The 65,692-nt window shown below is 59.1% G+C and overlaps 4 protein-coding genes and 1 long non-coding RNA gene across 29 annotated transcripts; 2 read left to right on the top strand and 3 right to left on the bottom strand.

The window, feature by feature from the left end:
• Positions 1 to 6,674: 6,674 nt before the first annotated feature.
• On the top strand, positions 6,675 to 37,907 carry LOC103351179 (uncharacterized). 17 transcript variants are annotated; one of them, XR_016217945.1, is made up of 9 exons: positions 6,675 to 7,024; positions 7,361 to 7,453; positions 7,755 to 7,881; positions 8,400 to 8,561; positions 11,951 to 12,112; positions 12,588 to 12,752; positions 23,093 to 23,246; positions 23,345 to 23,505; positions 23,615 to 23,934. It is a non-coding gene; the product is annotated as an uncharacterized LOC103351179 (long non-coding RNA). The 17 variants fall into 17 exon arrangements; XR_016217944.1 differs by having other exon boundaries at positions 7,361 to 7,478; positions 7,791 to 7,881; XR_016217943.1 differs by having other exon boundaries at positions 6,676 to 7,024; positions 7,791 to 7,881.
• Positions 13,033 to 41,908, bottom strand: ZFHX2 (zinc finger homeobox 2). Of its 3 annotated transcripts, none has more exons than XM_051822679.3 (10): positions 41,445 to 41,908; positions 24,769 to 26,900; positions 24,055 to 24,572; positions 23,380 to 23,620; positions 22,213 to 22,287; positions 21,809 to 21,867; positions 20,645 to 20,845; positions 20,147 to 20,273; positions 16,534 to 20,073; positions 13,033 to 16,280 (listed from the first exon to the last, which is right to left on the bottom strand). In XM_051822679.3, the coding sequence occupies exons 2-10, from the start codon at positions 26,849 to 26,851 to the stop codon at positions 15,307 to 15,309; spliced, it is 7,818 nt and encodes a 2,605-aa protein (XP_051678639.2). In that variant the 5' UTR covers positions 26,852 to 26,900; positions 41,445 to 41,908; the 3' UTR covers positions 13,033 to 15,306. The 3 variants fall into 3 exon arrangements, with proteins under 3 accessions (XP_051678639.2, XP_051678642.2, XP_089165991.1); XM_051822682.3 differs by having other exon boundaries at positions 16,534 to 20,055; positions 41,445 to 41,907; XM_089309865.1 differs by lacking the exons at positions 24,055 to 24,572; positions 24,769 to 26,900; positions 41,445 to 41,908 and having other exon boundaries at positions 23,071 to 23,381.
• Positions 41,909 to 44,214: 2,306 nt separating this feature from the next.
• Positions 44,215 to 47,596, top strand: THTPA (thiamine triphosphatase). 2 transcript variants are annotated; one of them, XM_089309868.1, is made up of 3 exons: positions 44,215 to 44,587; positions 44,967 to 45,182; positions 46,766 to 47,596. In XM_089309868.1, the coding sequence occupies exons 2-3, from the start codon at positions 44,972 to 44,974 to the stop codon at positions 46,921 to 46,923; spliced, it is 369 nt and encodes a 122-aa protein (XP_089165994.1). In that variant the 5' UTR covers positions 44,215 to 44,587; positions 44,967 to 44,971; the 3' UTR covers positions 46,924 to 47,596. The 2 variants fall into 2 exon arrangements, with proteins under 2 accessions (XP_089165994.1, XP_002717955.2); XM_002717909.6 differs by having other exon boundaries at positions 44,967 to 45,515.
• On the bottom strand, positions 47,582 to 54,810 carry AP1G2 (adaptor related protein complex 1 subunit gamma 2). Of its 6 annotated transcripts, XR_016217932.1 has the most exons (23): positions 54,677 to 54,810; positions 54,098 to 54,302; positions 53,576 to 53,700; positions 53,307 to 53,448; positions 53,099 to 53,195; positions 52,853 to 52,929; positions 52,669 to 52,764; positions 52,210 to 52,290; positions 51,859 to 51,957; positions 51,647 to 51,702; positions 51,393 to 51,506; positions 51,112 to 51,252; positions 50,982 to 51,036; positions 50,776 to 50,898; positions 50,102 to 50,191; positions 49,891 to 50,018; positions 49,589 to 49,693; positions 49,180 to 49,306; positions 48,962 to 49,097; positions 48,467 to 48,675; positions 48,208 to 48,371; positions 47,944 to 48,042; positions 47,582 to 47,858 (listed from the first exon to the last, which is right to left on the bottom strand). XR_016217932.1 is itself a non-coding variant. In XM_002718086.6 (22 exons), the coding sequence occupies exons 2-22, from the start codon at positions 54,299 to 54,301 to the stop codon at positions 47,757 to 47,759; spliced, it is 2,361 nt and encodes a 786-aa protein (XP_002718132.2). In that variant the 5' UTR covers position 54,302; positions 54,677 to 54,810; the 3' UTR covers positions 47,582 to 47,756. The 6 variants fall into 6 exon arrangements, 4 of the variants coding, with proteins under 4 accessions (XP_002718132.2, XP_069909969.1, XP_089165993.1 ...); XR_011380795.2 differs by lacking the exon at positions 48,467 to 48,675 and having other exon boundaries at positions 48,208 to 48,465; XM_002718086.6 differs by lacking the exon at positions 48,467 to 48,675.
• A 168-nt stretch (positions 54,811 to 54,978) lies between these two features.
• Positions 54,979 to 64,284, bottom strand: JPH4 (junctophilin 4). Its single transcript, XM_051822699.3, has 6 exons — positions 63,645 to 64,284; positions 62,581 to 63,130; positions 61,230 to 62,001; positions 58,206 to 58,324; positions 57,346 to 57,878; positions 54,979 to 56,523 (listed from the first exon to the last, which is right to left on the bottom strand). The coding sequence occupies exons 2-6, from the start codon at positions 62,957 to 62,959 to the stop codon at positions 56,440 to 56,442; spliced, it is 1,887 nt and encodes a 628-aa protein (XP_051678659.2). The 5' UTR covers positions 62,960 to 63,130; positions 63,645 to 64,284; the 3' UTR covers positions 54,979 to 56,439.
• Positions 64,285 to 65,692: the final 1,408 nt, after the last annotated feature.

Genomic DNA, 65,692 nt, shown 5'->3' with positions numbered 1-65,692 from the left:
GAATGGGCAGGAATATGGCTGCCTTTAGCAAGTTACTGCACCATGAAGGAGCCAAAGAAGAAAGAACAGGGGGGCCGGTGTTGTGGCCCCCATATGGGTGCCGGGTTCTAGTCCCGGTTGTTCCTCTTCCAGTCCAGCTCTCTGCTGTGGCCCGGGAAGGCAGTGGAGAATGGCCCAAGTGCTTGGGCCCCTGCACCCGCATGGGAGACCAGGAGGAAGCACCTGGTTCCTGGCTTTGGATCAGTGTAGCTCTGGCCGTAGCGGCCGTTTGAGGGATGAACCAATGGAAGGAAGACCTTTCTCTCTCTCTCTCTCTTTCACTGTCTGACTCTACCTGTCAAATAAAACTAACTAACTAACTAAATAAATAAATAAAGCCCCGGCCTGCAGCGCCGGCATCCCATATGAGTGCCTGTTTGAGTCTCAGCTGCTCTACTTCCGATCCAGCTCTCTACTGTGGCCTAGGAAAGCAGCAAAGGATGGCCCAAGTCCTTGGGCCCCTGTACCCATGTGGGAGACCCGGAAGAGGCTCCTGGCTCCTGGCTTTGGATCAGCTCAGCTCTGGCTGTTGCAGTCATTTGGGAAGTGAACCTGTGGATGGAGGACCTCTCTTTCTCTCTCTGGTTCTACTTCTCTCTATAACTCTGTCTTTAAAATAAATAAAATAAATCTTTGAAAGAAAGAGAACAGAAGGGCTGTCACTGCGGCATAGCAGGTAAAGCTGCTGCCTGCGGTGCCGGCATCTCATTGGATTCCGGTTCGAGTCCCGGCTGCCCCACTTCTTTTTTTTTTTTTTTTTTTTTTTTGGAAGATTTTATTTATTTTACTTGAAAGTCAGAGTTACACAGAGAGAGGAGAGGCAGAGAGAGAAAGAGATCTACCAGCCACTGGTTTACTCTCCAGATGGACGCAACAGAGCTGCGCCAATCCGAACCCTGGAGTCAGGAGCTTCCTCCAGGTCTTCCCGCACGGGTGCAGGGGCCCAAGGACTTGGGCCATCCTCTGCTGCTTTCCCAGGCCAGAGCAGAAAGCTGGATTGGAAGTGGAGCAGCCAAGTCTCCAACCAGCACACATATGGGATGCCGGCGCTTCAGGCCAGGGCGTTAACCCACTATGCCACAGCACTGGCCCCTGCCCCACTTCTGATCCAGCTCTCTGCTATGGCCTGGGAAAGCAGCAGAGGATGACCCAAGTCCTTGGGCCCCTGCACCTGTGTGGGAGACCCAGAAGAAGTTCCAGGCTCCTGGCTTCAGATTGGCCTAGCTCCAGCCATTGTGGCCATTTGGGGAGTGAACCAGCAGATAGAAGACCTCTCTTCCTCTCTCTCTCTCTGCCTCTGCCTCTCTGTAACTCTGCCTTTCAAATAAATAAATAAATCTTAAAAAAAAAAAAAAAAAAGAAGAAGAAGAAGAAGAAGGAGAACAGCGAGCTCTGACAGGAGGTCCCCCATGTCTCTGCATCCTTTTCCACCTGTCCCAGAGCCCTCAGGCTGCCCCAGGACCCTGGGATAGCAGTGATAATCCTCCTGCCTTGGCTTGTTTCCATCCTCCCAACTCTCAGTCTTAGAGAATCCGGGAGCCTTCGTGCCAAGGTCTGATGAAGCTCACTGTGTCATCTCTTTGGGGACATTGACTTAATGATCTCCCCTCCTGGGAAGGAACCTTGCCTCAAGGACTAGAAACCTCACGGGTGGAATGTGGGGTTCCTTCTGCTTTGTCCATGAGATGCTATCTGGGCGAGGCTCTGTGTGCACTGGGCACTTGGGAACCCGGGCTCAGGCTACTGCTCTGCTTCATGCCGGGTGTGCCCAAGTAGAATGGACAGGGGGAGATATCTCTCACCATTCCAGACACACCTCATTTTCATCTGCTTACTCTCTGAGATAAGGCATTTAAACCTAGCACTTAATTGCTGGAAAAAGGTTGTCAAAAATATTACAAGGTGCAGAGTCAAGACTCTGGGCATAGTGCTTGACCCACACATCACCTTATCTCACAGCCACGCCCTCCTCTACTTCTTCGGTTTCTTTCCATCTTTCTCCATGGCTACTGTAGTTTTCATTTTTGTAGAAAAGAAAATGGAATGTCCTCTCTTCATGTCCTAATCCTGGGCAGGGTCATGTGCTAAAGTTAGGCGGATTAGAGAAGAAATACTCATAGCATTAAGGCTTCCTTCACAGTAAGTCACCTAGTGATGTGCCTGCACCCAGATTCGTCAAGGTGTGCGACTTCATCAATGCAGATTCATCGACCTGTAACAACACCTGTTACCGCAGGCATCGTGGGGGCGGGGAGATGAGGGTCTCCCCGTTAGAGTGCAGGTCCTTCTCCGTCCTGCTGTCAGTCTCTAGAGGAGGCCTGGGAGTAAGCATTGTCCTGAAACCCATCGGGTGATTCTTACACTCACTCAGGTTAGAAAACCATGGCTCTGAGGTTGGCTCTTTAGTCTGGGACGTGTTGGAGTAGGGCAGAGAATCCTGTGGGAAACTAAGCAAGCTTTTTGAATAGGAGTTGGGAGGGTGCTTGAAGTCTAGTGGATACATCCTTGTGCAGACATCTGGGTGCTCCTGATGAACACATTTTCAAAGCTGTGGCAGAAATGGGAGGCTGTGGGGTGGCCCCCAGCATTTTGCTGGAAAGTAGAGAACACTGAAATAATGACCCTTCCTTCTCTGCCCCCACCCCAACAGATGGCACTAACCAAAATCTGCCAAAATATACCAGCTGAACTTCAGCCTCCTTCACTTAGCAAGTCCTTACTGAGTACATTCCCTGTGTTGGACACTGTAGTTAAAAAAAAAAAAAAAAAAAAAGTTTGTTTATTGAAAGGCAGAGCTACAGAGAGAGATCTTTCATCTGCTGATTCACTCCCCACGTGGCTGCAACAGCCGGGGCTGGGCCAGCCAAAGCCAGGATCCTGGAACTCCATCCAGGCTCCCACGTGGATGGCTTCTACTCAGATACTTGAGCTTCCCAGGAAGCACATTAGCAGGCAGCTGGATTGGAAGCAGAGTTGCAGAGTAGCTGACCCGCGTGTCAGACAGTATTTTAATGGTGCTTGGGGTACATCAGTGGACAAAGCAGAGATCCTTGCCTGTGTGGAGCTTACAAGCCAGAGATGAAAAATAGAAAATAAATAATGCATATAATATGTGAGTAAATTATGTAGTATGTTAGAAGGTAATAAATGCCATGGAAAAAAGAAACAGCAGAGCAGGGAGATGGGGCTGGGTGGGGGATGAACTGCAGTGTTCAATGTGGTGGTCAGCATGGCCTCAATGAGTGAAAAGCAGGAGGAGGGCAGTGAGCGGGCCAGGCAATTATCTGGGGAAATGCACCCCAGGCGTAGAACAGCCAGGCGAAGACCCCACAGGAGGAGCGGATCTGGACCAGGGAGGCTGTAACAGCGGGGGGTGCCGAGGACTGTCAACCCTCTGCCTCGCCTCCCTGCCCTGCAGGGGCCATTGCTAATCAGACTGTCCGCCTTCAGTGCTGCTGATGGTGGGAGGCTTGGAGAATGGCTGTCAGGCAGAGTGATGGTTCCAGAAGACAATATACAGTTTATCAATATTGAATTTTGTAGCTTGCCTCCGCCGCCACCGTTACAGAGAGCCGGCCAGGCTTGGCAATGTTATTTGATAATATAATAATCATCATTTATATCGCAGCTCTGGAGGCTGCTTCTGACAACGGCTGAGTACCTAGGTGTTGGAGAGAGAAAACAGGCCCTGGAAAGGAACATGAACCAGGTTGGAATCCATGACCCTGGAAAAGCTGGACTTTGGCCTCTGCCACCGACCACCAAGAGGGGGTAGTTCAGTGGAAGATGCCATGTGAGGATAAAAGCTGGCTTAAAAATTATGCCCCTGAGGGTATCTAGCCTTTGCCTCTTGCTGTCTCTGGTTAGGTAATGCAGGGTGTTAGAAGCTGAGTTCCACAGTCTGTTGGCGAGTAATAAATGCAATAGATGCAAGTAGAGCTGGTTCCTCGGCTCACGGAGTCCAGCAGGTGGACAGTGAGCTGCAGTCTGAGTGGCTCTGTCAGCCCAGTGGCACACAGCCATCAGGAGCATGGGGCTTCCAGGAGAGGCATTAGAGAGGAAGGACATGGGTCACTGCCTGGACACGCAGGTGTAGGTCTCTTAAATCATATCTCAAAGCCGTTCTCTCTTGAAAATGGTGTGAAGAGTCAAAGTTTGGGAAGGGGTTTGTAGCCTGGGGGGGCGGGGTAGGTGTGAATTAGGGCAGGCCCACAAAATAAGACCCACAAAGCAAAAACAGTCCAATACCATTCTTCAACCTTTTTAATAAGCTGGTCTCTGCCCGACGCCTTTGTTCTCCAGCTCCACCGCGAGATGTGATGGTTTACACGGCAGGACGGAGCTTGGTCCCTCACGAGGGGGGATGTTCAGAAGCCCAGGGGTACCGGCTCTGCGGCTGCCCACTTTGCTGACTGGCATGTGCCCATGACCTGTCCCCTCAAGGACGCTGATGGAAAGGTTAAGTGACCTCAGGGACCCCAGATGCCAGAGCGAAGACAGCAATAGGGGGAATTGCTAGGAATACAGCAGGAGACGTCCCAGAGATATTGGGAGTTTTGGAACAGGATGAGAATGAGAGCGGAAAGAGTAGAAGGAAGCTTTGGGTTGATAGCAGTGGTATACAGTGGTGGGGGGGTCCTGGAAGAGAAAGTGGGGACTGCTTCCTGTTGGAGTTCTGAATCCGCAGTACCAGAAACACTTGGAAAGGTTTTTGTAGAGCCAACTCCTGTCCCCTTCACCCACCCCAGGGGGATACAAAACATGTTGCAGGGTTTCCAAGGTGGGGTAAGGGGCGGCGGTGGGAGAGCAGAGCCAGCCCTTAGCAGGGGAGAAGGGTCAGCAGGAGGCTCCTTAAGAGCTGCGTGCATCTGGTAAAATCCTCACTGGTCTCGTCTGAGGCTTTGCTATCAGAAGATGGAGAAGCACTGCTAGGCTAGAGGGCGGGAGACACTGGTCTGAGATTCAGAGCTGTCACTGGCGTCTGTGACCTTGGACAAATGGCTTCACCTCCCTGAGTCTCAGCTGCTTCTGCGGAGGAACCAGGCAATCCGGCTTCAGGGTTGGTTGCTCAGGTCTCTCGCTGTGAAGTGTGGCTATGTGACCCCAAAGATGACAGGGGCTTCTCCACCACGCAGTGCATCTGGGGGACAGTGGTGCACAATGTCCCTGTGACTCTGGGCGGTTAGGATCCTGCCGACCTGCGACCAGCTCATCCATCTGTCGGCTCCCAGGCCGGAACCACGTGTGACCATTTCTAGAGCTTTCCCCAGAGCAGATCATCGCCTCTGTGGGCATGAAGTGAAAACTTAGATGAACAAATGAAGACAATAGGCGCTCCGTGGCCAAGTGAGTTTGAGAATCAGTGGGTTCATCACCATGCCCAGTGTCTTGGACAGATTCCACAGGCTCTTTAGGATACCAGCATGTGGATCTCTTAAGAGGGGGAACGAGCCCTGCTTCTCAGGCTGAGGTGATCAGAGAGCTCCTTTCTCAGGGGGCGGGCATCTCATCAGCTCAGTGCTTCCTAGAGTACGCCTAGAAGGAAGGTCCCACACCGGCAAGCTCTGTCGTTAATGACAACGCAGAGTGAGGTAGCCCTTCCTCTCTTTCCCCTGGTTTCTGACCAGGAGGTGGGTGGGCATGGCCCAGCTGCTACCATGGACCCCACAGGCAGCAGTATTTTGTGCTGGTCCTCTCAAGGCAGCCTCGTGGGCAGTGCCAGCGGTGCCAGGCTGGTATGCCCACCGAACTGGCGGCCCTCACGGTTCCCGCTCCCCAGCTCCATACCCCCCTCCGGGGGACGCCCAACAGGGAGGTGGAGAGGGCAGGCCAGCATGGGCACTGCCAGGGCCACAGCCTCTCCTGTAACCTAGCACGAGGGGTGAGGTGGCTGGACTGACAGGTGCTAACTGTGGGCTCTCTGATTTGGGGGTTTTCTGTGAGAAAAAGAAAAAAAGCTGCCAGAGACCCCCACTCTGGGAAGCCTGAGCGGGGCTGGGGCGGAGAGAAGCTTGGGGAGGAGGAATTGGCTGTGTCTTATCTGGGCAGGAAAGGTTAGGTTGCACCGACGGTTTGGGTACCCGTCCTCCACATCCAGTCTCCTCTGTCCCCTGGCTTGGCCTCATTTTGGGTTCTTTCTGTCCCCCCCACCCCCAGTTCTGCAAGCTCTCCCTCCTCCCCCACCCCAATCTACTTCTCTTCACATCCCCTCTGCCCGTACACCCCCCCCCCCCCCGCCTGGCAGCCTGCCTTGTAGGAATGTTAATTAGCATTCACGATTTAATTAATTCAGTAGCTAATTAATGATTGGGGACTGGGGGGGTTGGGAGCTGGGGTGCAGGGGGGTTGGGGCTGGAGGTGGCAGGGAGAACTGGCGGAGGCTGCAGAAGGCATCGCAGATGGCTGTGCGGTGGCTGGCACGGTGCCCACCGCCATAGATGCAAACACACTCGCGCGCACGCACACGTACACACACACACAAAAAGGAAGGGGTGATCGAGGAATAAAATCAAAAGCAGAGAGAGAAGGGCACAGGGGCCCTGGGAACTGGGGCTGTGGGGCTGGGGGTGGGGAAGGCTCTAGATCTATTTGAATCTGCTCCGGAAGTGGAAGAGGAGGAAAAAAAAAAAAAAAAGGAACAACCACAGGCGCAGAGAGAGGAGAGCTCTCCCGATACCCCACCCCACCCCCACCCCACCCCAGTCACCCCTCCTCCCTGGCATGGGAGTCATGGGCACCAGCTGAGGACAAGGTCCCCTCCCTCTGCCTGCCATAAATATTGGCACCGAAGACCCAGATTCAGAAGGACGGGGCATTCCAAAGAAAATAGTTTTGCTTTTAAGTTGCTTTAAAAATATACATATACGTGTGTGTATATGTGTATTTTTAAAATTGCACCCGTTTTGGCGTGAGGGCGAAGGCGAGTGCAAGAAGGTGACCGAGCCAGGAGGAGAGAGCGCAGATGGCTTGGTGGTGGTATGGTGTGGTGAGTTGTGGGGGGAGAGAGGGGGTCTGCAGAGGTTGGGGGTGGGCGGAATGAGGACCCTGTTTTCCTCTTTTCGTTTTGCTGTGGATGAAGGAGAGAGAGAAAGAGAGAGAAAGGGGGTGGGGAGAGAAGCGAGACAGATGGCAGAGTGGAGAGGCGGCAGCCAGTGCCGGCACTGCCCAGCCTGGGCGGACCCAGCTCCCTCCGCCTGCCAGCTCTCCAAATGCCACCCTTCCCCCATCCTCCCCCTCCCCATCCCCCCAGCTTGGCACTGATCTCGGGGAGAGAGAGGGAGGGAGGCTGGGCAAAGAGCATCTGTTCCCTCCATTCTCCCAGCTCCATCGGCTGCCAACCTAGGGCCATCGTCTGCCTCCATCACCCTTCCGCCCGCCCGCCTACCCACCCAATCCCAAATGGGTGCTGAATCAGGTGCCGAATCTGGCTGCCTCCTCGGGTACCAGTCACTGTGCATTGCTGTGTGTCTGCCACCGCTGCCTGGCACTCATGGGGCCGTGTGTGTGTATGTGTGTGTGTGCGCGCGCATGTACGTGTACGAATAAGCGTGTGCTGTATGCGAGCCTCCTGGGCATGGGTGGGGGTTGGCATCGCGGTTGCCAATCTAGTGTCCAACCAGAAGGACTGAGGATGGAGTGGGAGCTGGAGGGGGACGGTGTGGGGCCCGGGAGGGGAGAAGAGGGGGCATGAGTTGCTTCATGCTGTCGGCTTGCAGGCTTTGGCACTGCAGCTGCCACCCCTCTGCCCACAGAGATGGGAGGAGGCTCATGGAAGAGGGCAGCGGCGGGAGTCCCCGTGTTCTGGAAGGAAGGCGCGGACATGGAGCTGTTGGCATCACATCTGTCAGGCTGGTGCCCAGCGCTGGGGCAGTGGGGAACGGGGGACCCAGGAGGCAGAGAGGAGGGGCAGGAGTGTGTTACTGGTGTTACTGTCCCTCTGGAAGCTTGGCTTTGAGCAGTGGCGGGATGATGATGTGGCCAGCTCTCTTCCAGCCTGAGGAAGTAGTGTGGTGGAGAGAGTGGCCAGCGGCGTGCCCAGAGGAGTGGGAAAGCCAGGGAGGAGGGACTGTGCCAGTGCTCTCCAGGAAGAACTTGTTTGGGATGGGGTCTGGCCCTTTGTCAGAGAGTGATGGGAGACAGCGAGGGGTCTAGGGTGGGAAGTGGGAGGCACTGGCACTGCCCATGGAGCCTGGCACGGGCTCTGGCATTGTGTGGGATACAGGAGGGTGTCAGGGGCTCCTGCCAATCCGATTGAGAGGGCTGTTGTGCCAGAAGTGAGAAGGGAGGAGGTGAGATGCGGTGGGGGTGTTGTTTGGGAGAGCAGACTTCTTTCTGCCAGGACTCCTTCCCATCCCTCTTAGGCGTGGGGAGAGGAGCAACAGACGGAGAGCGTTGTGAGGACACAAAGGAGGAAGCGCGCCATTGCCAAGACCCCAACGAAGAAGGATGGAGAGCGGCTGGCAGTGCTGCCTGGCCCCTAGCCAGTTTCCTGCGGAAGATGGCCAGCTCCTCTCGCCGGGTCTGTGTGTACCACTGTTGTGGGCGTGGGGGGTGGGGGAAGAGCTTGCTTGCTGAGCTGGGCTCTAGGGTGGGAAGGGCACCTCTCGGTGGATCCCATTCGGACTCTCCACTCTAACAAGTGAAGTGTCTGATTTTTCTCCCTGGGGCCTTCCTCTCCTCCCCCCCACTTCGCCTCACCCCTCTTTCATCTTTCCATCACCACCTGGGTCCTACCGCTTGGCACCCAACCAACTGGATGCCGCCATGCTTGGCAGTGCTGCACTGGCAAGTGAATGGTGTCTCAGATCCTGGCGCTGCGGCAAACCCAAAGTCGCCAAACATGCTCACACCGCCACTCGGCGGCAGTGAGAGGGGCCATGCACATGCAAGTGCCAGGCATTGGGTGGAGCTCTGTGATGGGAAGTGGCTTGAGACGATGCCCCAACAGCTGGGCTGAGTCAGTACCCCCAGACAACCCCTGCCCTGCCTTCCTCTCCACTGGACACTCCACCTCCCTTCTACCCCTACCGCCTTTGAGAAAGGGACTCAGACGGGACCGTACTCAGGGTTTGAGCGACTAGGCAAGGAAAGAGCACAGAGGGACAAGGGCACAGGCTGTGGCCATCCCCAAGTCGTCCTCCAGGTCAATGGACTGTCCATCTTTCTGAGCAGCAAGGCAGAAACAAATCCTAGGAGGGTGAAAAGAGAGCCTGGGGAGAGCCATGCCAGCTACTGGGAGAAGAGGTTGGAAGGGAAGAGCAGGAAGGAGAGGCCCTCGGGCCTCGCTGCTGGATGGGGGTTTGTACTTGAGTGTGTTTCATTCTGCTGTGTGCGCTGTGATTGGCTGAGCTGCGGCGGAGATGTAGTTCCCTCTCATTTATTGAAAGGTCCATACTCGAGAACAATCTTAGAAAGAGGACCAGAGAGGTAGGCTGGTGTTAGGAAGACACAGGCACCTGGGAAAGACTGTGCAAGAACATTTTGTGTTTTGGAATTTCTCAAAGGCACCCAGTTGGAGTTGGGTACGCTTCCCTATCTTTGACGTCTGCCTCTGGAAGGGGGCCCGAGGATTAGCCACGAGCCCTGGTGGAGAGGAAGGCCCCTAGGAGGAGAATCCCCAACATGTAGGGTGACACAGACAGGTCCCCACAAAGCTGGGCCTGTAATAAATTCTAGCAGGCTCTGCTTCCCTGCCTCCTCGTAGCCAGAGTCTGGCTCTTCTGGTGGGAAATCTGGCTCTGGGTGATGGTGACGGGGAGGGTGGGTGGCTGCGGCAGAGAGGGCTTGCCCAGAGGGAAGTGAAACCGTTCAGTGCCCGTGCTGAACTGAGCTGCTCAGGGATGGGGGGCTCGTGGCAGCACCTCTGGAAGTGGGTGGCAGCTTCAGAAGAGGCGAGGCAGTTCACACAGCAGAGGAGAAAGGCAGCCAGCCAAGGGCTGAGTGGCTACGCTTCTGTCCTTTCTCCTACTCAACACCAGCCGACGTAAGCAGAAGACACTGTCAGATCTCTGTTATGTGGCAGGGTGGGGGGATGGCATCAGGGTAGTGAGACACAGATGAGGGGACGCGAGGCCCCTGTATGGCAGGCCCTGGTGTAGCAGGGTTGGTCCTGGGTGCTGCAGCACCGGGGCAGGTTGAAGGTTTTCATGGGGGGGCGGGGTGAGCTCTCTGGCCAGTGGTTCATTCACTCCAACGAGCACAGCATCACTGTAGGAATTTCAGTTGATCTGTGGTGGGGCCTAGGAATGTGCATTTTAAATAAGGACTCAGGGGACCGTCATGTAGGTGGAAGAAACTTTCAGATAGGCCATTCAAAGAGGTGGCAGCCCCCCGTAGGACAGTTGGTCTAGTCTGGATTTCCCTAGATTTTTTGCATCTTCTTTCCCAGCAAGATGCATGACTGTATGCTGTCGTACAGTATCCCTGCCTGGGGTGCACGTCATGGAACACGCCTGGGTGAGGTTCGGCTGTGGGCAGGAAGACACAGGTCAAAGCAGGTGCAGGTAACTTGTTAGAACAGGGATTCTTGTCGGCGGAAATGAGCATGAGAAAATTGTTTTGGGGACACTTTCAAAAGTCACTCTTCCTTCACCCCCAGATTCTGATGCCTGCCCATGTGTTTCTGAAACCTCATCCTTGAGGACCACTAGGTTAGGAGCATGGCCAAGAGACTTCTCAGTGATCTATCAGATCTGTCTGGATTTCGTTTCGAGGGACAGGATGGGTCCTGTCACTCTTCTTCCTGGAGGCAGGCCGGGGTCCTGGCAGGCAGGGGCGGGCAGAGGGTGGGGCCCACTCACTGCCCACAGTCAGCAATTGCAGATGCTGCAGCTGTGTGGGCACTCGGTGGGGACGTCCAGTGTGGGCCATTCTTCAAGTCCAGTTGAGAAGACACGGTGTGTGGGAGGGACTATCGATGAGAGGCAGGCCCTGCTGTTAACACTCGAGTCGGCGTGGTAGCCATGGCTTGTGTAAGAACGTGCTCTTGGTCGTAGGATTGATTGTAAGTCAACCCGGGTGCTGCGTCACCTTCCCTGATCTCCTTGGCCAGGTTCAGCTTCTTGCTGGTCCACCTATAATCACTCAACCTGCTGCTGCTTCTATTTCTGGCTTCAAGCCAGCTTGGGGAACTGCAACAAACAAAAGGTCCAGGTCCTTGTCTGTGCGGTGTATGGAGGGCTGTCTGGGTCCTCTAGTTCAAGGTCACTCAATTTGATGTTCTTCCCACAAAGTCTCTCCCAGGAGGGGCTTTCCCTGGGGAAGTGCGCCATCTTCCCCCACACTGCATGGGCCACAGCCTAGGCCTCCTCCAGGTGTCTTCCCTCTGATTTTCCAGCATGGTGTGCCCCAGCTGTAACCCTGTGAACTCTGAGGCTGCATCCACAGCCTCCTTGGTACCGGGGCATTTCTCCCCAGCAGTCTGAGAAATGCCAGCCTCATGTGTGCAAGTTTCTGACTTGGAGGCTTCTGCGAGAACTGTTTCCCCAACGCCAGGCTCTCCGTGTTACCCAGGCTCCCAGCCCGGTTCACCCCTGTGTTCCAGACAGATGCCCTTTGAGCTTTCCTAACAGTCTCCCTTGGATTTCCCTCCACCTCTCCCCTTGCAGCATCCAGGAGAATTTGAGGTCCTTTCCCCCAGGGTTAGTGGCGAAGCGCCCTTCCTGGGACTGGAGTTCTCCTCTTTCTCTATTTTTAGCTTTCCCAGCCTCCTTTTGTGTGAGGAAACTCAGCGTGTAAACACCTGGAGGGTGTTTACACCTCCAGGAGCGTGGGTTATGGGTCTGGGGTGTGCCATGTTCACGTTCATCAAGCTCCATCCTGCTGGCCCGTGTGTGGTCTCTGCTGCTGCTTCCCGAGGGTGTGCCCGCCTGATCCACTGCTGGAGTTGTGTACAAGACACTCTGTATTGCAGGCGTGACTGTCTCACAGAGACGGAGGATCAGAGGGTGAAGGACTGTGTCGTGAAACATGTCCGGGTGGTGGAGGTCCGGGTGGCCGCGGACCTGTTCCATGAGCCCTGAGCCTGGAGCATTGGCTTTGTTGGTTCTTACGGACTCCGCCGGGCGGGAGCAAGGTAAGAGCGGGTTTCATTTTGTGATCCTGTTGCGGACCCTGGCCAGTAAGGCTTCAGGTCTTCTCAGCCTCTTCCAGCAGACTGGTTCTTGTTGCTAGTTGAGGACTGGGCACCCTGAGCCATCCTCTCAGACTCTGGCTTAGAATAAACAGCTCTAGGCTATTGCCACTTGCTACCTCCCGGTATTTACCCTGGTGGTGAGGAGGGTAGACTTTAATTTGGGTACTTCCATGGGACCATATAGGACAGAAGCCCTAGGACTTTGCCCCAAGCCACAGAAGCCTGCTTTTATGAACCAGGCTCACTTCAGGGATGGTAGGGGAGGGTCTGTACAATAGGTGTTGCTGTGCCAAGCACTCGCGCCGAGTCTGTCACTCCACTGGAGAGGCAACGTGACTTAATCCTGGTGACCTGGCGGGTACCTCCAGCACTCAGCAGGGGCTGTGCTGACCCAGCCCCCTGTCCACCACAACAGCCACTAGGTGTTGCCCGCCGGAGCAGGAGTGCTGCCCCTCAGGACTTCTGGGCTGAGACAGGCGCTCAGGAGCAAGGCTTCCAGCCACCAGGAACGAGACACACGAGGGTCAGCCCACGTCAGCAGTCAGCCAGGCTTGTTTCTCCCTGCTCTCCAGGGTCCCAGGTAAGTACAGTTGCTTTGAGTGAACTCCTGCCTGCTGTTTTGAATGTCCATGGTATAGGAAAATACTTTGGAGGGCAAGAGCTGAGATTTCTGGCTATGTTAACTCCTAGTGAAAATGTCACAGTTCAAACTGCAGCCAGCCTACCTTGGTTGCCAACCCCTAGAATTCCCGACACTGCGCCTGTAACCACCCCACGCCAGGTGTTTGTCAAGGGTTTCTTTAAAACGTTTCCTCTTGTTCTCATTTTTTTTTTATACACAAGTCACATTCCCAGAAAGCACAGAGTGAAAAAGCTTCTTTCCTCATACACATGCTGCTAAGAAAATAGTTTTATACACAGAATTTCAGCAGTAGAGAGAAAAGGACAGGGACAGAGGGTACAAGAGAGACGCTGAGAGGCAGGGGGAGGAGGGTGGCAGCAGGCTCAAGCACAGGGCGCCCGCTCTTCTCCTCTCACCTGCATTTTTGGTATCATCAGCTTAACGAATTCCACCCCATCCCCAGTTTGCCCGAGCGGAAGTGAATGGGACAGGAAGTGAGATTCACAGACTACGTGGGGACTGGGGGGTGAGCTGAATTCTGCACCCTTCCCCTCTTTCCTGCACATCAGCCACTCCTTCTGCATCAGCATGGCCACACAGCAGAGGGACCGAGAGACCAGAAAACCTACGTCCCAGGGCTGGCGGGCTGTGTGTGGGTCTGACATGGATGCTGGCGGTAGGAGCCTGCAGGGGAAGGATGGGAGAAAACCTTGAAAGGGGAAACGTCTTAGGGAGTAGAAAATGTCCAGAGGGCATGGGGATTTCACAGGCTTTTCTTTGCCAAGATAAAGCACTTACTTCTTTACCCTTTGCCACCTCAGCTGGGCTTTGGGGTCGCCCAGTTACAGGTGAGGCCCTTTCTCTGGGTCAGTCTGTGGGTCCCCTTGGTATTAGGGAGACTCATCCTGTGCCTCAGTCATCTCCTTGTCCGTCCATCTGCTCCCCTACCATCAGCTCTGGACCCCTCAGGTGGGTCCTGCCTCCTGGGGCTTCGTGGAGGAGCTGGCTGGGCTGCAGGGGGCAGGAAGCAGGGCAGAAGATGAGGGGGAGGGAAGCAGATGGGAAACAGGGGACCCTGCAAGTGGTCTGTGAACGAAGTAAGTGAGAGAAGAGGACGGTGGCCAGGAGGTAAGCACGCCTCGGGCTGACAAACCACGTGGCCCCACATACCCCTTGATTCCTGGGACTGCCACGATTCTCTTGGCAACAAACTTTTCTAACTCACAGCCGGGAACAAGGGGATGCTACCTGTCCTGATAAGTACTCAATTTCGGGGAGTCTCGCCGCTCCCAGCCCCCACCTCTGAGACGGGCTGGCATGGGAAGGCTGCCCTGCTTACGGTCCTGTGAGGACCCCGGACCCACAGCCAGGGGTGAAGCCATCCATCTTCCAGAGGCGAGCTGGCTTACAGAAGCCCTGAAGAAGGGGGCAAGTTACACAGACAGGAAAAACCACTTTTTTGGTGGGAGAGTTTTTTTCTCTGTATTTTCAAGTTTTTTAGTTCATTCCTCTGGTCTCTCCATCTCTCCGTCGTGCCTATGTGCACATGCACTCTCATTTTTGTTTAGTTGGGGTTTCTTTTTTTTTTTTTTTTGGTTGTGTGTGTGTTTCAGTTTTTTTTTTTTAAAAGAACTTTGGATTTGCCATTGGTGGGCAGCGCTGGTCCCGGGAGGCTGGACCCCTCCCCCCCACCATGTGACAGGGCTAGGACAAGGGGCAGGCCCACAGCTGCTGAGAGGATCTCGGTTTAAAGCCTTTGAGAATAAGTTGCTGCAGTTCCCAGGGTGCAGGGAGGGGGCTGGCAGAGGGCTTCCTGGCAGCGGCTTCCCCGAGTCCAGGCTGCAGGGAGGAGGGAGCCGGGGAGCAGGAACTGGGAGCACTGCCCCCATGTCTCCCCGCAACCTCCAGTTTGGTTAGAGTCCCAAGGGCTCCCTGCCCTCCGGGCCCCAGCCCTGGGAGCCAGCTGGGTATTTGGAAAGTCTGTGAGCGGTGTGGCGCTCTAACGGGGGAGGAAGGAGAAGAGGGAGTGGCAGTTCATTTGTTTTCTTCTCCCCCTCTTTGTCTTGGGTTTTCTTCTGCTGCTTCTGCTGCTGCTGCTTTTTTTTTTTTTTTTTTTGGTGTTTTCTCAGTGGAGTAGCACGGGGTGGTGTGTGTGTGTTTACAGGAATGGGGGCGCGCTGGGAGTTCAGTGGGGAGGAAGATGGAACCAAGGCTCGCTGTTGCATATGGCGGGCGGGCGGGCACGTGTGAGTCCTCAGGAAAGAGCTGGGCTGAGGGCTCCATCTGCGAGGACTGGCGGGTGAGGGTGTGTGTGCATGTGTGTGGGTCTGGGGGAGGAGGCGGGACTCTGCTGGAGGTGGGGTGTGAAGCCCACAGAGGGTGGGAGTGGAGATTCCCACAAGGTGGGCGGAGCCGAGGGTTGGGGTGAGGGATCTGAGCTCCCCCCAAACACCCCTTGGGGCAAAAGAGGGCGCCCTGAGGCCCTCCCCTCTCCCTATCTTGGTTTATCTGTTTATAAAGCTAGAAGTGTAGAGGTAGTAGTAGTTTTTGGGTTGGAGTCCGTGTGAGGTAATCTTGCTTCCTCTTTGGCAAAAGCCACAGCAGCTGTGGCAGCAGTGGCAGCGTTGGTGACAGTGGTGGGTGGGCCCCCGGAGGGCGGGGCCGCCTTGCGCCTGTGGGCCGAGGAGCGCAGGTGGGAGGCCAGGGCTTCTCGCCCACTCAGCAGCACCTCACATGCCAGGCAGTGGTAGGTACAAACGGGCACCCGCAGCGGGGGCGGCATGGAGCCCGCAGAGCCCCGCCCAAAGAAGCAGAAGGACCTCTGGTGGGCAGTAGCCGGGGCCTCCCCATCAAACGCCATCTTGCACTGGCGGCACAGGTAGCGGTGAGTCACGTCCACCGTGGAGATACCGGGGCTGCCCGTCAGCAGGTCGTCGGCCTCGCCCTCCCCTGGGGCGGGCAGTTCAGGAGGCTTTGGAGGCGCTGTGGCTGTGGGTTCGGGGGCCTGGGGCGGTGGCTGGAGGAGGGCATTGGGGAGCAGCCCAATGAGGGTCTGAGGTATCACGGGGTTCATGGGAAACAGCCCCTTCTTCATGCCGTACAGCTGCTGGAAGTAGGCGCCCTGTAACTGGGGGCCAAAGACAGCTGGCGGAGCCGCCCCCCCTGCAGGGGGCAATGGGAAGGGCAGGAATTGGCCCCCCAACAGGGCTGGGACAGTGGCCTTCAGTGCTTTGAGGTTCTTGAGGGCGTCAGCGGAGGAGTTGGCGGGGGCCCCAGCCGGCTTTCGTTCACCGGAGACCTTGTCCCCTGGGGGCTCGGGAGGCGGGCCCGGGACAGGGTCGGTGGTGCCTGCTGCTGCGGAAGTGTTGGTTTGGTCGGGCCCGGGTCTCTGAGGTAAAGGGCGGGCTGGGCCAGCAGTCTGGACCACTGTGGTAGCAGGCAGGACCGAAGTGGCAAGGCCGAGGAGGCCTGAGGAGGCTGCAGGGCCTAGGGAGATGAGAGAGCGGTGAAGGGTTAGGCACCGCCAGCCTCCGCCAGCCTCTCCTGCCAGAGGCTACCTCCAGCCACATACTTACCCACTCCCATCACCCAGCTTCCAAGCCCCCTCTCCTCCAGGAGCCTGAAGCAAAGGGAGGCCACAGGAGGAGGTGAGGACGGGACAAGAGTCAAGAGGGAAATGGGCGTGCCATTACAGGGAGCTGTTCGCTGAAGTCCAACTCCTCCCAGCTTCCCCACTCACCTGAATTAAAAGGAGCTAAGCCGCCCAGCGGGGGCTGGGCCAGAGCTGGGCCAGACAAGAGGACCGGGGCCAGGCGAGGCAGGGCTGGGGTGGCCCCGAGGGGCACAGAGGCAGGTGTGGTGGCAGGTGGGGCCTTGGGAGCCGGAGGTGCCTCGGGTGCTGGGGCCAAGTCATAGCACTTGCTTTCGCTCTTCAGCTGGGCCCGGACTGCCTCTTTGAGCTTGGCCAGGTGCTGGCGGGAAAAGAGATGGCCTCGGCAGGAGACGTAGAAATCGTACTTGACGTCACAGTAGGGGCAGTCCGTGCGCTGGGCTGCCGGTGGGCCCTCGCTGCTGGCTGCAGCCCCCGCAGCGGCCGCCCCCTGCAGTTTGGCCTTCTTTTCCTTGGCACGAGCGTTCTGGAACCAGACCTGGATAACTCTCTTGGGCAGTCCGATCTCCTCCCCCAGCACCTCGCACTCCTGCATGGTGGGGGTACGGTAGGCTTCGTAGCAGGCCTTCATGATCTTCAGCTGCAGGCTGCTCATCTGGGTCCTGTAGCGCCGCTGCCCCATTCCGTCTGGAACCCCAGGCCCGCCTGCTGCTCCCCCGCTGGTCCCCCCAGCTCCTGGGGACTCTGGTTCAGCCAGGCTGGAAGCCGACGAGTCACTCAGATCTCCTGCAGACGGACTGCAAGCCTCACTCTCCGGAGAAGGTTTAGATGGTTCCTCTGGGCCCTCGTCCTCACTGGGGGGAGGGGGTGGGGGTGGGGGTGGAGGAGGCGGGAGAGGCAGGGGTGGCTCTGGTGTTGGGGTGGTGGCCTCTTTCCCAGGCGGTAGGAAAGGCGGGGGCCCGGAGGCAGGCGGGACTGTGGGGTAGGGAAAAGCAGGTGCATCCCTCTTTGGGGCCTCCCTCCCAGGCCCATCATCGATCTTGCCCAGTAGGAGGTTGAACTTGGGGAAAGGGGCAGGGCTGGGCGTGACAGGCGGTTTCACTGCTGGACTGGGCACCCCCCCAGGGGTGCTTCTGAACTGGCCTTTCCTCTCGCGGGCCCTGGTATTCTGGAACCAGACCTGCACCACTCGCTTTTTCAGCCCCACCTCCTCGGAGATGCAGTCGAGCATCTTGCGTGTGGGGTTGGAGTCCTGCATGTACCAGCGGTACAGGATCTCCAGCTGCTCCGGCAGGATGGTGGTACGCAGGCGCTTGTCCCTGGGGGGCTCGCCCTCCCCGCCACCCCCGGCTTCGCTACCAGTGGGGGACAGGCTACCGTCCTCGTGCTTCCGTTTGAGGGGTGGCCCCGGTGCCGGCGGGGTACCTGCTACCAGGGGGTTTCGCTCTCCGAACACCAGCAAGGGCAGATCTAGTAGCTGGGTAGGAGCACTGGGCTGCACAGCCGGCAGGAAATGCAGCCGGCGGTGACTGGTCAGGAGGTCTTGGCTGGGGAAGGAGACAGCGCACTGGTCACAGGGGTGGGCTGGCGCTGGCGCTGGCGCTGGCGAAGGCGGCGCCTTCCCTTCAGGCTCTTTGCTGGCCACCTCTGCTGCCTGGGTTTGGCTTCGCTCCTCCCCATCCGGAGCTGCCGGGGGCGGACCCGCAGGCCCTGCCGGGGGCTCGAGGCCCTGCTCCTCCTCCGCAACGTCCTCCTCCGCCTCTGCTTCTTCCTCCTCTTCTCCTCTCTCTGCCTCTTCTTCCTCCTCTTCGGGGGTCTGGTCATCGTAGCACTTCTTAAGGTGCCGCACCAACTCAAACACGCAGGAGAAGGTGGCATGGCAGCGCCTGCAGCCAGAGGCCGCCCCGGCAGCCCCTCCGGTTGGCACGGGTCCCCCCTCGCAGGCATTTTTCCGGGCTTTCTGGCGGGCATTCTGGAACCACACCACCACCACACGGCTAGCCAGACCCAAGAGACTGGCAAGGCGCTCCACCTCTCCATCCTTGGGGTAGGCACTGGTCTCAAAGAAAGACTGCAGGGCCTGGGTCTGGAACTCCGTGAACTTGGTTCTGGAGAAGCGGCGGCCCGCGGGCACCAGGGAAGGGAGAGTCCCCCTGGAGCTCTCTTCCTCCTCCGGGAGCCAGCGTCCTCCTGTCCGGCTCCGCTCTTCAAGGGTCCGGGGGCCCCCTGCCTCGGGCTCCGGGACCAGGAAGGGCGGGCCCAGCTGGGGAGCAGGTGTATCCAGAGACCCAGCGGAAGGCTTGGGGGCCTCTGCGGGGGGCGGGTAGAGACTGTCGTAGCTCTTGCGGAACTGGGCAGCGTACCGGCTCAGGGCCTCGAAGGGCAGGAAGCGGCGGTGGACGTGTTCCTCGTGGGTCTTAAGGATGAGCATGTTGGAGAAGAGCTTCCCACAGGCCCCGCAGGCCAGCTTGTCCCCGCCCCCTGGGGCCTCTGGCGGAGGGGGCGTCGGGGGCGGCGGCGCAGCCTGCTTCCCTTCGTTGTACTGGATCACCAGCTCAAAGCCGAAATTCTCCAGAAGGGCCTTGGCTGCGGTGCGGGCGGCCTCGTTGGGCGAGGGGTGGGGAGGTGAGGAGGGCCCTGCCTCGGGCCCCTCTTCGGCGGCTGCGGGGGGCCGCTCCCACTCCTGCTCGGCCAGCTCAGCTTTGGGGGGCGGGGGCGGGGCAGGAGGGGTGGCGGCCGGCAGGGTCAGCATGGGCGCAGGCCCAGCGAGCGCCAGCTTGGGCCCCACCTTGAGGTCGTGGAGGTAGAAGGGCAGGAGCAGCTGCTGCTGCTGGAGCTTGAGCAGTGAGTCGGGCACCAGAGGGAAGGGGGGCAGGACTGGCGGGGTAAAGAGGGGCGCTGGGAATCGGTGCAGGTCCAAGGGAGGGGGCGGAGGGGACAGGAAGGGCAATCCGGACACGAAGCTACCGGGGTCGGGACCCTTCTTCTCGGCGCCCACCTCCCCTTCGCTCTCGCCGTCCCTGGGTTCTTCTTGGCTACGCTCCTGCCCCTCGGCCTTGGCGTCAGCCTTGGCCCCCCGAGAACGAGTCTGATGCAGAACCGAACGCATGTGGATCTCCAGGGTGGAGCTCTGGTTGTAGGAGACTCGGCACACGGTGCATTTAAAGGGCTTGTCGGCAGCTGCGGCGGTGGCAGCAGTGGGCGGGGCCCCCGGCTCTCCCCTGGCAGGGGCAGAGGGGTCGATGGCGGCCTTCTTCATCTTATGCAGGTGGGACACAGAATTGTAGTGAACCAAGAGGATGTTCTTCTGTGTGAAGGACTCCTTACACACGGTGCACTTATAGGGCCGCGCAGGGTCGAGAAACTTGTCCAGGGCAAAGTTCGTGGTCTTCCGGTAGGTCAGAGGGTGGCGAGGGTCAGCTGGCGTGGGCTCTGCAGAGCGGGGCTCCCCCATGCTCCCCTCTTCCTCCTCGGCTGTGGTGGGTGGAGGGGCCACTTCTTCAGCTTGAGCGTCAGGCCGGGGCACTGGAGAGGCGGCTGGTGAAGGGGCTGGATCCGGGCTTCCTGAGGTCTTCTCCGGGACCTCGACTGGGGCCAGCGCAGGCTCGGGAAGAGGATCTGGACTGGCTTCTGGGGGCAGCTTGGGGCCTTCTGAGGAGACAGAAGAGGCTGTGATGGCTCAGTTGTCTCTAGCCCTTCCTGGTCCCTGGAGCCCAGGTGCCCTTGCTGTCCCCTGCCTTACCTGCTGCCTGCTCTCTGCTGACCGTATGCTCTGGCCCAGGGGTGGGGGGCTCAGGGCCGTCCTCCGGGGGGCTCAGCGTAGGCCCCGGCAGCACTTTGGTTGTAAAGGTCATCTCGACTGTTGTGGCCTGTGACGGCAGACACCCTAGTGGCTTCTCCACCACCCACGAGGTCACACCTGACCCATCCGCCCCATACCCAGACCTGCACCAAGCTCCTTCTTCATGGATCCGGCCTCCTGTCTGGACAGAACCCCCCCCCCCCAATTCCTGCCCTTCCCACAGCTGGGGGCCAGCCACAGCTGCTGCCCCTCCCCGTTGGCTCCCTCTTTGCTCCAGGCTGCCTGACCCTGGCAGGCCTGTGCCTGCTGCCCTGCTCCCCAGGACTTCAGGAAGTGAGCAAGGTGTGTAGCTTTCTCAGCTCTGAGCTTCGCTAAAAGACCCTGTGCTGTGCTTCCCTGCGCGGGAACCCCGACCCTTCCTCCCCTGCCCCTGCTCACCACCACCAGCAGCTTCTCCACGCACTCGGGCACCACGTTGTGAAGGTGGCTGAGGTGGAAGTGCAGGGCAGGCCGGCCCACCAGCTGCTCCTGGCACAGCGGACACCTGTATTTGGGCTGCACTGCATGCTGGGAGAGTGTATGAGCTCTCACCTGGTCAGACTCTGGGCTCAGAAAGCTGCAGTATGGACAGCAGTACACCTAGGGGCAATACAGGTGGCAGAGGAGGTGTCATGGGAAGGCAGGGACCCGCCACCCCACGGTACCTTGGATTCCTGAGTGCACGCTGGGCCCCATTCCCAGTTTAGAAGGAGCCAGACAGGAAACACCTGGGCAACCACAAGTCTCAAAAGCTGGCACTGCCCTTGCATGGGATAGAGGCCTGGCTGAGGCCACCACCTCACATGCCTCCTAGAAAGCAGGCCTGTGTGGGAGGGAGGGGATGGGATCCAGATGCTCATCTTAACACACCTGGCCCTCGGCAGACATCTGGAACAGGTGTGCTGGAGGGAGCGGGAGTTAGGAGGAAGAGGCCGAGCACCTGGGGCGTGTCTGCAGCTGGCAGTGACGCAGTCCTACTGCACGGCACAGTGGTAACAAGTACAGCCCAGGGCCGTGCGGTCGGGAGGGCCCGGAGGCCCAGGACCGCGTCTCAAAAGCAGAGGCTGGGAACCCGCTCAGAATCAACACTTTCAGGCCACAGAGCAAAACAGCTGCCCAGGTCCGGGGACCGGGGACTTCGCTGTGTGGTGCTTGTTGTCATGGTGAATCATTTGCTTGGGGTCCCAGCAAGGGAGTCCCAAGACAGTTCCGTCTCCGGGCTCCTGGGGTGGGGCAGCAGTGAGTATTTGGGTTTTGCCCTTTTCCTTCCATTTCTTCCTTTCTTTCCTCGCCTCCTTCCTCTGTCCACCTCCAGTCTTTCCTGCCATCTGCTCAGCCCCTCTCTTCGCCTCTCCTCCCATTCCTGCCATCCCTTCATCTCCTTTCCCTCTGTGCTTCACCCCTTGGGGCCAGCTCTGCCCAGTGTGTGCGAAAAATGTCACTGGACCCAGGCGAGAGCAGTAAGCAGCAAGTATGACAGCACTGGGGCTGCCTTGGGGGTATGAGCGGATCTCAGGCAAGCCCGACCCTGCCTCGGCTCCGCCCCGTGGCCCCAGTTCTGACCGTGGTCTGGTTGGCACCGTCTCTGGAAGGGCCAGTCTTGTTCTCCGCCTCTTCAGAAGCTGAGGATGAAGGGAGAGAAGATCGAGGGTCTCAGACAGCCCACCCCCTTCATTTCACAGCCCCCAGCCCCTAAGATGATGTGTAGCATACAGCTTCCAGGGCGGGGAGGTGGGCTTAAGGAAAAAGGGAGGGAGAAGGGCAGGAAGGTCAGTAGGCAGGTGAGCAGGATGGCCAGGTGTGGGTGCCCAGAGAGGGCGGAAGCACCTGGCCTTCTGCGGCTCGGCATGCTTTCCTCCCGACGACCCCCCCCCCCGCAATCAGGTTTGCACCTGCTTTACTGCAAGGTCCCGGGCGTCTCAGAGAGTATGAGGCCTGGGGGGAGGGGCATCCACTGAGCGACTCACCCGCTTGTTCTGTCTTGTGCTGGGCATCTTTCTCAGGGGTGGGCGGCTCGGCCGAGGGGATGACAGGAGCTTTCCCTGTGCAGGAACAGGGGAGGGCCGGGGTAAAGAGGTGACCCTCAGGGAGGGGAGGACATGGGGCTGAGGAGGCCAGAAAGCAGCCAGTCACGAAAGACAAAAAGGCTGCATGACTCAACTCGCAGGAGAGGGCGAAGAGCCACTGGATTAGAGCTGGCAGGGCCCAAGGTCGTGCTGGGCGTGTGCAGCAGTAGGCGACAGAAACAGAACCAAACTCAGCGCCCTGCCCGCCTCTGCCGACCCTGAAAGTGGGGGGCCCAGAAATGTGGTAGGAGGGCCCCCAAGAGGGACGCGGAGGTGGAATGGGAAGCGGGAGGCGGAAGGTCCAGCAGGGAGATTAGCACTCAAGCAAGAATTGACAGATGTGTAGGAATTTATTTTCGGTGGCGGCCTAATTAAAGTGTTAAAGTTCCTTAACTCCATTCAGCCCTGCGCCAGGATCGTTAGCTATTGATCTGGGCCCCCTCCAGCACTTAACTCCAGCCGGCATATTGGCAATTCAATTAGCACCAGTCAATGCCGCCTGTTCCTGGTTCCCGCTGCCCGTGCCCTTGCCCTCGCCCACTGCTGGCCCCTGGAAAGCCCGGCCGCTTGTGCCCACCTCCCACAGCCCCTTCCGGGCTCTGTTCCTGCACCCTCAGTGGTGCCTGGCTGGCTCTTCCTCGCCTCTGCTGCTACAACCTCAGCCCTGCTTTAGGGATGAAGGCCTCCTAGGAGACCGAAAGAGGCCGGGAAGCTTGTCAGGGCCTCTTCCCACCCCCACTGCCTTTGGAGCATGCTCACGGCACTTGGCTTCTTCCAACAGGTGTTGGCCCAGCATGGAGCAGACTCCATCCGTGTCCCTCTTGCCCTCTTCTCTCTCCTTCCTGGCCAGCTCCAGCCTGCCACCCCCATGCCCAGCGTTGCTAGGACACCAGTCTCTCCCCTCGCTTCGCGGCCTGCTCTCCACCGGCAGCATGGTGCCTGCCTCCTCCTTCCCCTCCCTCCTGAAGCCCCGCCCTGTCCCACCATCCCTTCACAGCCCCGCCTCTCCTCCCCTGCACCCCTTTCTCCACAGCCCTGGACTCCCTGCCCAGCCCGCGTGTTCCTCACCGGGAGCCCGGAGCTGCGCGTGGCTGAAGCTCAGGATGCTTTGCAGAGCTGCCAGTCCTTCCTCGGCTGTCGGGCCGCTCTGTAGCAGCTGCAGACGCCTCTGGGCCTGGGCGTCGCGGTGCGCAGGTGCGCGCAGGTGCTGCAGCACGGCCAAGCGGGAGGGCGTCTCCCAGGCACACAGCAGGCAGCGGTACAGCCCCAGCTCGGCCCCTGCCTCTGCTCCCTCCATTTCCAGCAGAAACTAGAAACACAGCAAGAGGCTGGCTCAGGCCCGGAAGGGACGGCGCCGTATCACAGGGGACATCTCTGCCTCCCCTACGGGAGCCTGACTAGCAGCACCTGCTTCCCCCGACTTGAGCCCCCTCTTCCCTCCTATCGCCCCCTGAGTACTACAGTCTCCTCCTCCTCCTGCCAATCCTGCACCCTCCTCGTGGTGAATGCCATGTGGGCGCATCCTCTTGAACCTTCAACAGTGACGCGTGGACTGAGCTGGCACGGACCCCTCCCTCCAGCCCAAACACCAGGAGAGCTGAATAAAGTCTTCACTTCATCAGAGGCCACTGTCCTTTGGTTTCTCTCTTTCTCCCGTCTGTCTGAACACCTTGTCCCCCGGGTGCGCACATCCTGGGTTTCTCCCTTCCCTCGGCCCCCCAGCCCCTCCCCGCCCAGCCTCACCTTATAGATCTGGCTGTTCTCTTCATGGGCCGAGCCCCGGGCATGCAGCTGCATCTTCTCCTTGCTATTGGACTCAAAGTCACAGATGTTGCAGCGCAGGTGCAGCGGGGAGACAGATCCATATGGAGCCCCCTCTCCCAGGGGCATCGGGGAGGGGGCGCCCAGGGCCCCACCACCCTCCCGCAGGTGGGCCGCCAGCTGGTACTTCTGAGCGTGTTTGTCCGTCTTGAGGTGGAGCTGGAAGTTGGCCTTGAGCTGGGTGCCGTAGCAGCAGAGCTTGCAGCGGTGGGTGTCGCCGGCCACCTCCTTCCACTCGGCTTCGGGGAGGCTGCGGCCTACGCTGCAGTGGTAGAGCAGCAGCTCCAGGCTGTCCGTGCTGAAGGCCTGGCACACCAGGCAGCGGAATACCTTCAGGGACGGGCTGTCCTCTGGGGGCGGCGAGGTGGGCAGGCCGTCGGACGAGGAGCCCAGGAGCTGACTTGGAGGCAGGTGGGCATCAGGGGAGAGGCTGCCGGGGGCTGGGGGACGGAGACAGATCAGTGGCCCGAGGAAGGCACAGGGCAGGGCCACTCTGCAATGCGGGGAGGTGGGTTAATGAGGGGGGTTATGGTTGTTACCTAAGTGGGTGGTTGGCCGTTGGGAGAGAACAGGAGGTAGAGCTTGGCTCCAGGGGAGGGGAGAAGGGGAGCAAGGAACAGGGCGCACGGAGCTTACCAGGTGTGGGGAACTTGCGGGCAGGTGCTCCAAGGTGGTGGAAGCCATTGAGAAGCAGCTGGGCTTCCAGGGGCTTGTCGGGCCTCATCCCGGGGCCAGGCAAGGGGGCCTGGGGCTGCCCCAGGGCCTGGGGCCCAAAGTATGGAAAGAGTTCAGGCGCGTTGGGCGGGGCAGCCCCTGGTGGGGGAGGCGGGCCCGGCCCCACCAGCCCAGGAGGCAGGCCCAGCGGCAGGCCCTGGTGCAGCATCAGCACGTTCTGCATGTGCTTCTCGGAGGTCATGTGGATGCGCAGGTTGCGGGAGATGTTGGTCTCGTAGCTGCACACCTTGCACTGCCAGGACGATTTGGTCTTGGGCTCTTTGTCCCCGGTGGAGGGCGGCAGGGAGGCCTCTGGGGGACTTCCCTGCCCGCCACCGCCACCACCTCCACCTCCACCGCTGCCGCCGCAGCCGCCGGCGGGTGCCGCCTGGAAGCCCTGCAGGTTGGCGAGGTGCTTGTCCGACTGCATGTGGATGCTGAGGTTGCCCTTGGTGGTGGTGGAGTAGTTGCAGACGTCGCAGCGGTAGGGCTTGTAGCCGCAGTTGTAGCTCTCCCCGCGGGCGAGGCGCGGGTGGGCGCCCCCGGCGCTGCAGTAGCTGCACTGACTGTTGCTCTCGGGGTGCTTTTCCCGCATGTGCACGTCCAGGGTCTGCTGGTACTTGTAGTGCCAGTTGCACTTGGGACACTTGAGTGTCTTGCAGGAGTTGCGTGAGTGTAGCAGGGACATGTGGCTGGACAGGCTGAGGCCCTGGAAGGCCGCAGGGACTGGGGTGTAGTCGTCAGCGAGGCGGTAGGGCTGGGGTGGCTCACTGGGGTCTTCCGGGGAGCCCACGGGGGCGGGGAGAGTGCCCCCCTCCTTGGAGGTGGGTGAGCTTTGGTTGAGTGGGGGGCAGGGCCCTCCATCCTCGTCCTGCGCCTCAGGGAACCAGTCTGGCCCTGCCTCGCCTGCTGCTCCTGGCGATTCTTTGGCTTGGGTTGGGCTGGGGTCCCAGGTGGCCGGGGTTGTGGCTGGGGAGGGTGGGCTGAGGGCCATGACTTCTTCAGTGGGGAGGACGAGGGCCTGGACTCTTGCCTCGGGGGAGCCAACCTCGGTCTGGGCTGCGTTCGCCTCTGCGTTGACCGTGCTGCCGTCGTGAGGGGCTATCTCCGGAGGGGCGCGGGCAGGGGGTTTTGGTTCCAGAAAGCTCATGAGGGCCGTGCAGCCCTTGTCCCCCTCCCAGAGCACAGCTGGGCTGCCCGGCAGGCCCTGGTGTTGGGCAGGGCTTAGCGTCACCCCGTGAGACTGTGCGTGGCTCCCGAAGGCCTGGGGCCTGCCGAAGCCCAGGCGGCACAGGAGGCAGAGCCAGAAGGGCGCCGGGTGGCCTCCCCCGCCACTCCCTGTGGGGCCATCTTTGGGATCTCCGGGTGGGTTGGGAGCCAGCCGGTAGCTCCAGAAGGCTCCATCCCTTTCCTCACAGGCGTCCGGAGATGGCGCTGAGGTATCCTGGGACAGAATTTGGTCAGAAGAGCTAAAGCCTTGGGTTGGGTCAAAGCCACGTTGGACATGAAGGGCAGTGAGGTGTGTGGGGGGCGGCTGGGCAAGGAGGGGCAGGCCGGGCTCCTGCTCGCCGCCTGCCTCGCCCCAGGGAAAGCCCTTTGGTAACAGGAGGTCACTGCCGCCTGGCAGGGGCAGCGTGGCCACCAGGTAGGCATCCCCGCCCGCCGTGAAGAACAAGTGGTTGCTTAGGTCCAGGGGAGGGAGCCCTCCTTCCTGCTCCTGCTCCTGGTCCACCCCGGGGCCTTCGGCTAGGAAGCCGCCACTGCCAGACTCTCCCTGGGGCTCCCCAGTCTCCTTTGGTGGGACGAGGCCACAGCCCGACTCTGAGGGCTGTCCCCCCGGCTCTGAGGGCCTCATGCTCTCAGAGCTGGAGGGGACAGCAGGGGGATCTTTGGTGACAGGATCAGAGGGGGTGCCGCAGGAGGCGGGGTCCGGAGCTGGGGATGGGGCATTGTGCCGGGGAGAGGGGGTGGTGCCGGTGGGAGAGGCTGAGTTAAGGGTGGCCATCGTAGACGGAGGAGTGCTGGGGGTTCATTTCAGCGCGACAGCCAGGGACCTGCAGGGAAACATGGAGAAAGCAGTGCCGTGAGGCTGCGGGGCCCCATCCTGCTCCCTGAACACCACACGCAGGCGCCCACTCAGCAGCCTGCCGCGTCACACGGCTTCTAGCGAACATGTCGGAAGTCACAACTCTTTGTTTCTCCCTGTCCTTCCCATCTTGAAAGTTGGCACCTACACTAATCCACCTGCCTCAGCTGCAACCTTCGTGTTCTCTCAGCTTCTGCTAAGTCCACTCACCTCCCCCACAAGCACCGCCCTGGCCTGGCTGTTTATCATCTCTTCCCTGGACAAACACAGCAAACTCCACGTCGACCCCTGGTTTCCAACGTTGCCCTACGATGTATTCCCTCCACTCAGCAGCCAGAATGCTCTTTTCATTTTCAATTATGAAAATGCAAACATAGCTAAGAGTAGGCCAAATTAGTACACAGAACACCCTTACAACCCACCTCCCTGCTTCAACAGTTATCAACCCGGGGCCAGTGCTGTGGTGCAGCGGGTTAAGCTTGCAATACCAGCATTCCATGTTCAAGCTCTGGTTTGAGTCCTGGCTCTTCGCTTCCGATCCAGCTCCCTGCTAGTGTGTCTGAGAAGGAAGCAGAAGATGGCCCAAGTGCTTGAGCCCTTGCCATCCACGTGGGAGACCTGGACAGAGTTCCTGGCTCCCGCTGTTGTCCTGGCCATTTGGGGAATGAACCAGTAGATGATGCTGTTTCCGTTTCTCCCTTCCTGCCCCCTGTAATTCTGCCTTTCAAATAGATAAATAAATCTTCACAAAAAATTTATCAATCCATGGCCTACCTTGTCTCATCTATATCCTCACCCACTTCCCTGCCTTTTGTGCATTGTTTAGAAGCAAATTTCAGGCATCCTAAAAAACTCATCTTTTAGTTAATCATACTGTATTCTGCTTAAAACCCACCAGTGACTTCTCATGGCACTGTGACTCAAATCTAAACTCTTCCTGATCTACAAAAAGGTCCTTCTGAACCATCTCTCGCTCTCCAAGCCGCCCTGCCAGCTCGCTCCAGCCCACTGGCTTTCCTCCTGATTCTCAAACACACCAAGTTCATGGCCACCTTCAGGCCCTTGCCCCGTGCTTACTCAGCCTGGCCGACTGCCCAGTCTCTGTGTGGTGGCCCCTTGACGTTCAGTTCTGTGCTTAAACACCACTTCCGCAAGGGCAGCTGGGTGGCTGCTGGTCACCACACCAGCTGGGATGCCCACATCCCAGAGCAGAGAGTGTGGGTTCGGATCCCTGGCTGTACTTCGGATCCATTCCAGCTTTCCCGGATAGGCAGTGGCAATGGCTCAAGTAGTTGGGTCCTCATCACCCACATGGGAGACCCACACTGAGTTCCCAGCTCCTGGCTTTGGGACCAGTTGTGGGCATTTAGGAAGTTAACCAGTAGGTGGGAACTCTCTCTCTCTCTCAAGCAAATAAATAAAAATTATAAACAAATATCTCCTCCAACAGGTCTTTCCTCTCGACAGAAGCTGAATCAGTCCCAGAGTTACTTTCTTCAGCGATCTTGTGCTACCTGGTATTCCCAGTGTTCCTAGAAGGTGAGTTCTATCAGAGCAGGCACCTTGTGCTTCCCTGACTGCTCTGTCGTGAGCACAGTCAATGTTTGTCTTTTGAAGGGGTGAACTCTGGGAAGACCCTCAGATTCTGGCCAGAGAGAAGCCACAACTGACTCCCCCTGGCCCGTGGGCACTGTGCGGTTGTCTGGTGCCTTCTAGATCTATCTTTGGTTTCAACCATGTGGAATACGTGGGAGCTTCCTCAGCCAGTTGAAAGACAACAGCTTGCACGCTGCCTTCTCCTCCCCCAAAAGATATAATAACATGTGACAGTGCTAATGTTACTGACGGCTAGTATGGCACACACATCATGCTTTGCGTCAACTATTCACTCTCACAAGGGCAACCCTATTTTATAGATGATTCAGGCAGCCAACGAAAGAGGTCAGATGAGCTGCTGATGACCACACAGCTCCAAGGTGGCGGAACCAGAAAAGTACCGGCTAGGCACAGGGTTCTCCCCACGCGGTGGCCTGGGCCCCTCCTCCTGCCAGACCGTCCCTCAGACCCAATACAGGCAAACAGGAGCCTTGCCAGGCCTGGAAGTCAGGATTCCTGGTTGCCTGCCACTGACCAGAAGCACCAAGTCTCCCAGCTACTCCCCAGATTTCCCCAGGCCTCCATACCTTACCACTCCCAGGTGCCAACAGCCCATCTACCTCCTTCCCAGCTCTCCCCAGGCCCTAACAGCAGCTGGCCGATGAGCACACTTCCGGAGTTCTGTCCAGAGGGCTTCAGGGAAGGGTGGAGGGCACGGCTTCACTTTCCTTGGGCCACCTCCAGATTTCTGGTTTGGGAATGGGTTCCTGGGTCTGGTCCCAAGCAGCCTGCAGGCCCCTATTCCCTTCCCTCCTCCAGGGGGTCCAGCCAGGCGTGAAGTCATAGCCATTAAGAAGCTCCAGAGGGGCTGGATTAGCATGCTAATGAAAATGCAAATCAGTACCTGGGTGGAGGGAATGGAGAGGTGGGGGGAACTGGAGAATCCAAAGGGAAGTGAAGGAATTGGACAGAGAGGACCAGAGAGAGAGAGAGAGAGAGAGAGAGACTCTCCAGGTGTGGGAGAGATTGCTCTCACAGAAGCCCTGGTGGGAAGAAGGTACACGGGTTCGTGAGGGTCTGATGTTCCACTCAATCCTAGAAGCTGGGGCCCTACCATCTTTCACTACCCTACCTGGTGGGAAGAAACCACCTGGCCAGAGGAGCCCGTGTGGGTCCTGCCACTGAGTGGGTGCAGCTGGACACGAGTGGGTGTGGGTGCAGTCTCCCAGCTGGCCAGCAGTAGCCCCCCCCCCCCCCCCCCCGCCTACTGGGAGCAGACTCCGCGGCCGGACTCTCTCTCTAAGATGTCGACTTCCCAGGACAAAGACGGCCGGTTCCTGGCTAGAAACTAAAGGAGCTAAGCTCTTGGCTAGCTCCTGGGTGAGACCCAGATCTGTCCAGGGCAGGTTGGGAGCTGTTTAAAATTGCAAATGTCTCCCCCACCTCCCAACCTGCCCCTCCTTCTCTTCAGGAAAGAATTTCAATTGCAAATTTATCTCTGCCTCAGTGCATCCCTCCCCAGCCCCCCCACGGCCCCCAACTCCCCCTCCCCCCTCCCCCCTTGCTCTCCCATCACCCACTATTTATCACAAACCCTTAGCTGCAGCAATTATTTTTTCACTTTTTTTTTTCTCCTTCCATTTCCTCTTTCCTCCTCCTCCTCCATCTTTTCTTCCTTCCCTCTCTGAATCTGTGTCCCTCTCTGTCCCTTCCTACTTGCCCTGGAGATGGTGCGGAAACAGGACAGGCCTAAGAGTCACCCCCTTCCTGCCACCCCGGGGTGTGGGCCAAGATGCTGTCAGCTTCCCCCAGACCCCCTGCCCTTCTGAGCCTGGCTTCCTAGAGGGCACCTCCTCTCCCAGGGGACCCGGGGGTGGGGGTGGGGGAGAGGGAAGGTGACTCCTGGAAGGCCCTGACGCCCCAGCCTGGAAAGGAGGGGTGGAGGAAGAGGGCAGGTGCGGTGTGGAGTGGGGAACTGTCCACTGGGGAGAGGCGCGGCCCGGGGCTGGTGCAGAGCAGAGGGGTTAGGGGAGCCGAGCAGGCGGTGGCGGCGGTGTGATTAGAGGAGATTGATGTGAAGGGGCGCCACAGACGGCAGAGAGAGTCAATAAAACGAGAGGATCACATTAGAGGCGACAGAGAGAGCTTTAAATTACAAGGCTGCTGCCACTGAGGGGGATGGGAGGAGGGAGGCCAGGAGCCGAGGGAGGAGGGTGGAGAGTTGTGAGGGTGCAGTCCTCCCCCGAGATGAATCTTCCAGCTCCCAACTGGCCCCAGGCTCCAGGGCGCCCTTGCTGCCCCTTCCTCCTTCCCTCCCTCCCTCGTGCATCGGAGCTGAGAAACCCCAGGCCGCTCCCTGCTCTCTCTGGCACCACCTCTCCCCGCTGCCCGCCACCGCCCTCTGGTTATTGCGCTGGAAGACATCTCTCAGAGCTCAGCTGGGGAGCCAGTGTCCCCCACCCCCAAGTCATGATTCCTGAACTGCAGGAGGTGGGCAGAGAAAGGAAGACAGGGCATCCATGAGGCAGCACCGCACACAGCAGGGCCCGGCAAACCGCGGGGCGGGGGCGGGGGTGTTATACAGGACAGCCCACACGACCCGGATGTGAAGTTGCAAGAACAGAGAGGGAAAGCGGAGAAGGCAGGCTCTGAGAGCAAGCTGGGCAGCGGAAACACGGTGAGACCCCCCAAACCAGAGAATTTACAAGCAACAAAGGGCCAAGGGTGAAATGATGCTTGGGTGAGGAGCCGGGAGCCACGCTGGCTTGCAGGGCAGGAGGTGCAGTAGACCTGGGGTGCTTCCTGCAGAGCAGCCAGCTAGACCTGGACTCCTTGGTGCAACCCCCCTCCCACCTCCGGCGGCGGATGAGAAACACTACTGCTCCCTGGTGGTCACAGAGGGAACAACACAGAGGAGGGGGCCTATCAGAAAGGGGGCAGAGTGTCTCCAATGGCGCTTCAAAAAACAAAGGCCCCTGTTTTGTCCTTGTGTCCAAACCCAACGACATGGCTGAAGCTTTCCTATGCAAGCCTGTCAGAGGGCAGCATGGTTTGCTTACAGTTTGCATACAATGATTTCCACACCGGAGCCTTCCAGGTGTGTTTGTCTTTCCAACTGTCCTAGCTCCTGCTTCCCTTATTCAGAGGCCCTCTGCAGAACCTTCTCTTTCTCCTCTCCCTCTGAGATTCCTGCCCAAAGCACTGCTCTCTTCCAGCTCCTTCTGCCCTCACCTCTCTCCCCTCTTTGTCTCAACCTGTGGCGTTCAAGTGCAGGCTGCCTGCAGGGAGGGGAAAGACAAGCAAGAGAGATGAGTTTGTGCACCCCTACTTCAGGGGGCCCGTCTGACATAAACAGCAAAGAACCTCTCGCCAGCAGAGCCTCGTGGTTTTTAGGCAGTGAGAGAACAGGCGGTTTGGATCCATGCAGACCCAGGCTCAGTCCCAGCTTCCCCTTAGGAAGTTCCCTAGCAAGCTTCACTCCTCTTCTGACCAGGATCAGTCACCGAATCTCTGCCCTTTGCAGCCAAGGGCAGAGCCTCAGGGTTTAAATCTAGCCCTCCTGACCGCAGAGGTACTTCCGACTGTCCCTCTTGTCTTGGTGCTGGGCCTGCTGACACCCGTGATCCCAGGCAAAGAGCAGAAGGTTTGCCCAGGCTCACACTTGGACCGGGCGCAGAAGCCACGGGCACCTGCATCAGAATTATTGTGGCCTCTCCTTGCATTTATTTATTTATTTATTTGACAGGTAGAGTTATAGACAGTGAGAGAGAGAGAGACAGAGAGAAAGGTCTTCCTTCTGTTGGTTCACTCCCCAGATGGCCGCTACGGCCGGCGCTGCACCAATCCGAAGCCAGGAGCCAGGTGCTTCTCCTGGTCTCCCATGTGGGTGCAGGGCCCAAGGACCTGGGCCATCCTCCACTGCCTTCCCAGGCCACAGCAGAGAGCTGGACTGGAAGAGGAGCAGCCGGGACAGAATCCGGTGCCCATATGGGATGCCGGCGCCGCAGGTGGAGGATTAACCAAGTGAGCCACGGCACTGGCCCCCTCTTCTTGCATTTTAAAACTAATTTTCTCTGCCTCTAAACCTGGTCCTCTACATTGAAAAACAAGACAAACACTAACTCTATTCCTGCATGTAAACTCTACCTACCTATCCCAGATCTCTGCTTTCCTGCTCCTACAAATATTTAGGGAGCAAGCACTTATTGTTGTGCAACCTGTTTTGTCAGAGAGAGAGAATGAATGAATGAATGAATGAATGAGTAAGGCAGCAATGAAACACACAAGCAGGAGAAGTTCACGGAGTGTGTAAACAAAAGTGACAGGGAGGAAGGGAGGGTGGGGCAGGGCAAGTCTGCTTCCCGATGTGCCCAGGTAAACATGGACGCTCTGCCCAGCCTCCCAGCTCTGGCAACACAATGGGCAGGTGGCCTGTCCCCTTGCAAGATGCTTAAAGGTGGGCATGGGAGGACCGAGTGAGATATGGAAAGGGGAGGCTCAGGGGAAGAAGCTGGCGGTGGACGGTGGACGCAGAGTAGACAGGGGCGGAAGGGAAGTGCATTTGTTGAAGTGAGCGTAGAGCGCCCGCTGCTGCGGGGAGTGGGTGTCCAGGGCAGGAGAGCAGTGTGGAGCTGTCTGATCTTACAGCGCCCTGGAGACGCGAGGCCCTGCGGTTCTACATACCTCAAGCTCGGACGACCACGTCCGAGAACCAGCCCAGAACCTCCCCCACCCAGTTCCGCAGGAACACTTGGGCATGGGCAGGCAGGGACTGCGCCCTTGCATCCAGAATCAGGTTCCTCTCTGGTGCTGGCACCGGGGACTTGCGTAGACGACAATGATCGCCCTGAGCTTGCATGGAACTGCAGGCAATCCTTCTATAATTATGTGGAAAGATACCACTGTAAGTGACTGTGTATATAAGTCGGTCTGGCTCTCTGACTGCATGAACCCGTAATGTGCAATGACTCCATTTAAATACTTTTACAACAACTATACACGCTGGGCATCCCTAACCTCAAAATCCACAATCGTCTAAAATCATCTAATGCATTATGAGCCTGATGTGGTATAACATACAGAGAATCCCACACCTGTGTTCACGTGATGGGTCACAGTCAACGTGTGTTGGCCTGGTGGTTGAGATATGGATTGAGATGCCATATAGAGTGCCTGGGTTTGAGTCTCAGCCCAAGCGTTTGGCTTCCTGCCACTCACACTGGAGACAGGCTTGAGTTCCCCACTCTGGGCTTTGGCTTAGCCCAGCCTCTGCTGGTGCAGGCATTTGGAGAGTAGACCAGTAGAGGGGGAGGGGGGCCCTCTCTGCCTACCTGCCTCTGTTTCTCTGTCTCTTGAATAAATTTTCAATATGCAGCTATGCTAAAAGATGTTTTAAAAAAGTTACCTTTAAGTTGTGTAAAAGATATACATGAAACATAAATGAATTTCATGTTTAGACTTGGGTTCCATCCCTAAGCCATCTCGTTATGTATGTGCAAATACATGCAAATTTAAAATTCCAAGAGGTAGATATTTGGTGCAGTATGTAAGACACTCGCATCCCATATTGGAGTGCCCGGGTCCAGGTCCTGGCCCTGCTTCTGCCCCAGCTTTTTGCTAACGTACATCCTGGGAGGCAGCAGGCGATGCCTTGAGTACTTGGGTCCCTGCCACCCAACCGAATTGAGTTCTTGGTTTCTGACTTCAGCCTGGCCCTGCATGCTCATGTGGCTGTTACAGGCATTTGGGGAGTGAACCAATGGATGAAGGATCTCTCTCTCTCTCTCCCCCTTTCAAATAAATATAAACAATCATTTTTAAAATCAAAAATATTTCCCAAGCATCTTGGATAAAAAGTACTCAGCCTGCACCTGCAGCACTGCTCAGATGTGGGCCACGCACCAAGCCGGCACCGGGCCGAGCCCCAGGAAGCGCGGCCTCCCGACTCCCTCACCAGTCTGACGCAGAGCTCCAGCTCTTCCTTCTGACAAACATGGACAGATTCTGAAGATCTCCCACTTAGAAAGACGCAGAGCCAAGACCGGCACTCGGCTCCTGAGTGACTCTGGAAGCGCCCAGCCGTGGGCTGGTTTGCGTTTGAGCGAGGTCTGGGACTCTGAGCATGCTACTCTGCCCCCAAGTGTGCTGCCTTGCGCACAGGTGCTGCTGCGCTCCTCTTGGAGCTGGAAGGCAGCGATGCTGCCTGCCTCCACCTTAGTTTCTCTCTTAGCACAAGATGGACCAGAACAGGATCACTGCTCTGTGCGAGCTCCAGGGGGCGCCATTCACACTGCAGTCTATGCAGGGGCACTGAGTCTGCGTGTGTGGGTGGGGGTGGGGGGGTGTTTGTGTGACAGAGAGGTGGCGGCGGGAAGGCGGATATCACAGGTGAGGTTATCCAGACGATGTGTGTGCCACATTCGGTTATCCATATCAGTATATGAACATCAGATAAGCAGGCTGGTGTTAGTGAAAAACACAGCCTTTCAGAGTCAGACAGACTTGGAATCAAATTCTCCTTCCAGTTCTAACATGTAAATGACCTTAGCTCAGTTGCTTAAAGCCTCAGTTCAGTTTCTTCCTGTAGAGAATGGGGAATAGTCCCTCATGGAGTCGTATCTGTGGAGGTGATCATTAGTGAGACTGGCACTTTGGATGTGATCAATAAATGGAAACAATAATTATTCATCCGCACGCCTTATTTCCTGGGTTAGGGGTGTGTGTGTGTGTGTTTACTGCTTTCTGCCCATGCGTGTGTAGCCCTGAGGAGCAAGTCTTTGGGGTTGGTGAAGGTGCACCAGAACCAGCTGGGTCCTCCCCGTTACACCTGTGCGGGCCTGGTCAGCAGCAGGATGTCCTGTGTGGGTGCGTTGCTGTGTGTCTGTAAGTACCTGGCGGCCTGGCTGGCACGGGCGTGTTTGGGGTGGTGGTAATTACTGGGATGGCCCAGCCCTAATGAGTGTGATCTCGTTACACTCTCGCCGCCTCTAATGGAGCTAACCTCATTTCACAGCCATTAGAGATGGAGATGAGGCCCCGCCCACAGGCCCCGCCAGCTGCAGCTCTCTCCCTCCGGCTCACCGACACTCCGTGCCACCTCTCGGTCTCCCTCCCGCGCTCCTCCGGGCAGGTTTCCCTCTGCTGTTCCCCATTGTTCTTTTCCCTGCCCGGCAGGCAGTCCACACCTCTCTCCTTTCCCCTCCTCCCTCCTCTCCCCCATCCCTGGGTCCTGCTTCCCTGCGCTCCACTCACCCTCCCCTCTTCTCTCAAGCCCATTTGTCCATCTCTCCATCCGATTTCCCACACCCTCCCCCGCCCTCCACTGCTGCTGTCTCTCCCCTCCCCCACATTGCCCTGTCTGGCCAAAGGACAAATCTCAAGGGGAAACCAGCAAAGACAAACAAGGAGCAGTGACTTCATTATCATCGTTAATTTGCCACTTCAGTTCCTCCCACAAGGGTCAAAGCCAGCAAGGCTTGAACTCAGGACTGAGGCAGAGACGGAGACCGGTGGCCTGGCTTTTCCGCTTTCTGGTCTCACATAACCACACTTCCTCCTTCCTCCTCCTCAGCCCTCTTTACTTCCAAGTGTGTGGGTGGGTGGGGGTCGGAGGTCAGGCTTCCTGTTTTCTCTCCAGTATCTCTTATTCTTCACAGCCTACTCCTTCCCCCCATCCCCCAGCAAATTGTCACTCAGGTGAAGTCACCTTCGTCCCTGTCACACTCCCCTCTTCTCTCTGCCCAGTCTACCCAGAACCTTTTCCTTGTCCGTCCCTGGCCTTCTCACTTCCTAACCTCAAATGCACCTTCTTTCCCCAAGAGCGCCAGTGTTTGGGGACCCCACAGCCTGCAGAGGCTGGCAATGGGCAGAAGGAAGGCATCTGTGGCCAGGCACACAGGACACGGGACGGAGACCACCGCCACAGAGCAGGGGGCTCTGAATCAAGGGGAGCAGCAAACCCGAGACTCATATCCAAGACTCAAGAACCCAGCCAACAACACCAGAGGCAGAGGGCCTTGGGCTTCAGACTTGGTTACAGGAAGCAGGATTGGCGACAACACAAGAAATGAAAAAATCAAGGATGGAAATAGCGTTTAACCCACCAGTTCCTGTTCTACCCCTCCCTCCTTCCCTGAGAAGCCAAGTGACTGGCAATTGACTCCTGACCTTTAGCCCAAGCCCAGCCCCAAAGGGAGAGGCGGAGGGTAGCTAGCTATGGCTGCAGGAGGCACTAGGGACAGGGAAGATTTCGGCCCACACCCATCGTGCCCCACTGACTGCCCATCTGCAGGCTCCCTAGGACCAGACCCTCCGTGCACAGGCCCCTATGCATGCAAGGTTCCAATGGAATGCCAAGGCCTGAGTAATCCCACACTCCTGCCAAAACACACCTGCTCTCATTGGACTTTTGAAAGGAAACACACACACAAAACCAGACTGTTGCAGAGTGCTGAGCTGCATTGGTAGCCATCAAAGATGTCTCCCGCCCTGCATTTGCAACCCCCCACATCCAGGGAATAGCTTGGTGGCAGGAACCAGAGTGGATCTCAGCCCTGTTGCTCCCTCACACATGGGCCCTGCTCTCTGGATGGAAGGGCCACTGACAGCCAGTGGGATTACCTCAGGGGAGGAAGTGCCCTCCAAACCTGACACCCCTGCCTCACTGGCCTGGGGTGGAGGAGGCGTGGGCAGGCAGTCCCTCCCCACCACGGCCCCCTCTGGCATTCCCCAGAGAGGCCAGGGGGTTCTGGGAATGTGGGTGGTGGGATGACTGAGCTTAGTGCGAGGAGCCCGAGAAGAAAGATGGAAAAATCAATGAAATGAGTTTCTAACGGTGAGGTAAAGGACCGCAGTGTCGACAGCCTGTCGCCTGCCGCAAAATATGAGCTGCCCAAGTCTGTGGCAGCGGCTGACAGTGCACACAGTCACCACGTCCTCCCTTCACGCCCCCGCCCCCGGCCCCTTCCACAGCTGCCCTGGGCTCTAGGCAGTGGGCAGCAGCCGGACGTGAAGGCTGACTTTCAGGGTTCTTTCCAGGGAGCCCTGGGCGGCAGTCACCTCTGCCGCCCCTGCCTTTAGCCCATGGGGCCACTGCTGGGCTTGGCCAGGTGTTGCTTGATGAAGTAGCCAGCGTGTCCACGCAGGTATGACCGATTCCACCCTTGGAGATGAGGTGGGAGTGCCACTTCCTATTCAGATTTGCTGACTCTTTTAGGAAACCACTCTCAACCTTCTCTGGAAACCGCCTCCCTCCCTTAGCCTCCTCCACCTCTTCCTCTGAGTTCCTAGGACTGTTCATTCATGGTTTTTTTTTTTTTTTTTCCTCCTGGAATCTCAAAAAAAAAAAAAAAAAAAAAAAGACTCCCCAAATCAACCCTGGCTGCCTCCAAGTGTGCCTATAACCCAAAGTCTGTCCTGTCTCAGCCTCAGATCTCTCCATCCCCGGGGAACGCCCCTCCAGCCCTTTCCCAACTTGCCCTTTTGTTTATGGGGGTGCTGGTGGGGGGCAAGAGTTAGTTAGGGGGCCAACTCCTCTCTTGAGCCTCTCCCTGTTAATTCCACATTGGATGACGCTGATTCAGCCTGTCCTGGGTAGCAGACGCTGTGCTAGGTGCTAGGAAACAACCGGAAGCCAGACAGACGCAGCCCCTTCTCGGGTGGTCATCGTGACCACCCTCAGCCTCTCACCAGACAGCTTAGCCTCTTGGACTAAAGGGACCCCTTTCCCTGTTCCTCTACCGCCGGATCCCACTGGGCCCCCTGGCAGCCCAGACCCCTCCCTCCTCTCTGTCCTTGCAACAGTGCACAGCCTCATCCAGCTCCCACTGCCACTCCCGGGCATTGCCAGCTCTAGCCTGCGTTCCCAAATCCAAAGCCAGCCTCAGCTCACACAAGCAGCCACTCTGCCTGCTGCTCACCGCGCTGCCTCCTTGCAGGTTCTGAAACTGCGTTTCCAGCTCTCGGCCTCCTCCCTTGCCTTCATCCCCTCCTCAATGCCCCTGGTCTCCCGAGGTCCCTCCCGTCAGGCTCTAACAACATTGCTTTGTGACAACTGTCATTCTGGGCTGAGAACAGCTCCCGAGAGAGAGGCAAGGCCACACTACCAGAGCCAGGAATCCCACAGATTTTACTCAGGCCCCAGCCCCACATGTGATGTAGCTCCCCCAGCAAAGCAGCAACGTGTTCCTGGATGCGTCTCAAGGTAACACCAGCTGCCTCTGACATCATGGAGGGAGGAACCTTGTCCGGTTGCCACGGCAACACGAGCAATTTATGACATCAGAGGCTTGAGGTCTTCGGTTCTCAAGGGGCCAGGAAGATTCAAGTTCCTGTCAGTGGAAGGAAAGGGGAATTCTACTTTTCATCTCTTTGCTGTGTTCTCCTGGCTTGGGAATAAGATGGGTAGGGAAGTGAGTGATCAGGCCCCTGGAATGACTGTGTGTGAGGTTCTCGCTCCCTCTCTTGGCCTGCTCTCTCTGTGTCCTCTCCCTCTCTGGACTTTCTCTTTTGGGGCTCAGCTCGGTGGCCCTGCTGCTGCGCCTTCTTTCCAAATCGCCCACCCCCTGCGGTGCTGTCTTTGCTTCAGCCCTGCTGTGCCCTCCTCACACCAGAGGCATCTGTTTCCTTTGATACCTCCTCCTCCCCTCTCCCCCGACCCGCAGAGCTGGCTCCACACAGCTCTGCTCAGCTTCAGCCCCCCCCTCCATTTACCTTTGCTGTACCACATTCTCTTACTCGATGTCACTTCCTCCCTCCCTTCCCCCTTCACCATTGTATTCGTTCCTGTCGACCTCTTTGGGAATATTCTATCATTTATCTCCTCTCCCTTCCTATAGCTATTACTTGTATTTATTTCATTCTCTCAGTTTTTCATCAATCACCCTGAGTTCCCCCGCCCCCCCCCACAGATTTCCCTCCCTTCTTTGCACATCCCTCACGTCATGCGTTCCTCTTCCCATGTGTCTGTTGCACCTGCCCCCCCCCCCGCCCCTTTCTGTAATTCTGTTCACCTCTGAAATCGTCTGTCTGCTACCCATATCTGTCTCCCTCCTGCTTTTACCCTTCCAGATCCGAGGTCTGGAGAAACAGTGATGGGCTTAACACCAACATAAACTCTCCAGATTCTGTCTCCACCTTGGCCCTTCTGTGAGGCTGGATGAATGTGGCCCCATGCGTAAGACAGCTTCTGTCACAATGAGAAAAACGGCCTCACTGAGAATGGTGCTGAATCGAAACACCGTCATAGCCAGGGCCCGGAAAGAAGATGAACTCAAAAGTGCAGAAAAAGCCACTGGTATTTAGAATGAGCTGAAGAGTGTGTGTGTGTGTATGGGGGGTGGGGAGGGTGCCACCAAGCTGGGAGGAGCTTATAGTCCTAGGGAATGTCTCCTTACAGAATCAAAGTTGACAGTTCACTGACATGATGGCACTGACTGGTGAAGGGGTTATATGCCCCTGGAAGCCCATTTAATTGATTTCTTTGCCTGTTTATGAGCCTTCGCAAACCATACCCCGACAGCTCCCAGCTTGTGGCATCTGCTGCTACTGGAGTTAAAGTGCTGGGTAAGAGGATAAGGGATCAAAGGAACTTTTAGGGTGACCAAGGAGAACAGGTAGGGAGAGGGCAGTCTGCGAGACAAAGGTGCAGAATAAGCAGGGAGATTGTCGAGGATCGCGGATGGAAAAAAGGGGTGAAAATATAGGATGGTAAAGTGGGGGAAGGGAGGAGAATCGGGTGAGCAGGGAAGAGGCTTGTGGTAGAAGGCTCCCGCAAAGGCCGATGACACACAGGAGACCAGAAGGTGAGATCCTGATAGGGGGAGACAGGCACATGGCAGTGGGGGCAGTCCACAATGCTAGGTAGTTCCAGAGTTTCCCTAGCCCAGGCGCAAGAGGCGGCCCTGCTGTCGGGGAACACATGCAGGCCCGGTGACCAGCGACAACCACAATCGGGACTGACAAGAAAACTCCAAAGTAGCGTGAAAAGGCCCGAGAGATCCGGACAGCCCCGGCAGGGAGGGAGAGCACCGGAGCCCGAGCCGGGCAGCGTGTGCCACTCGGTGACAGGGACCCACAGCGAGAGGGGATCGCGCAGATGGCAAGGGGCACAAGCAGAGGCAGCGACACGGAACTGGACAGGGATGGGGTGGAGACACGAGGTGAAGCATGGCAAGACCGAGAGCAGCGGGCTCCGGGCATGGCGAGCAGCCTGGTCCAGTGCTCAGAAATGGTACGGATAATCAGAGAGGGGCAGGCAGGAGCGGCTGTAGGGTCGGGGCCGGGGGCTGGGACGGACACGCTGCACCATGAACAGGGCCTCCCCTCACCTACTAGCACCTTTCAAAAAAATAAAAACTCAACTTCAGGCAAAAACGAAGACTGAGGGTATCCACGTCCCCTTCCGCCCCACGCCCTAGCGCGCCGGCCCATCCATCAGCCGGCAGCCGCGGTTCCTCCCCCATCCCGCAGCCGGCGGGGGGCCACGAGACCCTGGCCCCTTCAGGCTGACAGCTCCGAGCCCTGGCACTCACCCGGCCTCCCCTTCCCTCCAGGAACCCCGCTCCCCGCACGGCTCGGCGCGGCCCGTCTAGGCTTTCGTTACCCTCCGTGTGTCCGGCTGGCCCCTGCCTTTCCCTTCCCCGTCTCTCCCTCCGCCCGACCCAGTTCGCGCGCATTCGCCCTCCCACTCTCCTGCCCCCACTTCCCCCCGGGCTCTCGGTGTCTGTCCGTCCGTCCGCGTCCCCTCCCCCAGCCCCTTCCCGTCCCTCTCCGTCCCCTCCAGCGGCGGCCTCCGAGCGCCTCGTCTCCCCTCCGTCTCGAGCTTCCAAAGAGCAAGGAAGGGGAGAAGAGTGAGAGGGAGAGGAGAAAAAAAAAAAACAACAACCAACCCAGCAGCATCGGAAATCGATGCACTTACACCTCAGCTGGAAGCAGGGACGGGAGTCGAACCGCGGCCGCCGAGCAGCGCGAGGCGGGGAGGGGAGGGGGCGGCTCTTGGAAGGGACTTCTCCGATGTGTTGATTCCTTTTTTTTCCCCTCCTCCTCCCTCCCTCCAGCGCTCGCTCCGGGGCGTCGGGGACGGAGATGGAAAAAATAAATAAATAAATTCACGGTGGTGAGGGAAGTGAAGGAAAATAATCAATGCTATTTGGCTGCGGCTGAAGTGTTTTCCCGGCTTCGTGAGGGGGTTTCCATTGATTCACCCAGGGCACTCGCTCGCTCCCTGCCTCCTCCTCCTCCTCCTCCTCCTCCTCCTCCTCCTCCTCGCCCTCCTCCTCCTCCTCCTCGTCCTCACTCCTCCGCCTCATTCACTGGCTGGAGCCGAGGCGTCCCACACAATGGAATAATCAATACCCAGGCGCCCGGGGCGGCCCCACTGAGCAGGTGCAGCGGCCCGCCCGCCGCGGCGCATGCCGGGAGTTGTAGTCTGTCCGCCCCGCCCCCGCCCCGTGGCCCAGGAGCTTCGCGTGCGTCAGCCTCACGCACCCGGGACCCCGGGGCAGGCGGGCAGAGGGGCTCGGGCGCTTCCTTGATTCGCGCCGTGTCCAAGCCAGTGCTTGTAGAGGGCAGGTCGCTTTAAACTCTCTCCTGTCCTCTTCCTCTAGCCTATGGAAACCATATGTGTATTTTGCTGTTCTGTTTTAAATGGGCTCTAGGGCAAGCCCTAGCTTCTGTGGGCTGCCCGGAACCGCCGGAGGCTTTTCATTCCCTTCTTCCTGTCTTGTTATTCCTTTTCCTTCCGATCGGGTACTAGAACCTTCCTTTCTATACCAGTTACTTGGAAATATCTGGGATCCTGCCTTTCCCGCAGTCCTATGTTCCTCTAAGTTGGGGAGGAGGAGGAAGGCTCTGGCTCCTCCTCCTCTTTAGTGGATTTGCTCCTGAGTGCTCCCATCGTCTTATACCAACACAGAAACAGTAACTTCCAGGATTGATTGTGTGCACGGGAACAGTGCCGAGCCTTTTTACACGTATTAACTTATTTAATCCCCACAACTCCACAAGGCAGGACACTACTATTAGTCCGTTTGCAGTTGAAGAAACCAAGGCACAAGAGAGGTAACTGACCCGTGGTCCGTAAGTGACAAGGCCAGGACTCCAACCTCGTTGGTCTGGCTCCAGAACCCACACTTGCTGTTTAAGCCTACTTCTCAAAATATAATAACGCCCCTGAGGTGACATTTCCAGGTTCTGCCACGTGACCTGTGGTTTGTTACTGAGTCCTCACACACATTTACCCGTGGAGAGGCTGGGGGGGAGGGGCAGCTCCCCCAAGACCCAGCAGCAGAGAGGGAAGCTGGGCGGGCAAGCCCAGGTTCAGCCCCGGGTCTGCTCGTGCCATTCCGTGAGGTTGCTGCCTCTGGCCCGCTGGACTGGTCCTTCTAATAATAGAGGACATAGTAGGTCTCCTTCCTGGGTCCACACACCTGAGAGGCAAGGCAGGGATGAAATGCGGGCCAGGGAGAAGGGTGGCGCCGGCGCGGGGTGGGGAGAAGTCTGTAAACCAGCAGCCTTCTCTCCCCACGGGACTTCCCACTGGACACGTGCTTCCAGGAAAGCCCTGGGGAGCAGGCGTGGAGAACCAGGCGCTTCTCGCCCATCTGGGAGCATCAGTCAGCCAGGTGAGGTGTGCAGACAGCCGCAGTCCTCAGAGGGAGTGAGGAGAAGGAGCTTTCTCTGTTTTGGCTGCCAAAGCAAAAGGCCAGCCCCATATCTTCCATGCGCTTTACAGGAACAAATACATTTATGGCTCTGGACCTGCTCAGCGACTGCCACTCAAGGCCTTTTCCAATCTGCTCCTCCATAGCATTTCTGGCCTCTTCTTTCTTCTCTCTCTCTTTCTTCTCTCTCTCCTCTCTCCCTCCCTTCCTCGCTCTCTCTCTCTCTCTCTCTGAATTCATTTATTTGAAAGGCAGAGTTAGAGACATAGAGAGATCTTCCACCTGCTGATTCACACCCCAAATGAGTGCAATGAAGCCAGGAGCCTGGAACTCCATCCGGGTCTCCTATGTGGGTAGCAGGGGTCCACATACTTGGCCCATCTTCTGTTGCTTTCCCAGGCCATTAGCGAGGAGCTGGCTTGGAAGTGGAGCAGCTGGGACTCAGTTGCATTCACACGGGATGCCAGCATCGCAGGAGGTGGCTTAACCAGCTACGGCCACAGCACTGGCCCCAGCCTCATCTTTTTCTGGCCAGGTGCTCTCCAGTTTCTGGGCCTTTGTTCTGGTCTCCACCTGGGTCTCCAACTGTTGAAATCCCACCCCATCTTTCGTTCCCATCCCAAACATCACTTCCGCCTCTGACGGAGAGTCTCTCATCCACCCTTACCTTAAACTTCCATGGCAGGGTGTATGAGGTCCCCTTGAAAACTCCACGGGAGCTAAACCGGACTTAATTTCCCGCTATGCCCCCACCCCAGCCCATGGCCGCTGGCCTGCACTTAGTGGGCCTCCATAATGGTCAGTTAGGTACCTGCTGGACAGTGTTTGCACGAGTGACTGTGTAATCCCCTTGTCCATGTGCTTAGTTGGGAAGGGGCTGGAGCCTGAAGCCTCAGCTCTTGGCACCCAACTCTCCCCACCGCCCTGCAGCCCTAGTTCAGCTGTAGGTGGAGTCCCGCGGGCACTGACTGCAGCTTTCCAGTTACCATAGCGACAGGTGGGGAGGCCCGGCAGGCAAAACTCCCTTTGGAACTACATCTCCCATCATGCACTGGAACCCCAAGGTGCCTGCTCATCCTGAGGCCCGAGACCCGGGCCGACCCCAGGCAGCCAGGAGGGGTCGAGAATAAGAAGCACAGCGCCATGGGACAGCTCGGTGCTCTGTCCACCGTGGGGGTCTCAGCCGTCCATAACCTAGCCGGCCTCCCGGGCTCCGGCCTTCCCTCGGCACCGTCACATCGGCCTAACATGGCCGCTGGTGCTGGGACCGGCCGGCCGCGCGGAGAGCCGGGCCGAGGTCGGGGGCCAGAGACTGCTCCCGGCATTCCTCGCGGTGTGGCGTGGGCTCCCCTTCCCCCCATCTCCGGGTCCCTGGCGAGGGAGACCCTCGGGCTTTGAGGTGAGACCCGAGGCTCCGCCGGCCGGTGCGGAGGCGAGGACGGGCAGGTTGCTCCAGGCAGTGAGCCTCTGGCCTGCCGGGTAGCTCGGTGTACGGAGAGGGCATTGGAAGTCGGGTCCCCGCTCCACGGCCTGCTTTCTCGGGATGCCTTTGGATTGAGGACGGCAGCGGTGGCAGGGACTTAACCGGAGCCCTGTCACTGTTGCAGAGGGGGGCCTCCTGCCACGGAGTCAGAGAGGGGTTGTAGCGTGGCAGAGGGTGTTGCGACCTGTGTGTGCCTCACACGTTCACCCTGGGCTGCGGTCTGTGCCGGGCGGTCACGCCGCAAGCCGAGCACCCCTGGGAGCTCCGCGAATGTTTGTTGATTTTTCCATTGCAGGTAGCATGGCCCAGGGCTTGATTGAGGTGGAGCGGAAGTTCATTCCAGGGTCTGGCACAGAGCAGCGGCTGCAGGAGCTGGGGGCCACCCTGGAGCGCCGGGTCATCTTCCGAGACACCTACTATGACACCCCTGAGCTGAGCCTCATGCGAGCCGACCACTGGCTGCGACAACGGGAGGACAGAGGGTGGGAGCTCAAATGTCCCGGCTCCGCAGGTGTCACGGGGCCCCACACTGAGTACAGGGAACTTGTAGCTGAACCTGCCATTGTGGCCAGGCTCTGGGAGGTGCTGGGAGCTGAGGGTATTGAGGCAGGAGGCGTGGCTGCGGTGCTGGGCCCCCTGGGGCTGCAAGAGGTAGCCAGTTTTGTGACAACACGGAGTGCCTGGAAACTGGAGCTCCCTGGAGGAGCTGCTGAAGAGGAGCTCAGGGTGGACCTGGATACAGCCGATTTTGGTTACGCCGTGGGGGAGGTGGAGGCCCTGGTGCAGGAGGAGGCCGAGGTGCCCACGGCGCTGGAGAAGATCCATGGCCTCAGCAGCAAGCTTGGTGAGGCCGTGGGGCTGGTCCTGCTCCCGCATCACTCTTCAGGAGGCACCCACTGGCTCAGATCACGGGGTGGGGGTGCGGAGTCTCTGGATCGTGTCTGTAACAGGAATCGCTTTAGCAATTTTCGGAAGGACCCAGTTGGCTGCAAGTTCTATCCAACCTGCTTTCTTCTTTCAGGGTAGCTGTGCAGTCTGGATCTGACCCTCCTATGTGTTTCTAATCGTATTTCATTTGTCATTTTGCTCTCTTACCTGTAGACAGGTCTCCTGCACTTCGGTTTGTCCGTGCTCTGCTTGGACCCTACCTTTGCCCAAACGTCTAACCTTTAAAAAAAAAAAAAAATTGAGAGGCAGAGAAGCAGCTGCCATCTGCTGGTTCACTCCCCTAAAGCCCCCAAGAGCTGGGGCTGGAGTCAAGAACTCCATCCTGGTCTCCCACATGGGTGGCAGGGACCCAAGTACTTGTCATCCTCTGCCTCCCTGGGAGTGCACTGGCGGGAAGCTGGAGCCAGGAGTTAGAGCTGGGAACGAACCTAGGCACGCGCACCCCTTCCTTCTTTTTTTTTCTAGCTTCTTTTGTCCCGGTGGCTCTAAGTAAAAGGCAAAACCAGTATTTCTGGGAGACAGTGGGGTAAGCTTTGGGCCGGGTTGTTTTGGTCTTCAGGCTTTGTCCGTCCGGCTAGTTGTCCAATACAAGTATGGGGCTGGGCATCCCCGGGGTTTTACAGCCCTGGAGACTGTTCTGGCCTCCCCCTCCTCCCGGCAGACGTGGACCCAGTCGCCTTCTGTGTGCTCAGCTTGGTACCGGGCACTCACACTAGACACTGGCAACAGGCCCATTGCCACGCGGAGAATATCCCGTGTGAATCCCACCCCGTGGCTGCAGCCTGGCTGCTTTCTGCAGCCCCGAGTTTCTGCGTGCACAGCTCTGCGTGTGCTTTGTACCTAGCTGATGGGCTTCGGCCTGCCTCGGCAGGCTCTCCTCTTGCCTGGGGGACAGAGGTAGTAACTGCCATGGGGCCAATGCAGTGGCGTGCTCTGTCGTCATGGTGCCTGGCTGCCTCTTCGCCATTTCTCCTCGCTGGAGGAAGGCCCACTTCCACAGGCCGGTGAGGGCGTGGGCCGGTGGGCTGCGCCGATGGCATTCAGAATCCCAGAGCTACCTTGGAAACGACCGTGGGGTCCCGGCTGGGTGGATAGGGGCTGGACTCAGGGAGCTTCCTGCTCTGCTTCTCCTCACCCTGCCCGCAGGTGTGCCAGCCCAGGAGACAGCCCCCGCCAAGCTGATCGTGTACCTCCAGCGCTTCCGGCCCCAGGACTATGAGCGCCTGCTAGAAGTGTACCGCTCCACAGAGAGGATGGGGACCAAGCATCCTGGTGACAGCCTGGGCTCCGGGGGCCCTTCCTAGAAGCAAGCGGGACTCTGGGCCACGTGGGATGCATTCCTGGGGTCGCTGTGTCTCTTCCCATCCCACAGTGACCCCTCTGTCCACAGCTCTGCCTGCTCCTTCACCCCATCCCAGCTACCCTTCTTCAAGCCCTCCCTGGCTGCCTCCTTTCTCTCATCCGTCAGATGCAATCTGTGGGCCGCCCCTCTCCCCTGGCCGCTAAGCAGCCTCCATTGATTTCCGCTCGTGTTTATAGGATTTCCACTTAGCCGTGATCAGTAGTTAAGCACAGGAAAATCCCTTGCCACCCCCCCTCCCTTGGTCGATGCCATTGATTCTGCCAGCGGCTCCTAAACCGCCTTACAGCTGAGTTAGAGATGAGGGGAGGCAGCGGGATTCCCCTGCCTGGGGGTGTGGGGAGTAGCAGCAGTTGGGGAAGTGGCTGGGAATCCCGGTTAGAGCTGCGGGAGTGCCGGTCTGACTGCCACCGTGCCCAGCTCTGCCCCAGTTGGTAGAGTGCCTCCTGTGGAAGCTGCGGGCACATCTGCTCCCCATCTGAAGACACTCCTGGTGGAGACGGGTTCCTCGGATGCAGTGGAAGGAGACACATTGGTCGTGTCAGAAGGCTCTCCCCTCGCTGTGATTCACACGCATTTTCTACCTCAAATATACCCAAATATGGCTTTCCAACCCCTTCAGGCTTTATTGGGCTTTCATTATTTGTGGGGGAAGGGACCACCCCCTCCCCCCAGTTTTTGCAGTGGCAAACACAGCGCCGGAGCGCCACCTGCTGGTCAACCTCAGGTGTAGGCCTCAAGCTGTTGTGGCTCCAAGGGTTTGGGATACATGGGGAGTTACTGCCAGGTCTCCACAGGCAAGTTGTTCACCTCAAAGGTCTCCTGGACGGACTGGCCAAGGTGGTGATAGGTGAGGCGCAGCTTCAGCCGCAAGGGGGCCTAGGAACAGGAGAGTGGGGACCAGGGTCAGCGTCCGTGACTTCTCTCATCCCTGGTCTCCCGCCCAGGGGCTCCTGGAGCTCACCTTGTTAGGATTGAGGATTCTGAAAAGCTGGGTGATGGGCAGGCTGCTCCGAGCTGGAACCGTGTCCCCACTGGGGGCCTGCAGCTGCAGCTGCAAACTCTGGGCACAGGCGGTTTGGAGAGAGCCTCCAGTCACGGTGCTTCCAGACCGCTTTCCCGTCAGCCCCCGAGTGCCCGTCTCGGTCTGTCTCCAGCCACCCCCTCTACTTTAAGGCCTTTTCTCCTGGAGTGCCCAGGCCACGTCTGAACCCCGATCTTTACAAACCTTGGGCACAGCAGCCTGGCAGGTGAAATGGGTGACGTCACCCCCCGAGGAGTTGGTGGTGGTGACGGTGATCAGGAGCAAAGCAGGAGTTTCAGGTGGTCGAATGAAAGAGAGGTTCAGCTGTACCCCATCACGCTCAAACGCTTTGCAGTCGGGGATGGCAGCTAGGGTTGGGAGAGAGGCCGCTCAGTGGGCAGGCTGAGAACATGTTCGTTCGTCCATTTTTTCCTCCATTCAGCACCATCTCAGCGAGACTTACTGGTAGTGGCAAAGTAGACAGGAACGTGAGGTTGGCGCTTACACTCGGGGGCGGTGGGGAGAAACAATAAAGGAAGGAAGCCAGACCAGCACAGGCCGTAAGTGGTATTGTGAAGGTGAAATTATGCCGGGATTAACTGGGAAGACTGCAAGAGGAGTGGCAGGGAAAGGCAGCCGGCATTGAGCTGAGGACTGAGCCGGTCTGAAGTGCTGAGGAAAGAACACCCCATATAAAAAGAACTTGAGTCACCAAGCGCATGGCCAGGGAGCGTTTGAGGAGTGAGGGCCAGTGGAGTAGTGATGGGGGTTGTGGCATGAGATGGGCGGGGCCCACAGGCCAAGGTAAAAAGACAAAAGAGAGGCGTGATAGAGTGACCCCTCCCCCTGCTGGGAAGGGGCTGGGGGACCCAGGCGTGGGAAGGGTGACGAGCCTCGGTCCCTGGCTCAGGACCAGGAGCAGCCTTCTCTGAGGCGTCTTCCCTCTGCTGCAGCTCACCTGGGGGTGCAGGTGCACAGGGAAGGTCGAGGAGGTGTACTAAGGTGCCTCCAGGGGGGGGATCCTGAGGAGGCGGGCATGGGGCCTCCCCAGAAGAGCCGTCCAGGAGGTGCAGCAGATCCAAGAGCTTGGAGGCCTGGGCCAAGGACGGAAGGCTCAGGGCTGGGTGTGGAGGCTCCACCCAGGCCGCCTCATCCCAGGGTTTCTGCCTCCCTCACCTGGGGCTCTGCGGGGACAGGGGCCGCGGCTTCCGAAAGCTGGGCAGCCTTGTTGCTTTCCTTTTCTTCCTCTTCAACCCGAGTGCCGCCTCGCTCCACCAGAGGCATCCTTTCAAGAATGGCAGCCCTGAGAGGTGGGAGGGTGGGTGGGTCTCTCTGGGTGGAACAGGAAGCATCTGGGGGTGGGGGCCGTGGCACAGGGCACCGTGGCACAGGGCGGGTCAGAGGGGCCTTTGTGAGTTCCTGAGACAGCGCGCTGTTGCTGGGTTTCACGTGAGCCCGGAGGGCTGGAAGCCAGCACAGCATCGGAGAGCCTCGGGGGGGCTCCCACGTGGATGGGGAAGGCCACAGGCGAGGATGAGACCCTTGGACCGAGTAAGACCGCACTGCAGCGGGCTGCCAGGCACACCTCATGTGGTCGTACTTCCGGAAGAGCGTGTTATACTCCACAGCCCGCTGCTGCAGCTCCACGTCCACGCAGCTCCCGTAGATGGACACCACCTGGCGGATGCGGCTGCGCCACAGTGCGGCACGTGAGTGGCAGTGGCAGTGAGCCCTGCCCTGTGCTCCACGCTCTGGCAGGGCCGGGAGAGGCTGCACAGAGTAAGGAGACCCCTGGGATAGCTGGCCCTAGGGACAGGGGAACAGTGGGGCCTGTGTCTGCAGGGGTGCTCAGCGAAGGGAGTCTCAAGGGCTCGGCCCCCTCCTCACTTGTTGTCCCCGCGGAACCGGGTGCTGAGCTTCATGAGGGCCGTGAGGGCGTAGGCTCTGGTGGCTGGCAGGGACAGATGGGACTGCAGCACCTTTTCCAACAGTGCCAACACCTCCTCTTCTTCCACCTTCGGGCGTGGATGAGGTAGTGAGCCTGGGCCCAGCCCTGCCCACCCTGTCCCTCTCCAGTGAACCCCCACGCAGGTCTCACCTGAAGGGGTTCAGTTTCCTCGCAGTTTCCCTCTAATAAGAGGTCCCCAAATTCCCCAATGCACCAGGCTGCCACCTGCACCAGCGGTTGCTGTGTGGGATGAGAAACACCACAGGTCAGTGTCTGGGTCAGTCCCACACTCTGCAGCCTCCCTAGGTAGTGCAGAGATAGTGGAGCTTGGCAGGGTGGGAAGAGGTGACTTTGATAGCTGGCTCTGTCCTGGTGTCCAGGCGCCCACTGCCCTCTGGTGGCCAAGCATTATAACTACATGGCCTAAACGCACTATGGTGGCAGAGGGTCCCCAGAGGAAGGGGTAGTGGTTTCGGCCCACCGGGCTTAAGGTGAAAAAGGACACTACAGATGCTGGCTGGCATCGGTTAATCACTCAGCATTCAAGGGAATAGCAACATCGAAGACGTGCAGAATGAGCTTTGATCTGATCTGATGCTCACGGCAGCTATGGGGGACAGGCAGGGTAGAAGGAACTTAAATAAAGTCCCATTAGTCATCTGTGGTTACACAGCCAGTAGGTAGCAAGGCCAGGACAGAAGCCCAGTGTTCTCACTAAAAAACAGCCCTGGCCTTGGGTGTCTCCTGCACCAAGTAGCTGCGACATGGATTGGGATGGAGGAAGCAGGTGGGCAGCCCTGGGCCTGGGAAGATGGGATCGGTACCTGGGAGATATCATTTGCCAGGGCACTGTAGAGGCGGCACACTGAGTAGGCGTGTAACTCCCGGGCCCCCCCAATCAGCTGGATCAGGTTGGCCACTGCGTCATCCCGCACATGGGTGCCTACCTGGAGGGGTGGGAGGACACAGCCAGGTCACTATGCTCAGCTCTGCCCACTCCTCCCCGCTCCCTGGCCAGCCCCCACCTCACCGTTGTCAGCACGTGCAGGATGGTGTCTATGTGCCACCGTTTGCTTGGAGCGAACCTGGGGGACATGGCTCATCAGGGCTGACCCTGCCGAGACTCGCCCCGCTCTGCTTCCCTGCACTTGTCGCCTCACCTTTCCGCAGCCAGCAGGATGCCCGAGGCACAGTCAGCCCGGAGGTCAGGCGGGCAGTACTCCAGGAAGGCCTGCAGCTCCCGAATCATGGCTCGCACATTTGAGCTATTCACCAGGGCCAAGCTCAGCTCCAGGGCCCGCCTGGAGGGAAAAAGACAAGTGCCTAAGCGGACCCTCCCCTGCTCCAGGCAGCTGTCCCTGTAATGCCCTTGCTGCAGGTGCTCTGAGTTGCTCTGGGCCCTCTCCCCTGCTGCCCTGGTGAACCCTTGCTCTCCGCTCACCGGCTGAGGGAGGCGTCGGTTTCCTGCAGACACTCCACCACCGTGGGCCGGTGCCGCTGCACGGCCCCGTGGTCGGACTGCACCAGCCGCAGCAGCGATGTCAGGGCCACATACCTGCTCGGGGTGGGGGGTGGGGGGCGGGGAGGCTCTATCATGCCATGGCCATCAGCCCGCAGCCCCGGTGAGAGGGAGGTGGATGAGGGGGCTCTGGAGGACACGGTGGCACAGCCCAGCCAGACACCTGGGTCTGTTACCTAATGTTCTTGTCACTGTTGAGCAGGAAGCGGCCAAGAATGTTGACAGCTAGGACCTAAGGGAGGCGGCGGTCAGGGGAGGAGCAACCCGCTCATTCAGGGGCAGGGACCCCGGGGCACAGGATGACGGGGTAGGAAGGAGAGACCAGTGAACAGGACCCGAGTGCCTGGCCGGGGGGCAGTAGGCGGGCCACAGTGGGACAGGCCGATACCCGCAGGCCGGCTGCAGAGCGGATGTCCATGATGGTGAGCACGGTCTCAAACAGGATGGCGCTGCCCGCGTTGCGGCTGGTGTCTGTGTTAGTGGCCACCTGAGCGGACAGTAAGGAGAGCTCCATCTGCATGGGGCCCCGCAAGGTCTCTACCACGTCATCTCTCCACCCCTCAGCCATCCAAAGGAGTGGCCGCCAGGTGCTAAGGCCAGACTGGGCGCTAAAGATTGAGCCCTCCTGCAGGGAGCCCACTGTCTTGAGGGGACGGGGAGGGCAAGGTCAGGCGAGGGGTGCACAGGGCTGGGGTAACACAGCAGCATAGCTGACCCATGCCCCTCCCCAGCGCCCCACCTGGGCCAGCAAGTCATTCATGGCCTCGCTGCTCTCCTCGTGGCTCCGGCCCAGAATGCGAAGCAGACGAAGTATCTGCACCTGTGGTTGGGTTAAAGGTTGAAAGGCGGATATGAGAAAGGAGCACGGGGCTGGTGACCCAAAGGGCAGTGTTGTGAGGGGTCTGGCCGTGCCCTGGAGCTCTGCGTGCCTCTCCTTCCTCCACAGGCCCCTTGAACCCTGGGAGGGATCACAGGTGGGCGAGGCCAGTGGAATCCAGTAGACTTTTTCCATGGTTACCAACCTGGACGTTCTGACCTCTCTGTGCCTCATCTCTCCACCAGAGCAGTCCTGCACCTGCTGTCCTCCTACTCAGGACACTGCCAGAGCCCAGGTGTTCTCTGAGAGGTGACCAGTGGCCCTGGTCTTACTGCAAAGCCCTCTCCGCTCCAAGGAGGCAGCAGGGAGAGGTCGGCCCACCTGCAGGAAGGGGTCGCTGACTCCAGCGATGCTGTGTTCTGCAGAGTAGCCGGTGGTCACGAGGGTCCGGAGGATCTGCACCAGTTGGGGCACCACCTGGAGGGAGGGCACCGCCCTGCCTGGGCCTTCTTAATTCTCCAAACCAGAGGTCCACTCCTCCCCAGCTGCCCCTGCACCTGCCCACCTTTCGGAAGTGCCTGAGGGCTGCAGGACTTTGTTCACAGAGCTCGGTGATCAGCGTCATGGTGGTCAGCAGGATGCCTGGGGGCGGGGCAGGGAGAGTCTGCTGTGTGTGCATGTGCATGTGGGGGTGGGTGCGGGGCGGGGTGTGTGTGTGTGTGTGTGCCCTGCCCTTCTCCTTGGAGCTAGTGTTCCTGTCCCATTTTTTCACTTCTGTCCAAAGGCAGGCTAGGGAACCCTGCAGCCTTACCATGGTGGTGCTCTTGAAGCAGCTGGGTGCAGGGCGGGAGGAAGACGCTAGAGAGCTCGGGGGCTTTCCGGATCATGTGCACTGCAGTCAGGATAGCCTGCAGAGGTCAGGGGTCTCAGACACGAGGGCAGGGACCCCTAAGGGCCGACGCCCCACCTCCGCGGCGTGGCAGACTGTGGACAGTTTCCAGAAGTCCCTGCCGTCTCACCTTCTTCCGCACGTACGGGCTGGGCTGCAGCAGCAGCTTCTCCACCTCTGGGACCAGGTCCCGGCACATGTCAGCAGAGCCCATGGTGCTCAGCGTGCACAGGGCCAGCCCTTGTACTGGCTGAAAGCCCTGGCTCAGGTCGCTGCGTGGTGGGGAGGCCAGCCGTCAAGCCCGGGAACAGCAGGCCTTCCCAGCACCTGTGGCAGGCAGTCCCGTGGGCTGTCCCAGTTCCCACGCGCCCATCTCCCTGCTTCCCAGAAGCCTCTCACTTCTTGATGCTGTTGGTAATGAGTAGGTGGGCATCGTGCCTCTCATCCAACAGAAGCATGGCCCCCAGGTAGCCCACCCTCTTGTCTGTGAATCTGGGGGAGGCGATCAATTTCAGACACTCCATCTACAGGGGAGGGAGCAGACCCAGAGGGGCAGGGTGAAACCAGAGGCGCCCAGGCGAGGCTCGCCCGGCTCCACCTGCCTTCCTCCTCAACACCAGTTCGACTGGGGAGCCGGCACACCCCATCATCCTCCCTTCAGCAAGAGGAGAGGCGGAGAAGGTTCCGGCGCCAGTGAACAGTTTCATGAGACCAGGAGTGGAGGAGGAGGAGGGCAGAGGAGAGGAGAGGAGGTGCCCGGAATAGCACTGGCCAGGGAAGGCAGAGTTCGGGCCAGCTGGCAGGGACAGAACCCTGCGGCGCGGGCTGTGAGCGCTCAGAAACCGTGTGCAGCATGAACGCAATCAGGGCACCTGGAGGTGAGGGGCTGAGGCTCAGGGGCAGGTTGTCGCCGGCCAGTACCTGTCCAAAGTGGGCGGGGTAGCCCAACATGTGGACGTACAGCAGCTTGGCCAGCTGGCGGTGCCTCTGCGCAGGGTCCCCGTCGCGGAAGGAGGCCCGGATGTGGGCGCACTCCCTCTGGATCACCTCCCGCTCCTGCGCCTGGGTCTTGGCCCCACGGATCTCCTCGATTAGATCCTGGAGCTTCAGCGAAGTCACCACCATCCTGGGGGACAGAGCCCGGGAGTGCAAGCAGAGGGCTTTTACACTCTGGCTTTTCTGCCCAAGCGTGCCTTGTGCCTAGATCCTGAGGGCCTGGGTCCCACGGCTACCCCAACAGTGAGCCCCACCTCTGTCTTCCCGCCCCGCCCCTCGCCACCGCCCGAGGAGGGCCCCCACTGCGCATGCGTCCCCGCCCCACCCTGCGCTCGCTCGAGCAGGCGCTCGGGCCCCGCCTATTCCCCCCACCCTGCTCTGCTGCCTGCACCTGGGCGCCCGTTTCTAGCCCAGCCATCCCTCTCCTAGCCAGCGCTGCGGGGTTCCTTCCCGCAATCCCCTCCCAGGAGGCCCCGGCTCCCCACCTCAGGACGCCAGGCTCACCTGGCTTGTGTCTCAACTCCGCTCCTGTGCCCCAGCGCTTCCTGGTACAGGGCCGAGCAGGGGTTGGCGCTTCGTCGGGTTCTTCCCTCTCCCCGCCTCCACCACGGGACCCCGCCCCTCCTGGGCTAACCTGCTGAGGCTTCTTAAAGCCTTGGACCTGGAGCCAAGGCTCTGGAGGTCAGGGGTTAAGAGCTCTTGCCAGCAGAAGGGTAGGGGGTGGAGGGGCGGAGACACTGTGACAGCCCTGCGGTTCCCCCAGGCACATCCTTCCCACCGCACCCCAAAGGAGATGACAATCCCCCCCTTTTTTGAACTTTTTTATTAATATATTTTTTTGTTAAATTTCTTTGTTTTTTTTTTCCTGCAAGACTTGGTGTTGGCGGCACTGTTGTATAACTTCAATCCCAAATTCCATGAAATAGAAATCAGAAGTAAAGGTTGAGAGGGGAGGAAGGAGGGAGGCAGGCCAAGGAGTAAACAGTTTGACTAGAAAAAAAAGAAGAGGGGGTGTGTGGTGGGCATTCCCGGGCAAGGCCATTCCTTGAGGGAGGGGATGGCAGGCAGTCTGCCTATGCCTCATGCAGGGGAGGGAGGAAAGAGCTCCCTGGGGGTGAGTTAGTCCCGGGGATCAGCCACAACCTCTCCAGGGCTCTCCACCCACACCCACCTCTCAGCTGGGGTCTGCCTCCCGCCTCAGCCCTGCTGTGGAGAGTGTGTGAGAGATGGCTTCCCTTGATGGCCTCCTGTCTTCCTGTTTCACGAGATGGTCGTGTGATGGGGGCAGGGACAGGACCCATTGGGAGGCTGCTTCAGCTGCCACAGCTTCTGCCGCTGCCCTGTGTCCCAGCGCCTGCTCTCCTGCCTACTCCAGTCCCCCCCAAGTGCCAAGCCCACCGCCACCACAACTGCCGGAGTTGGGGAGTGGGGTCCCGGCTGCTGCGCCCCCCTAACCCTCTACTGTAGAAGTGTCTCCTTCAGGCCCCTTAGGAATTGAATCAAAGGCCACAAGTGAGTCCAAAGCAACCGATAATAAACTTCTAGGGGGACACAGAAGGGTGGGCGAGGTCACAGGGTCGGGGGCAGAGTTTGAGAGGTGGTGGACCTGGGTGTTGCTTGTTCCTTTCTGTATGGCACCCCGACGTGGGGACTGGAGGAGGGGCTGGCCGTGCTGAGGAGAGCAAGAGGGAGCCGCCAGGCAGTTCCTGTACTTTGCACTCTCTCCCCTTGTCTCCCCCAGGGAAGGACGGGCTTAGGCAAGGACTGAGCTCAGTGCGTGGACAGAAGAGCAGGCCCTCCAGGGCGGGAGGTGGCAGCCCAGAAGCCTCAGGGGCTCAGCCAGCTCTTGGCTGGGCCACGCTGGGCCCGCCCCCCAGCCACCTCTTCCCCGTGGTCTTCCTCCTTCGCAAGAGACTCCTCAGGACACCAAACCCCCATTCTCAGCAAAGTTTAGGTCTAAAGAAAAGGTGGGGAGCATGTGGGGCAATGGTCTGACTTAGAGTTGTGTGTCTCAGAGACAGGAGGGAGAGCGCCTCTGAGAGAGAAAAGCCCTTCGTATGTAAACAATCTAGAGAGAGAAGGTGAGGAAGACAGAGGGAATGAGAGGATCCCAAAGAGAGGGGAGGAAAAAGCAAGAGATGGAATGAGAGAAAAGAAAGGGAGGAGGGCGGACCGGCGAGAAAACAACCAGGAGGCGGGAGAGAGAGAGGCAGGTCACGGGGTGAAGAGGCAGGCGACTGAAGCCAGAACTGGGCCAGGGAGCAGCCTCAGGTGAGGAGCTGGGAGAACAGGAACGCCAGGCTGAGGTCCAGGAGGGCCACGGCTCCCACCACCAGGGGGTTGGCAGCTCCCTAGAGAGACAGAAGGGGAAGCAGGCTGAGTCCCTGGGGGCCAGGGCCAGCGCTAGGTCCCAGCTTCCTGGGCTGGCTGCAGTGGCCAAGCCGGAGGGTCCTAGGCACTGTCCTGCAGAGGCGGGGGCGTTACTTTGTATTGCAAAGCTCCCCACTTCCCCTGCCACCCTCTCCACACTCCTCCCACCCGTGTAGTCTGTGGCCCAGGCAGACGGAGCCCGGCCTCAGAAGCCGACATTGGCGGCGCCGTGTGCTGCAGTGAGGCGGAGGGATGAAGGGGTGAGGATGTGGTTGCTAGGAAACAGGAGAGGGCCTGGAGTCCAATCAGCATAGAGGGTTCTGGGGAAGCCCCGCCTCTCCCAGTTTTCTGCCTCTTTTCCAATTTCTCTTCTTCCCAGGAGAGGGAGGGAGAGACAGAATAGGGAGGGAACGATTTTTTCCTTTTTTATTTCTGGGCACCAAAGAGAGAAAGTGCGGAGGTGGCAGTGGGGGTGGAGTAGGAATCTGGGGACTGGAAATGATATGGAAAGAGAACAGAGGCAAATGTTCTGGCTCTGCCGTTAATCACTAGTTGGTAACCACGGACAAGTTACTTTCGGAGCTCCGGGCCCCAGTTCCCCTCTCTGCCAAACGAAGGGCTTGGACCTCATGGTCTCTATGGCTCCTTCCAGCTCAGAAGGTCTGGAAGGTGGGAGGTGGTCCAAGACTGGCCGGGCAGAGAGGAAGCTGAGTTGCAGTCAAGGCCCCTCAGAGATCTGGACAGGATGGGAGGCAAGGCTTTGGGGAAGAGAGGGCACACACTGGGGACGGAGGGGGTCTCACCGGCTGGGCAGGCCTCTCGGTGGCAGCCGGCTCCTCGAGTTCTTCCAGCAGGCACCCAGCAGCGGGACCCCTCGAGGCTGGGCCCTTCAGCACTGGCGTGGCCACAGGCTCAGGCTCCGAGCCTCCTGGAGCCCTCAGCTGGGGCAGGGACTCTTCATCTTCCCCTTCCTCCTCTCGAAGACTTCCTGAGCTGTCGCTGCAGCCTCCAAGGAGGGGGGAACCGTCTCTGGGTCCTGGCCCCTGCATCCCGGCCTCATCCTCAGCCTCATAGCCAGCTAGTTCCTCCACCTGCTCCCCCGGGCCCCCCCACTCCTCGGGCCACGCTTTGGGGCTGGCGAAGGGACCCCAGTCCCCTCCGGGAGGCAGTGGGCTCCGGCAGGCAGGGGGTCGCCAGGGTTGGCGGGAGGAGGCAGGGCTGCTGGGCAGTTCGGGGGAGCCCTCTGAGGGTGTCAGTCCATTCTCGTACACCCCGGGGCTGTCCTCATCCAAGGGCTCCGTGTCGGAACCTTCTGAGTCTTGCCTGGGTCTGCGGCCTGGCAGGGATGGACGGGAATCAGCGGGGCCTCACTGGCCTTGGGCTGGGGGCTCACAGCCTTAGCCCCACCACCCATGACAGAGAACTGCCCAGGAATCTGCTGCACCCCACCCCCACCGGCCCATAGCTGCTCCCTGCCAGACCCCAAACCTCCCATCACCCTATTTCATAAATTCCCAGTCCCACACCCCAGACAACCGGGCCTGGCCCCGCCAACCGCCCCCTTGGACCCTCACACCTCCCCAGTCCCCCCTCCAGGGCTTCCCATCCCCGCTGCTCCACACCTGAGCCGTTCTGGTTCCCAGGGGGTTCGCCCTCCTCTCACCTGGGGCTTCTAGCATGGGTTGCAGGTCCTGGGCTATCAGCTTGGCCATCCGTGCTGCCTCCACGGCCTTCTCAGCAACGCTACTGGCTGCCACTGCTTTTAGGAGGGCGTCGGCGGCCCTGTCGGGTCCCAGGGACAGGGACTTAGCAGACCTCCCCTGCAGCTCCATATCAGCCCCCACCCAGCCCTTCAGCCCCTCACCCCTGCCCTGATCCCGCCATATCCTCCTGAGCTGAGCTCCTCACCCTTGCTTTCCCCCTGCCTGCTGCTCCCTCCCTGCACAGGCCGGGGCTGCTTCTGCCTGCTCCGGACCGTGTTCGCTGCCATCACACCCTCCTGCTCCTCTCACACCCTCTGCCATTAGGGCCCATAGTAACACTTCCTTCTTCCAGCAACAGGGGCCTCGCCCTCCAGTTATTCCGTTCCTGTCCTGCTCCCTTCCAGGTGACAAGCAAGACCTCTGTGCTGGCACATCCTCTGCAGGCGGCCCGCAAGGTGCCTGCAAGCTCTGCCTGCTGCCCTCTTTGCAGCGGGGGCTTCCTGTTGGTATCAACCCCTTGCACACTCCCCGGGGTCACAGGTTTCTCTGTAGGGTCCGGGGTACCATCCTGTACTTGCATCCCGGCCTTTCCCACCCCCTGCCTGGAGCCTCCCTTCCCCTCTCCCCTGCCTGCTCTCCTTGCTTTTTAAATCCTACCTCCTCCAGCATGGATTTCCTGACATGAGCATTTCCCATCTTGCTTTTCTTCAGCCTCCTTTGTGTTCACATTGTTCTCTCTGCCACTCCGCCCCCCTTCCCCACCTCATGCTTTTCTGAGCTCCTGCACTGGAGCAAGGTGGGACTCCTCTGCTGTGATCCTGTGCCTGTGTTCTCACCATTGTGACTCAGCCCCATCCCCTCCCGCCCTGCTCCTCGGCACAGCGACCCTGGCAGCAGCATCAATCTTCCCCCTCTTAGTTGTAGTTTTTCGGTTCTCCCTGAGGTTAGACACTTCCTCAATTTCCCCTTCCCCTTTATTGTCTGCTGTTAAGAGTGTGTGTGTGTGTGTGTGTGTGTGTGTGTGCCTGACTGAAGATGGAGCACAAGAGGGGCAGACAGACGTGATCAGGTGCCTTTGTCATGAGCTTGCATGGCTCCAGGCCCAAGAGTCTCTGGCTACAGACCTGTTTTATCTGACTTAGGAAGGCAGCCTGGGTGGAGGGTGGGGCTGCTCTTGTCATCGAAGTCCACCTCTTACCCACGTACTGTTTTATGTGCTATGGGGGAGATATGGTCGGTCTCCTGTCCTCAAACCTGGAGGCTCAGGGACCTCGAGGGCCTGCTTGGAGGGACCTCAGAGAGCCCTGCCCTTCTGTCTTGGGGTGTTCAGGCTGAAACGGAGCAGGTCTGAGTCTGGGGCAGGGTGTGAGGATCAGTCTTGGGTTGCACCAAGCTCTCTGGCAGCCCTGAAACTGGCTTTTTTGCAGATGGAGGATACGGATGATCAGATCCTAGGCACGGCCTTCATCTGTGCTCAGGCACCAGGCCAAGTGCAGGCTACCTGACAGAGGCACCTGCTCTGGAGGCTCTGCTGTTTCCATGGCAGCTGGCAGCCAATCAGGGTTGCCAGGCCTGTTGCTGGGGAGACCAACCAGCCTCTTCCCACTGTCTGATCCTCTAGTTACTGAGATCAGATTTTCCTGCACATGCCTCCACCCTCTCCAGCCTTAAATATTCCCCGGTGCTCTGCCTTCCCCCTTCCCTGGCTTAGCGCAAACACCCAGATGCTCAGAAACATGTACAGATGCACAGTCCCTGGGTTTCATACGTTCACACACACACACAGAGGCACCATCATACAAACCCACAGGAGCCTACTGGAGAGATCCTCTTCTCCGACCCTCTGGAATAGTTTCAGATGCAAACAAAATTCCTCAGCCACGCCCCCATGTCTTTTAAAGAAAAGCCAACGTATAAAAATTCAAATGTGTGGGTTGTATAAATCAAGGGCCTCTGAATCTCATTACAGATGGATTTCTGGCTTGCTTTCGATCTGTGCTATCTAATTCAATACTCAAAAGCCATGTGTGGCTATTAAGCACTTGACATGTGGCCAGTCTGATTTGAAATCATGTGTTGTCAGTGTAAAATACACACCAGATTTCAAAAACTTGGTCTGAAAGCAATGCAAAATATCTCAGTAGCTTTATATTGACTACAGGTTGAAACGATAATCTTTTGGATATACTCATACTGGTTTAAGTAAAAATATATTATTAAATTCATTTTACCTGTGTATTTTTTTTTAAAAATGTGGCTATGAGGAGACTTTGTTACATATTTGACTTATTTTCTTATTGGACAGCACTGCTTTAGACAGCAAGCTCCTGGTGTGGAACTGCAATCTGATTTGCAGAAAGGAAATTCCATTTACAGACAAGCCACCTCCTCCTCCTCTCACATCTTTAGCCATCCGATGAAAGAAGGCAGAGGATGTAAAACCGGGAGAGACCATCTTTTCAGGTGGGTAAGTCAGGCGGACAAGTGAGAAAGTGAGACCTCCCCCAGGCCCAGGGTTGAAATGGTGTCAGCCTAGGATGTGGTTAGGAAGGGACACTCCCTCCCTGTTCTGCCCAGGGCTGATGTTCAGGCCTGAAAGCTGGACCGGATGCCAGAGTCTTCCCACTAGGGACACGTCTGAGTTCCAGAAAGGCCTTTGGGCCTGTACAAAGCAGTGCCCGTGGCTACTTCCACACACAGCAGTGGGACACACATCACCACACAGAGGATCCTGAGACACACGTGCAGTCTTTGCCCTCCTATGCAAAGCTGCCCACGATGACACCCACATCCACCTGTAGCCTCACATCTAAACACCCTCGATCGCCCAGAACTACTGCGGCCTAGTCTTAGGCCTGCTCTCCCCCTCCAGGCCCTGGGCCTTGGGCCTCGGTCCTCCCTGATGCAGCTCCTCCTGCCTTGTCCCCAGCACACCCTCTGGCCTCTCTGCCAAGCTTTGGGCTCTGCACTCCCCAGATGCCCACCTGGCAGCGGCGATCTCCTGGCGCTGGCGGGCTGCGCTCACGGCTCGACGCGCGCCCTCGACAGCCCTGTCCACCTTCTCCTTGACTTTGCCACGCCGAAGAGCCAGGGGCAGGAGGCTGCGGACGCGCCCCCCGTGCACCAGCCGGTTGCGCTTGTACTTGCCCTCCTCGCGGGAGCCGTCGGGGCGGGTGGTGCGCCCGTATCCGTGCCGCCGGTTGCCTAGCCACTCGCCCTCGTAGCGCAGCCCGTTGGAGCGCTGGCTCACGCCGTAGCCGCTGCGCCGATCGGCGCGCCACTCGCCCGCGTACACCTCGGTGGCAGAGCCCTCGATGAGGGCGGGCGGCGCTGGGGCCGGCGGCCCGCTGGCCTCGGAGCCCGGGGGTCCCGTGCTGCCCACTTCACTGCTCACCTCGCTGCGCAGGGAGCCCCGCTTGCTGCCCAGGGAGCTGCGGCGCCCGCCTGCCCGGAGCCCGCTGAGCAGCAACGAGCGCCGGAAGAACCCGCCGGCCGCTGGGGTGCGCTTTCGGGAGGACGCGCCGTCGGCGTCCCCCGGCCCGGCCAGCACGAAGCCGCCCCTGGAGCCCGAGGCCGGGCTGCCTCCCTCGTCGCCCGGCAGGGGCAGAGGCGGGGGCGGCGTCGGGGGGTCGCTGTGGCCGGAGTCCAGGGAGGTGCGTCGGGGCGAACGCAGCAGCGCCGCCTGATGGTAGGGCACACTCTGGCGCACCCCGTAGCCGTGGCGCTTGCCGGACTGCCACTGGCCCTGGTAGGTGCCTGCGGGCGGGAGGGGATGGGAGACACAGTCAGACCTCGTCGCTGGGCTGCAGGCAGCCCCGGTCCCGAGAGTGGGAGGTGGGGGGGCCCTGCTGGGTGGGCAGGGGTGGGTGACCAGCGGAGCAGGGAGGCACGTGGCTCTGGGCAGTGGCGGGGGTAGGGGGAGTGACGGGGCGAGGAGGAGGCACACACAGGCGGCCCAGAGGGCGTGAGGGCCACCTGACAATATGTCTACGACAAACACGGGGCAAGCCACCCGCACCACGACGGGCAAGCCCTCAGAGGAGAGCAGCGAGGGCGTGTGGGCTGAGCAGGGATGCTGGGCGCCGGCAGGTGGGGAGGGGCAGGCAGACAGCAAGGGGTGAGGGCGGGCAGACGGGGACGAGGGAGAGAGACGCACGAGGATGGCAGGGGCGGGCGGTGGCGGGAGAGGGCAGAAGGGCGGGGGAATGGGCGCCGGGGTCGCATATGGCTGGGGGAGGCGTTTGGGGAACAACGGGGCGCGGGGCATATGGCGGGGGGTGGGGGGGAGGGCGCCGGCGGAGGAGCAGACAGACATCGGTGGGCCGGGCCGCGCACCTCCGTCGGAGTAGGTCTCGGTGCCGTAGCCGTCCTGGAAGCCGTCCTTCCAGAGCCCGGCGTAGCGCAGGCCGGACACGCTCTCCCACACGCCGCTGCGCCCCTTCAGCCCGCCCAGCCACTCGCCGCGGTACGTCCAGCGGCTCTTGCGCTCCACGCCCAGCCCTTCGCGCTTGCCCTGCTGCCAGTGGCCCTGGTAGCTGTGTCCGCCGGGCCCGGTGAAGACGCCCAGTGACTCGAAGCCGTGCGCCCAGCAGCCGCTGTACTCGCCCTGGGCGCCGGGCCCCGTGCACACGCCGTAGCCATGTGCCCGCCCCGCCTCCCAGCCCCCCACGTAGCAGCCCCCGTCGTCAAAGTCGAACTTGCCCCCGGGGGACATGCATGTAGTTGGCGCGGCCTCAGCCCCCCGGTGGCTCAGCGCATCCTGGGGCTGGAGAGCCGGCTGGGGGCCTGGGAGCCGGGCGAGGCCTGGGGGCGGGGGCACTTAGACCGGGGCTGGGCGGGGGGCCCCCAGCGCGGGCAGGCAGGGCCGGACCCTCATCCTGAGTGGCTGCGGAGAAAGACGAGGTGGGGGGAAGGTGGTGAGCGAGGCCCCTCCTCTGCCCGCCGCTCCCTGGCCGGGCGTCTCCAAAGCCTCAGTACCGCCCCCCAGCCGCCCCCCTCCGCCCCCGGTAGCAGCTCCCAAAGCTTTGGGGGGGCCCGGAGGCTTCCCCATCCCTCCCTCCCTGTAGAGACTGCAAGCCCCAACCCCAAGCGGGCGTCCCACTTCTCCAGCCTAGAACCCCAAAGCGCATGGAGAGGATGGCAGTTTAGGGGTCCCAAGAGGGGGCTGGGCAGACTCTTCCACCCGCTTCCCAGGTGCTGTCAGGACCCCTCTGCTCCGGTTCTCTGACTTCTCTGGCGAAGCAGGGGTGGGGGTGGGGTAAAAATGTTGGGGGGGGGAATCAGACAAGGTGGGCAGAGAGAGGGTTCCTCTGGGGGAAGGTTGGGGACAGGGGGTGGCTATGAAGGGGAAAGGCCAGGGTGGGGATGGGCAGACAGGCAGGGAGGGGGCCGGTACTCACCCTGTGGGCTGAGGCTCAGGCCGCCTCCCGGGCTCAGCATCCATGGCTGGACACCTCCACTCCCACCTCGCCTGGACAAGCCAAGCCCCCTCCCCTTCCGGAGAGACCGCTCCACCCCAGACAGGGGAGGTGGGGAGTCGTTGGAAGAGAGGCCCCTCTCTCTCGCTCTTTCCAGCTGAAGGAGCAGGCTGATGGAGTGGGGGGCGAGGCAGCGGCAGGGGTGGAGGGAGATGAGAATAGTGTAGGGGAAAAAAAATCTGTCTTGGATGGAGACAGGCAAGAGGAGCTGGAAGCTGGATGGGAAGGGGGAGGGGGCTAGCGAGAGGGGGTGTTTTTAATTATTTTTTTTCTTCTGATGGTTGGGAGAGGAAAAAAAAAATCAAAATTCCGATTCCATCCGAGCACAAATCAATGTTTGCTCCATTCCAGCATCACGGGGGAGGCTGGACCAGGCAGATTTAAAGGGGCAGAGAGAGGAGAGGAGAGGGTGGAGAGAGGAGGAGGCAGATGAAGAAGATGGGGAGGGGGAAAGCCCAGGCAGAAAGGATGGGTGCCCGCTAAGCTGCAGTGTAGGGGAGGCAGGTAGGGAGCAGAGGGAGAGGCACTGAGACCCCCAGGGCGGAGAGAAACCCTGGCCTGCAGGCAGGGAGTGGGGTGAGGTGGGGGGAGGGAGGGAGAGGAGCCAGGGGGAGGAGACTGGGCTGAAGATGGGGAGGCAGGGGGAGGCCCAGGCCGGGCGGGGGAGGAGAGATGCCGGTGAGAGGAATACAAAGAGAGAGGTGCAGGGGTGAGCACCAAGGAGGGGGGTGGCTATCGCGGGCGTGGGGGGCGGGAGACCCGGTCTGGTGCTGGTGAGGGATGGTTCCGCGGGGAGAGCAGGGGAGGAGGGAGGGAGGGGAAAGAAATAGATATGGAGAGAAGGGTTGTGAAGGGAGGGAGAAGGCGCTGCAGAGGGCAGGGCAGGCGTGGGTATAGAAATGCAGGCAGGAAGAGCCCAGATGGAGACAGGAGGGCCGGAAGTGGTGTTGGTGGGGTCCAGGCGGGGAGCGTGAACCTGCCAGCAGCTTGGCTGGAAGCCAGGCAGCCTTTGGGCCTGGATGCGGGCGTCCAGGGAGCCCACGACCGACCGAGCGCCGAGCGCCGCACTCCGTTGTGCTTTCTCAGGAAGCTTGACCGGGGCCCTGACCCGAGGGTGGGGTGCGGGGGGGGGGGCTGGCACCACCTGTGCTTTTCCAGGCCTCCCCAAGATCCACCCCCAACAACTATTGCTCCCTGGTTCATGCTACTGAAGAGGAGGGGTGTGCTATTTTAAAATGGGGGAGGTAGGGTGGGGGTGGAGGGTGGGGTCGTGTGTGGTGATGCCATGAAGACCCTGGGGGCTTTGGAGGTCTTCTCCTTTGCGGCTGTTCAGCAAAAATGCTGCTGCACACAGCTGCGCAGGCCCCTTGAGCAGTGAGAGGCTTTCAGCCCACCATGCCTCTGTCCAGCCTCAAGCAGCAGCCCCTCAAGCTTCTGTAGACTGTGCGGCTCTGTCCACCCGTCTCTAAGCATTTAGGAAGGAGGACACATGGCAGGTTAACAGTCAGACCCAATACTTGCTTTTGCTTCCTAAGAGACCTGCTCCACTGCTCCCCTCCCAAGCCTTACTATACGTTGAGAAGGCCCAGAGTGGGAAGTCAGTCGCCAGAGGCCACACAGCAGAGGCGGCAGAGCTAGGATCAGGGCACTGGATGCCAGATATTTTGAGCCCTGTAATTCCTCTCAGGATCCCATGTACTTCTGAGACTCAGGGGCTCCATTTTGAGTTCTTGGCGGGGGTGGGATGGGGTGGGGTGGGAAATAGAGAGCGTGAGGTTTGGAGTAAGCAAGATTTCCCTCGCTCTAAGTTTTCACTAAGTTTCTATGACATTGGAAAAAAAATGTCAATGTTACGTCTCCAGGTCAGGGACCGCATCTTATAAATGCTAGCACGGTACAGGGTGGGTAAGGGTCCACTGGGGACCTGATGGTTGATGGAGAGCTCCTGTGTCATTCGTTTGTTCATTCAT

This window comes from Oryctolagus cuniculus, chromosome 12, assembly GCF_051225735.1.
Source record: "Oryctolagus cuniculus isolate XC-2025 breed Fujian yellow rabbit chromosome 12, ASM5122573v1, whole genome shotgun sequence".
In the NCBI taxonomy this organism is placed as follows: domain Eukaryota; kingdom Metazoa; phylum Chordata; class Mammalia; order Lagomorpha; family Leporidae; genus Oryctolagus; species Oryctolagus cuniculus.
Note: the sequence above shows the minus strand (reverse complement) of the source record. Positions and strands in the feature narration are given on the sequence as shown.

What these genes read in the sequence shown, in the direction of transcription:
- ZFHX2 (XM_051822679.3), bottom strand. Translation starts at nt 26,851, where the DNA reads ATGGCCACCCTTAACTCAGCCTCTCCCACCGGCACCACCCCCTCTCCC. An exon ending in TGGAGAAGCTGCTGGTGGTG is followed by an intron (nt 20,274 to 20,644) that starts GTGAGCAGGGGC and finishes CTGCCGTCACAG; the next exon opens with GCCACAACAGTCGAGATGAC. An exon ending in CAGCAGAGAGCAGGCAGCAG is followed by an intron (nt 20,074 to 20,146) that starts GTAAGGCAGGGG and finishes GAGCCATCACAG; the next exon opens with CCTCTTCTGTCTCCTCAGAA.
- THTPA (XM_002717909.6), top strand. Translation starts at nt 44,972, where the DNA reads ATGGCCCAGGGCTTGATTGAGGTGGAGCGGAAGTTCATTCCAGGGTCT. An exon ending in TGGCCTCAGCAGCAAGCTTG is followed by an intron (nt 45,516 to 46,765) that starts GTGAGGCCGTGG and finishes CCCTGCCCGCAG; the next exon opens with GTGTGCCAGCCCAGGAGACA.
- AP1G2 (XM_002718086.6), bottom strand. Translation starts at nt 54,301, where the DNA reads ATGGTGGTGACTTCGCTGAAGCTCCAGGATCTAATCGAGGAGATCCGT. An exon ending in AACAGTGACAAGAACATTAG is followed by an intron (nt 51,507 to 51,646) that starts GTAACAGACCCA and finishes CACCCCGAGCAG; the next exon opens with GTATGTGGCCCTGACATCGC. An exon ending in ATCCTGCTGGCTGCGGAAAG is followed by an intron (nt 51,037 to 51,111) that starts GTGAGGCGACAA and finishes CATGTCCCCCAG; the next exon opens with GTTCGCTCCAAGCAAACGGT.
- JPH4 (XM_051822699.3), bottom strand. Translation starts at nt 62,959, where the DNA reads ATGTCCCCCGGGGGCAAGTTCGACTTTGACGACGGGGGCTGCTACGTG. An exon ending in CGAGACCTACTCCGACGGAG is followed by an intron (nt 62,002 to 62,580) that starts GTGCGCGGCCCG and finishes TCCCGCCCGCAG; the next exon opens with GCACCTACCAGGGCCAGTGG. An exon ending in ACCCATGCTAGAAGCCCCAG is followed by an intron (nt 57,879 to 58,205) that starts GTGAGAGGAGGG and finishes CATCCCTGCCAG; the next exon opens with GCCGCAGACCCAGGCAAGAC.